The sequence below is a fragment of the Rosa chinensis genome, chromosome 2 (assembly GCF_002994745.2).
Source record: "Rosa chinensis cultivar Old Blush chromosome 2, RchiOBHm-V2, whole genome shotgun sequence".
NCBI classification, from domain to species: domain Eukaryota; kingdom Viridiplantae; phylum Streptophyta; class Magnoliopsida; order Rosales; family Rosaceae; genus Rosa; species Rosa chinensis.
In genome coordinates this window covers 77,315,699-77,386,372 of record NC_037089.1, presented here as the reverse complement: position 1 = coordinate 77,386,372, position 70,674 = coordinate 77,315,699, and the positions used below count along the sequence as shown (strand labels likewise).

Below are 70,674 nucleotides of genomic sequence, written 5' to 3'. Positions count from 1 at the left end.
GAATACATTACTCAAGAGAGTAAATAGTACAGATAATGTCAATAGTTATAACAAAACCTACAACAATTTGCTATAATGGCAGAGACATCACTCAATTTCCTTCCATTTAATTACAAGCCAAACTGCCAAAGCCATTGATCAACAAGTTTAATTCTTGTTCAGCCCAAGCCAAGGTAATCTTGCTCTTGATTTTAAGTGCTTGCATGAATAATTGAACTAGTTATTGGGACCCCAGCAGCTCAAGTACATGACAGTCCTCAAAGACTCCTCTGACTTCATACGCTTCTCATTCCTGACTTTGCTCAAAGCTGAGGTCGAAGAAGAAGATAGCTTGTTCTTGTTGGCCTGAGAAAAAGACCTGAAATGGTTCTTGGCTTGTTGATGGACGGATCTTATGGTGGGTGAGTTCCACCTGCAAATGCCTTGGTCCTTCAATGCCTCCACAACTCCAACACTTGCTGCCACAATGGCCTTGCTTGCTCTTGAGCTAGTACTCATGATGGTGACAATGATTTTCTCTTTTCTGATAGAAGCAGTAATCCTCTGTTTGTGTTTTGGAATTTCTCACAGGTGAGTTTGAATGGTTTCAGAATGAGGTGGTCATTATATAGAAGAGGGATGAGGTAGAGGAGCCAGTGGTATTTGTTTTGTCTGTTTCCTTTGGTAAAAGTCTGTGGGTGGAAACTTAAATGGTTTTGCTTAAACAAATGTCCATAGGCCCGCGGTCTGGGAGTTAAACCACTCTCGTGAGTACTTTGTTTACCATGAAAGGTGGGCCTGGGATAAGGATAAGGGCCAAAATAACCAATGATTAACAAAAAGGCAAGTAATTCCTTTTTTTAAGAATTCTGTTTTTGCGTTAGACTGTTGATATGGTGAGAAATTGGTTGCCGCACCAATGGGCGGTGCAGTCCTCTTATCAGCAGGGGCGGAACCAGGATTTGAAACTTGGGGGGTCGAGGTATAAAACATGGGGTTTTTTGCACCAACAGTGTCTGGAGACTTGGGTGACTGACAATATGATACCCGAACTTACAAAGTTATCAAAGTAATACCCAGACTCAATTTTTCGTATCAACGTGGTACCTACGTCAATTTTCCGTCACGTCTCCGTCAATCCTAACCACGTGCGATGCACAGACTCATTAAATGAGGCTAAAAAGACTAATTTGCCCCTCAATTCATTAAATTTTCTCTCTTATTCATCGTCTTCTTCTTCTTCTCCATTTAGGCGGACACCCAAGTCCTGGTCCCGATGATTAGAACGGCGAGACTGCAAAGGAGATGATGACGTGGCAGTGGGGGAGGAGGAAGAGGGAAAAGGATGGAGGAAATGTTGGTGGGATGAACTGGTGGAGTTTCCCGACCGTTGATGTTCTTGAAATCTCACCCAGATTCAACAAATCTCGGCCATCCATTTCGGCTCCGTTGGCCCCTTCTTCTTCCGGGAAGAAGATGGAGAAACTAGCAGTGGTGGAGTCGAAGCTGGCGGAGTTGCCGCCAAAGGAGGAGGATTCGGAGTGTGGGCTGATGCTGAAGTTGGACTACGACGACGTTTTGAGTGTTTGGTCCAACAAATTGTCGCCATTTTCGGAGGAGTTGTAGGGCGGCGCCGATGGAAACGATGTCTCTGTATGTTTCTCATCTCTGGAGGGATTGGAGCGAGGCGGCGGTGGTGGTGGAGGTGAGGGAGGAGTCAGGGAAGATGGCGTAGAAAACGGGGTTGTCTGGAACGCGGGAGTTTTTGTGGAAGAAGATGGAGGAGGATGCATTCTTGGGGGTTTCGGTTTCTTGAAGATGTTGGTTGGTCAATTCTTGGTCTTTGCTTTCCTCTTGCGTGGTAATGCTGCTATTTCTCTGCTCTAGCTACTGTGATTTAGTTCAGTCCTTGGTTTCATTGCTATGATGATGCTTAGCTCAGTTTTTGGTAACCTTCAAATTGAGGAGAATTGAAGTGTTGGGGCTTTGATTTTCACTCTGCATTGCTGCAATTTGATTTCTGTAGAGATTAATTGGTAATTGTTTGTCTCTGTAAGTAGGGTTATTTTGTAGAAGAGATCATATTCTTGGTGGAATCACTTCCGCTGTGGTTTTCTACAGCTGCAATTCTGCAAAACACATGTCATCCAATCTAAATCAAAATTGGGGAGGGAGGAAGTGATGTGGGTTTGATAGAGGGAAAGAATGGTTTATTATTACCAGGTGGTGTTGAGGAGGAGAGGAAGAGGGTGATGGGTTGGAGAAGAGGAGAGGAAGAGTGAAAAAGTCCTTTTTAGCCTCATTTAATGAGTCACGTGCGTCGCACGTGGTTAGGATTGACGGAGACGTGACGGAAAATTGACGTAGGTACCACGTTGATACGAAAAATTGAGTCTGGGTATTACTTTGATAACTTTGTAAGTTCGGGTATCATATTGTCAGTCACCCAAGTCTCCAGACACTGTTGGTGCAAAAAACCCTAAAACATGAGTACAGAGAATAATAATGTTAAATTTAACAACTCGAACGCACCTTATTAAGTTTGTTAATAATAAAACAATTGAACAAGCTAGACATCAATGATAATTAATGACAAAATATTCTAAATCTAAGCAACATTTTAATATTACTTATTATAAATTGGCTAATTAGTATACATGAAGACATTAAGTACTATTAATTCTAAAGGTCAAATGTTATACAGTTCTATGAGAAATAGTTAAACTAGTGAAGAAATGGACACATGTTGGGGGGGGGGGGGTCCAGACCCCCTCAGGCCTTGCTTTAGTTCCGCCCCTGCTTATCAGAACAAATAAATTTTTCACTCTTTTCTAAAATTGTTCTGATTTTTAATTTAAAATATCCAAAATACCTCATACTTGAGCACTAATTGGGCAGTCCCACTGTCACGTAGTCGTAAGTCTCTCTTTGATATGGTATGTGCGATGATTAAATGAAAAGAAAAAATTATATTGACATCATTTATTTTTTATTTCAAGTTTGGTATGGAATAGCCTGTAAAATAAGATGTACGTAATTTTTCTGCTCTACACTAGTTATAAGTTATAACGTTAAAGAACTAGATCAAACGAAATTACAGACGTAGATTTCATAGTAATTACTCTGTAGGCTCTATCTTCTGCTGGTTTTTGGCCTAGTGGTGACTGAGGATGGGTTTCCTACTTTCCTGCAGGGTGGTTTAGTTTCAACTGCAGACGTAGCTAGTGTTCTCTAATGACAAGTTTACCTATATATTCAACACGTCTCTATACACCAGTGCAGAGAAGCACATGGTTTTCCTTACAAAAATATATTTAAGCCTCAGGTATAGGAGAAGAACCCAGTTGTGTTTATTTATCTTTTTGTTTGATTTTTAATGGGAATTTTGTCCCATCTTATGACAAATTAAAACTAGTTGCTTGGAGAGTAAAATAACTCCCCCACACAATTTTTCTCGTGTAGTTGCTGCATTACACATTGTTTTCACTTTTCACTGGCTACTTACATAGCATCAACTTTTGTGTGTTTACTTGGGGATCCAGCTGTTGGTTTCAATTGGGGAAGAAGTTGCAATCCCAAATCTTAATCCTCACTCAAAAGTACTAGCTAGTGAACTTTTGAGAGGCATCCACGTTCAATTCATGGGATGACATTACATTAGTATCATAATAGTAATTTCTAGTTGATCAGAATTGATTCATTTTGGACAGTTGATTACTTAGAAGGGTCTGCCCAGATGGGTGTTTTGGATTTCTGATATGCTTTTGTCACTAAAAATTAACTCTCTGTTACTCAGAAAGGGTAGCACTGATCAAGGCATCAAAAGATTTATACATTGTCAATAGTTATAACAAAAATTTACATCAATTTGGCGCAATTGCATGAGAGAACAGACGATTTTCCTTCCATCTAAATTAGATGATCTAATTACAAGCCATACCGATGGATCGACAAGTTTCATTCTTGTTCATCTCAGGCTCTATATAACCAGCAACGGTTCCATAAATAAGTAATCTTGCTCTTGATTCTGACTGTAGGACGCTTAGTTGGGACCCCAGCAGCTTAGGTACATGACTGTCCTCAAAGACTCCTCCGACTTCTTCAGCTTCTCATCTCTAACTCTGCTCAAAGCAGAGGTTGAAGAAGAAGATAACTTGGTGTTGGCCTGAGAAAAGGACCTGAACTGAGTCTTGGCTTGTTGGTGAATAGATCTTATAGCAGAATTCCACCTGCAAATGCCTTGATCCTTCAGTGCCTCCACAACTCCAACACTTGCTGCGACAATAGCCTTGCTTGTTCTCGAAGTAGTACTCATGATGATGATTTCTTTTCTCTTCTGGTACAATTACTAAATCTCTATTTGAGTGGTTTGGATTTCTCACTGGCGAATATGAATGTTTTGAGTGTATTGATGAGGTAAATGAGAATGAGTTGCCCTTTATATAGGATTTGAATCCAGTGCATGGTATTAGTTTTGTCTGGTTTTCTTCTGGTAAAGTCTGTGGGCCGTGGACTGGTGGAGTGATGAGAGAGACAAACATGCCCATTGCCCGCGGTTAAGGAGTAAAACTAAAAACCACTCGGGTCCTTGTTTTCCAGGAAGGTGGGCTGTGTGGGAATTGGGATAGTGAGTAATATACAATAAAAACCTTTTGTTTTTATTTTTTTGTTATATTTAATTGAGACTTTGTTTAAGCTAATGCTTCTTTAGCACTCCTTTTATGACTGAACGTCGTCGGCAAGGATGTGTTAGATGATGCATTTCCGTTTTCAAGAGGGTCTTTTAAATGAGAATAAGTGAATAACTAGGAATAATTTAAAATGAAAAACTATCACCGGTATCGGTATTTTAAATTGATAATGACTGTTTGACAAATAAGTCATCAATAAGAGATGTTTTAAACTGTGGCAAAGCCAAAATTTGATCAAGTGGGGCACTCGGATGTTTTAAGAAAAACAATTGGAACTTAAACTATATACCAAAATTTTAATGAAAATTAGAACATTAGAATAAGGTTCCAATAAGATCTTCTTCTTTTTAAAATTACATATTTTATTAATAAAATATTTTTAGATTTCATAAAACTTTGTTTTTAGTTACATATTTTAGAAAAAAAAAATTATGATGGGGATATAAATTATCTTTGACTTTTAAAATTACAAGGAAGTATAGTGTTAAAAACAAATAAAAAGTATATAATTTTTTTTTTCAAACACAAATGTACCAAACCAAAAAAAAGAAAATCTCAAATTAGCCAGTGTTGCCAACGGAAGTTGAACAGGGGAACTGTAGTAAGAAATAGACAAGTCTAACCACTGCACCAAATTGACAACTATTGCTATTAAGAAACTCTTACTAATTCATACGTTTTTTTATAAAAAAATTTAGTGGGGCACGGGACCCACCGTGCCTCAACATGGCTCAGTCTCTGATTTTAAATAAAAATAAATTTTAGCAACGAAATTTTGTTGAAAAAGAGTTTTATTGATGAAAAGTCATCAAATGTTGTTTCATAAAATGAGTGTCACTTTGACCAATGAATAACCAGTCGACAAAGATATCTTAAGATAGTAATGACTTCTACAGTAGGTCCATGTCTGAACTCTGAAATAAAAATTGACGATTGCGCTCTCATTGAGGAAAAAAAAAGGAGGTTGTGGAAAAAACAATAACCAAAACCCCGACTGTCGATTTTGCTCTGCTAGGGTTTCTCTGCCCTAGCCGTACCATTGATCAAGTTTGCGACGCGATGATGGAGGAGAACACGGTGGCTCCTTTTGCACTTTCTGAGGAGGCCATTGTGAGCCTTGTTGGAGGAAAGGATGCAATCCATGATTCATTTTTCTACCTTTGTGGTCGGCTTTTATCCAAGAAGACAGTGGTGATCCCATCGTTCTCGGCGACGATCTCCAACATTTGGGGGTTGAAGGAGAGAGTTCTGATCCGGCAAGAGGAGGAAGATATCTTTGTCTTCCAATTCAAGGATAGAGAGGTGATGAATCAGATTCTCTCTGGTGGTCCATGGTTCTACAACAACTCTATGTTGCTGCTGGCAGACTATGACAGCGTTTCAGCTCTCGGGGCGGCTTCACTGCATCTCCTGGAGGTTTGGGTGGCTGTGAAGGGGTTGCGCATTACTATGCGCAACAAGAAGGCCTTAACCCTAATTGGATGAGCGTTGGGTTCCTTCATTAAGGTTGATCATGGGGCGGTGCAACGAAAGGATCTTATTCAAAGGATCCTTGTGGTACAAGATGTCCGACAGAGGATTTGGGCGCGGCGGACCTTTCAATTTTCTCTGACGATCTCGGTGTTGGTGGAACTCCAGTATGAAAAATGTCATGGGTTGTGTTCGGCTTGTGGCTTCTTTGGTCATGGAGGGGGTATATGTGATGGTAGATTGGAGGCAGAGGCACGTACAACACTGGTTCTAGCGGGGTCAGACCACATAGTGGAAGCAAACCCAGGTGGGTTGGCAGTGGAAGCAAACCCAGGTGGTTGTTGGGTCAGAGATGCCAGCGAAGGTGGGACTGGATGCGCCGGAGGTTTCTGGGGTGGCGGAAGTGGCTGGAATGTTGGTGCTGGGATCGGGTTCGCCGGCCGTGCAGAGCTCGTTCTGGAAAAACCGACGGGAAACCCTAATTTTGAATTAGGGTTGACCGCTGGGTTGACTGGGACTAGTCAGCATGGCCTTGGGTTGGGTCTGCATGGGACTGAGCCGGATTTCTTTGCTGATGGGGCCAATATAAAGGGCCTTGCTATTGGGATTAATTCAGAACAACATCTTATCTTGTGTGTGAAAAAGAAGAGCTTTAAGCCTAGGTTGGCTTTCATACCACCGGAATTTCACCTTGGTGAATTGGTGGAGGTTCCGGTTTCCCTGGGGACAGCTCCAAAGAAAAAAGGTCTTCCTGTTGGATGAAGGGATAAGCGTACTTTGAAAGATGAAGGTAACAATGTTGGTGCAAATATCAGCTCCAACTCGCCAGGGAAGGAGCTGGCTATTGTTTAATTTCTTTGATTGGGGCCTTAGGCTATGTTTGGTATGGCTGGACTTTTTAGAAAAGCTGGCTTCTGCTTATTTCTGAGAATAAGTGGCTGAAAAGCAAAGCAGCTGAGTGTTTGGTAAACTTGCTTTTTATAAGAGCTGTCAGTGGCAAAAGCAGTGACAAAGTGTTTGGTAAACTCAAACTGGCTTGTGCTTTTTATTTGTGAAATGACCAAATTGGACATAAGAGATTATTTTGTCTTGATTGTCAAATGCTCTTGTTATTATTTGTAATCTTTATTATGTTCTTATTAATTTTTGTTAACTTTCAATTTTTATAAATCATGATGACCATATGATTAGTATTGGACAATTTTAAAAACAACTTATACAAATATATTGGTAACATTAATAACAATTGATTTCTGATTTGCATCAAGTAATCACAAAAAATATCATTTACGTTATTACACACTCATCAAACTTTGAGTACAGCTATTTTCAAACTTGAAGGGCACTTGCAGTGGCTGCTGTGGTCACAACTTGCAGCATCTTCCTTGCAAACCCAGCACCAAAACATACCACCTTTATACCTTCAAGGGTTTCCCGACCCTGTCTCCAACTATTAATGATCTGCAACAAATTCAACAATCACAAGGAAGATGAATAAACGTTAGACATGTTGACATCATCAACGCCGAAGAAAGACCTACTCTCTTCAGTTAGGAGATTCTTGACTTTCTGATTCTTCTTTTATTATTTGCACCTTTTGCTCAGGACTCAAAGATCTATCCTTCATCAGATTTCCTTATTTGAGAATGACACCTAGAAATGTCTCTTAAGCAATACTGCTCTATCGAATCTTTCATATATCTCTCCTTCGAAGGTTTTATAGAAATCAACTCATTCCAAATTGTTTGTGTAAATCCTTTTGAGGATACATATAAAGGGAAGCTGCATATGTATCATCTCATATTGAGCTTCAAATCAACAACATAACAATGTATATAACGATCATGTTTAGAAAGATCATAACATTGTATATATCCTGTGATTGTATACAATGTTATATAAAGATCATGTTTAGAAAGATCATAACATTGTATCATGTTCCCAAATCTCTATTTTCTAGTGAAACCCAAATCTCAGAAATGAGAATTTCTTCTTTTCTTATAAAACACACTCTTCATCTGAATTCCTATCTTGCATTACCAGCATTGCCCCAAAATTACAGTAATAATTAATCACTTAGATAACAGATTGATATCAATCACAAATTAACCGCTTAGGAAAAATCAATCCTACCAAAATGTAGGAGAAGTGTTCAATCAACCACCACAGTTTCTGCATTTGCAATCCAATTCCTTAAGAACGAAACAAACAGTCCCTCTTAGATAATGGAGAAACCATTTTCTCGAATCTCTACAGTTTATGAAGTTACTCTAAAAATACACAAAGAAACAGATTAAACCCAAAAGTTTGAAGAAAAAGGAAACGTCGTTACATTCACAAAGATCGAATATCTTGGTCATATCAGCACTGCTTGACAAACAAGATTGTCTCGCCACTTCGTTTCACTCCCTCCCTTTCTCATCTCTCAAGCACCTCTTGACAAACAAGATTCTAGTATTCAGCTTCTTGGTTGAAACTGTGAACTTATAAACCATCAAGCTTACTCAATAACAATTGCAAACAAGGATTTGAATATAGAAGCATGACCCAGATGAGCATTAAGCGAATCAAAGAAGAACCCAGATAGGGAATCATAGATTGAGAAATGAAAGATGAAATAGGAACTGAAATGGAAAAGCGAGGAGTTATTAATACCTGCAGAGCTTTCGATTTTCAGAGCCTGGTACGAAAATCTGGGGATTGGATTGAGGCTTCAAACAGAGGAGGCAGTCAGCGAGATGCAAGAGCAGTTTTGATGGCAGTGTGGTGTAATTGCTGAAAGGAAGAGAGGACACAACCCGGTATTTCGAAATGTTCATTAAACTACAGTAACTACCGCTACAGTGGAAAAGCCAGTGCCTGCTTCTAAAAGCATGGGGTTGCTGGCTTCGGCTTTTCGACCAAAAGAAGCAGTGGCTTCTACCAAAAGCTGGGCAAAAGCACGTTTACCAAACGCACACAGGTCAGGTGCTTATAAGCAGGGGAGCAAAAAAGCCCCCCAAACGCACCCTTAAGCCTATTTGAGTGTGATTAAGTTTCTATGATGTTTCTAGTTTCTTACTTGTACCACAATTGCGTGACTGGCAAATGAGGGCTAGTTGAATGCATTCTTTCCATAGGAGGCGAAACTTTCTTATGCTTGGGCAGACTTGCTTAAATGTGAGTTTCCCATTGATTTTAATTAGTTTGCTTTAGCTTGGATAAGTTTTATCGGATTTTCTTGCCGGACTGCTTATATAAGCTTTGTAAGCTATGACCAATTGGCTGTTGATTTATTGAATAACAATCAACTTCTATTCAAAAAATATCATGGGAACTAATAGAAGATAGCGTGCATTTCCATGCATCAAGAAGAATGGTGAAAAGAAGTACGGAGAAGTAAAATTGTAAAAGGCAATTTGTAGCGATGTTTGCCCTCATAGTAAAATTCAGTCTTCTCTTGGTAGTTTACATTTATCTTTTACTAGTTCTCATGATATTGCGGTTAATGAAAGCATTCATCATCTTATTTGTCCTCATTGCATTGAGATTGCTAGTAAATTTCAGAAGGTTGATGATAGAAATTTGTTCAGACTCTCTGATCTCAATTGCAAGAGAAGGAAGTGACTATTGCAGTTACTAGTTTTCATATAGTAAAACCATCTTTCTAAACTCGATTTGAATGACCTCAAGAGAAATCAATAGCGTTGCAAGTTGAACCAAATTCGAAATTGACAAAGTCCTCCTTTTTCCTCTCTTCTACAATTGAAATGAAGGTAGCAACAGCAACTGAGACCAACCATTGTTATCATGTTATGCAAGTTTCTGAAAGTAGACCTTCATGATTCCAATTCATATTAGTGAGGATTTGTTACTGTTCAAACAAATTCATAGGCTAATTTGGTTCCAACTGTTTGATCAAAGCGTTTTATCCGAGAAATCAGATTGAAATGGTAGCGTTAGCCCTATATACATTGGGAAAGACATGCAAATCCAAAAGCAATGATGAGGAGGGCTCATGATGATCGATATGTAAAAATCAACTCTAAAATGTCTTTCTTCTTTGTTTTACAGAGAATCAGATATATACAGTTTGCAATCACTCTCTGTAAATGAACAAATTTCTCTAGTTGGGACCCCAAGAGTTGAGGTACATGACATTCCTCATATATAGACTCCTCAGATTGCTTTGGCTTGTCATCTCTGAGTTTCCTTGATAACACAGCAGAGTATGAGGAAGAGAGTTTGTGATGCGCCTGAGAATAAGACCCGAGGTTGTTCTTGGCGGGCGTTGCTGCATCAGTCTCATTGTGTGATTCCACCTGCATATGCGTACTTGGTCTTTCAAGGCCTCCACAACTCCCACACTGGCTGCCGCTATCCAAGCCCTGTTTGATAGTAGAGTAGTAGCAAATTGCTACTGATGATGAAGAACTCATAGTTGCTGTAATCTTGTAATGGAAGACCGGGAAGTGTGATATTTGGGTTTGATGATAAGGAAGTTTTGATTGATTTTAAGCAAACGCTGTGAGATGTTGTTGCTTTAATTTATGTAGGAGGAGGAGGCTCATAAAATATTGAGAAAGCCATGCTCTGGTAGGCTGTGTTGCTACCGCTGGTTTTTGTCCTAGTGGCAAGTGGTGAGTCAGGATTGGTTTTCAGTGTGGTTTGGTTTCAAGTGCACACGTAGCCAGAGTTCTCTCATGACAAGCAGCCTATGTACCCAACACGTCTTTAAGCAGCATTGCACATGGTTTCCCTGATATCCCATTTTAGCCTCACAGGTGAGGGAAGAACCCAGATGTGTTTGTTTTTAGAGAAAATTGTCCCATTTTCTTTATACATCGTAAATTAATCTAGACTTTTCGAGTTAAATTACTTTTACTCAATTTATCTGGTGTAGTAACTAACTGCATTAAGCATTGTTTTCACTGGCCATCTCAATAAAAAGCAGCAACCTTCTTCTAATCTTCTTGTTGGTTTCACTTGGGGAAGAAATTGCAGACTCTGAAGCCTCAGTCAAAAGACTCAAAAGTACTAGTGAACTTTTGAGAGGCTTTGTACAAGTATATCTTAGATCTCTCTAGCATTTTATCCACGTTGTTCTTTTATTTGAAGATTAGTTCTCTAGTTCATAACTTAGGACCGGGTGGCCCAAATGGGTGTTTCGGATTTGTCATATGCTTGTCATTAAAAGTTAACTTTGCATCACTGATAAGAAACAGCTAGTAGTACTGATCAAGGCATCAATTCTCAGACATGTAAAAGCTTTATAAAAATAGTCAATAGTTATAACAAAGCTCTACATCAATTTGCTCCTGTTGCAGAGACAAGAGACAATTTCCTTCCATCTAATTACAGCCATGGTGATGGATCGAAAAGTTTCATTCTTGTTCAGCCCAAGCTCTATGTAACCAGCAATGGCTTCCATAAATATGTAATCCTGTTCTTGGTTGGACTCCTAGTTGGGACCCCAGCAGCTCAAGAACATGACTGTTCTCAAAGACTCCTCTGACTTCTTGACCTTTTCATCTCGGACTCTGCTCAAAGCCGAGGTTGAAGAAGCAGATAGCTTGGTGTTGGCCTGAGAAAAGGACCTGAACTGGGTCTTGGCTTGTTGGTGCATGGATCTAATGGTGGAGTTCCATCTGCAGATTCCTTGATCCTTCAATGCTTCCACAACTCCGACAGTTGTGGCAACAATAGCCTTGCTTGTTCTTGAGGTATTACTCATGGTGATCGATTTCTTTTCTCTTCTGATTGAAACACTAAATCTTTGTTTTGAGTGTTTTGGGTTTCTCACTGGTTGATATGAATGTTTTGAGTGTATTGATGAGATAGATAACAATGAGGCGCGCTCTTTATATAGAATCGGGATGGGGCGGGCCAGCGGGCTTAAAGACAGAAAAGCCAGTGGTATTTCATATCTGTTATTGTTTTGGTAAACCCTGTGGGTGGACTGGTGGAGTGATGAGAAGAGAGCTACTTGTTTTGCCTTTAAATATTGTATTTAGGCCGGCGGTGTTGGAGTGAAAACCACTCATGTCCTTGTTTTCCAAGAAGGTGGACCAGGAGATGGAGGCCTAAAAATAACCAGCGATAGAGACTTCTTTCCTGGTTCTTTTCCTTCTCATTCTCAATATGTTCGTTTGTCAAGGTTCACAGCCATTTTAGATTTTTGTTTTCTTTTAAGCTTATGCTATTTTAGAATCCTTTTAAGGGTTTAGTAATAGTGGCATGTGGCGGTCTTTTTTTTTTTTTTTTTTTTTTTTTTTTTTTTTTTAAAGGGGTTTGGAACCCAGTCTAGCTGGGAGGTTCAACCCCATGCCTGGTTCCACTTATTATATTAATAGTAAAATTTTGTAACGGGGGGAGACATAAAACCTGAACCCCGTGCTACATCAGCGTAATTATAATAATCCTCATATAGTACATCCTGAATAATAGCAGGAGTCTCATCTAACCATACATCATCAAGTAAACCAACACTAGCAAGGTGTGCAAAGCGATCTGCTTCACCATTTGCTTCTCTGTATATGTGTCGTACCGGGATAGACTGAAAAGCAGTCATGTAATCTTTACAATCTTCTCTATATATGTGGCAGTCTATTTCTCATTATCTATTTACACACGCTTATGTTAAAAAATTTGATTCAACATGTATAGTAATTAAATGAAAAAATATGGTGAAATCTACACTACTTATTTTATAATTCACACTTTTTTTTTTTTTGATAACTTAAACTTTGTCTTTAGTGACTTAATTTTTTTTTTTATGAGAATTTTAATCAAAAAATGAAATATGGAGTATGGATTACAAATTAGGGAGTGAATTTCACTCTCTATGAAAAATTCTCAACAGAAGTTCTGAGAAACCTTGAAATTCTCCCAAGAAGAGGCTCATATCTAATGACATCCTCCAAGGCGGATAAAAACCTATCCGCCGGAGTTTTCAAGATATCCAATGATACAATGTCCAAAATAATTAATGACTTCAAAAAGCAGGAGAAGTGGATCAACGGAACTACGAAAAGCTACAGCTTTGGGACTCATACAACCTAGACTAAGAAATATACTCCACGTGAAAAATTCTCATATAAAAGAATCGTTTAATTTTATTTTGCTTAGACATGTTTATAGGGAAGTAAATGGTGTCGCTCATAGACTCACGCATCTTGTTGTGAGGAAGCGTAACAAACAAGGTATTGATATGAATTCCTAGAGTAACAACCAATGATAAAGAAAGTAATCAATAAACAAACCACAAATAACACCAAGATTATAGTGGTTCACTCAGTCAGTGTGATTGAGATAAATCAACTTTCAGAGCCAGCAATCTATTCCATTATAATCAATTTTAAGAAACATACAATTAGAGTTTATAAACAACTCTCTCTATCCAAATCTCCAATACACCCAATCCTATTAACTCTCTCTTGATTCAAATAGAGAAGAAGAACAATACTTACTGCTCATATACAATACATAGCAACACCAACACCTAAGCTCAAGATGCTGCTCAAAAAGCTTCAACTATGGAGTACCTAAATCACCAACAAAGAGAAGAAGGCACAAGGAATATTCTAGAATGGCTTCTAATGTTTTTCTCCACTTCTTCTTGATCTCATGATGGCTGCCTTCTTCGAGAGATATATATATACAACCATTCTCAGGTGCGGACGTCCGTACCTAATCCTTAGGTACAAATTTCTATTTTTTTCCCTCTTTCCGATCACACATTTAGATCTTAACCGTTCAGTTTTTAGGTCCTAATGTATAGATCATCTCTGCAAAATTTCAGCCAAATTGGTGATCATTAAGGCATTCAAACCTGCAATTTACAACAATGAATACGAACGGTTCCGAATCTGTCGAACCGGAACCGTTCGTATTCATTGTTGTAAATTGCATTTTTGAATGCCCTAACGATTAGGTACGGACGTCCGCAACCAAGAACGCCTATATATATATATATATATATATATATATATATATATATATATATATATATATATATATGGTCACTCATATGTCGACTTAACCTAGGCACATGCCCCTCACATGATCTAAAATAAAGGGCATAACACGGGCCAAACCCATCAAATGGAGCCAACAAACAATAATCTACGCCTTAGCTTCACTTGGTATAGATCCTCTAAGAAAACACATGCATCACATGTTCCATTTTGTTTTTAGAACTTCTGAAGGAAGTAGGAACCTTACTATCTTAATTCTGTCCATTTGGATTATGGGTAGGTTAGTGGGTGCACTATAACCCTGCTGCCATGCTGTCATAGGGATCATGAACAGAAATAAACCTAATAATAATAATAAAAAGCTGTGGTTTGTAACCACCTACAACTATTATTTGATATGATTCAGATTTCATAACTTGAGAGTGATCAACAATGAGGCAGATTATCCACTATAGGGATGGACAGAAGCAGAATCTTGCTGCATCTATTAATTATATAGATAAGCCCACCTACAACTATTATTTGATATGAGTCAGATTTCATAACTTGAGAGTGATCAACAATGAGGCAGATTATCCACTATAGGGATGGACAGAAGCAGAATCTTGCTGCATCTATTAATTATATAGATAAGTAATGTAACTTGGATTGAGATCTGGTGATGTTCTTAGTTTATTGTCCACTAGTAAATTAAATTTCATTTTAATCAAACTTATCTATAAATTGACCAGACTAATTCTTTTACATAGTGAGAGGAGTATCTGGTGTAGCTTTTGGTTGCATGGAGATGCCTAGGATCTTTCACTTTCAGATTGTAATTAGTTGTTTACAGTTTCTATCCCATTTAGAGAGATTTAGATTTGAGATTGAAGATTATCTGTGCACTAATCCCTAATAAAAAAGATTAGTGATCTTGTGGAGAATAAAAGCAAAGATCTTATCTTTTAAAATACTTTATCAATGAATTGGAATAGATAGATAGGTACTGCATTCTTGTAAAGTTAATTACAAATTAATCCAGATTCCGGAACCCAATGTTCCTGCTTTCATAATGTAGTTAACAAGTGGGTAGGTCCAATTGAAAGTATCACTATCCACATTGTTTGCCTGCTCTTGAAGGATCTGAAGCTAATTATTATTAGCATGTCACAGTACTTAGAGACTAAATCCACCATGAATTAAGAAACATGAATAAACTATTGACAGTGGGTTTTCCTCTTCTCTGTTCTTTTTGTAAGCATTGGTGGGCATTATATCACCATCAGTGCCAATTATATAGGAATAGGTTTCATAAAAGGATTTCTGGGTTCATAACTTAAGGTAGAAAACGACAGATCTGTTTCTCTTTTTAGTCCTGTTTAGCTGGGAAAAGGTCTAAAAGTGAATACTTAAGACTTAAGAGTACGTATTTAAGCAATAATTCAGACTCCATATAAATTAATGGGGACTAATTATATATGTCTGTTCCATTCCAGCTCCCTTCTGATAATGACCTGAAGATACTGAGATCATGATCATATAACTAATGTTTAGAGCTCATTAAACGAACGTTTGAATTAAGAAATATCAATAATCGGTTTCAGAGAAAAAACTAGAAAAAAACTAGAAAACTAGAAAACACCCTAGAAAACACTAGGGTTTCTGAGAACGCCTCCCATGGGTAGGCGATTCTGCACCTTCCTCCATTTCCGATGGAGTAAAATTCTGGCGCTTCCCCTGGTGTCGCAGATGTCGAGTACGGCTAGGGCCGCCTCTTCATTTTTTCCATTTCTCTTCAAGAAGTCGCGGTTTGAGGTGATGAACTTCTATTCTACCCGGATTGCTTCGCAGTGGGGCTTGGATTTGCTTTCGGATCGGCGTCCAGGTTTGGTGGTTGCAGGCGACTGGAAGGTTTGGGATCCATGGACCCAAATGTCATCTTGGAGGTCCGGATCAGGATTAGGAGTGGCTCCGGCTGGTCTGCAGTCAGATCGGTGGTGGCACTATGGTTTGGGGGACCCGACCCACATCTGGGATCCCGGATCTACTGCCTGGTGGCTAAAGGTTGCGCCGCGCCGGGCTTTTGGACGGAAGATCCCATCTTGGGTTCAGGTCGTGTCAAGGATCAGGGTGCTACGGCTGGCGGCGGTGCTAGATCTTCCCAGCAAGGGGTTTGTCCACCTGTGGCATGGCAGAATGTCTGGACGGGGAGCAGACACGTTGCGATTCGGGCATCCCTTGCAAATCGCCTCGACGATGAGCTTTTCCAGGTCATTCGCTCGTTTGCTCTTCCCAAATGGCTCTCTTCCATCAGCATCGGCGGAGCTACGAGTTGTGGACGGCGGTGCTACTGCTCAAATCGATGATGCTTGGGTGCCCAATTGCCTGGGTGGCCTGAGTATTTCCAAACGGGCAGACTCCTCTTGGGTGCCCAGTTGCTTGGGTGTGCAGAACATCGCTACTTGGGCTTGGACTCTCCTTGCTGCATCAGTTTCAATTCTGACCTCGGGCCGGATTTGGATTCGCATTTGGGACCCGGGTGGTACCCTAATTCGGATTTTGGATCCGAAACAGATGCTCATATTGTTCTGGTATTGGTTCTGGTTCTTGGGAGTTCGGCTGCCAACATTCGAGTTTTTGACACCCTAGGTTGCTTTCGATCTCTTGGTGCGTGTATCACCTCTCTTAGGTGGTTATATCACCGGTTACAGTTACGGTTACTCTTCTATTTACACTGCTTCAGTGACATACGCAGTGCAGCAATGCCTTATGGCATCAAGTCATATGGTTACCTGGTTCCCTTTCATTCTCGATGCGATTATGCGTCTAGTTATGCGTCTTTGTTTTTCTTTTATCATAGATGCGTGTGTGCATCTCGTTATGTTTTATTTCTTTTCTTTCGATGTTTTATGCATCGCTCCATGTACTTCTCAGTTTCATTTAATATAGTTTGTCGTCATTCTTTCAAAAAAAAGAAATATCAATAATCAATTAGCTAGTGGATTTTTTCATAAAATATAAGCACAATTTAGTGGGTAGTATATCGATCACCATCAATGCCAAGTCTATGATGGGTGTAGGATCCAAAAAAAGAAATTATGGGTTCATAACTTCATACAATTGATATGCATATTGTTACTTAAATCTGATAATAGAAAATTGAAACAATTCAAAGTTAAATATTTAATGTCAATACAAATTAAACTACTTAAGTTGTGCTCTTCGGTAATTCAATACGTAAAACTTGGTCAGAAAGTAAAAAAAACCCTAGAGAGAGAAAAAGTGAGCGCTCCCGTCCCTGTCCGGCAGCGAGCCCTGCGCAGTCGTCGGACGGGCTTTGTCCACTCTGTGTGAGTTTGGTGTGTTCGAGGTGGCTATTTGGAAGAGGAAGGCCGAGTTGGGAGTCGGATTTTGGTTCTGGACTTGCGGTACTTGTCGACGGCGTGGATCGGTGGGGGGTTGTTAGCTCAGATCAATGGGGTTTGGATCGATGCGGAGTGGATTGGAACGAGTTGGATCTGCGCGATATCGGAGATTGACTGGCGGCCTCTAATCCGTGGCAGCGTTGGGTAGTTCGGATCGGATCTGGTTCGTCATGGATCAGATCTGGGATGCGCGCTGGGTGATCTGTCGTTGGAGGCGGCTGTGATGAGGCTGGTGCGAGGTGGTGGAGCGGGTGGGGCTTGTATTCTATCGAGGCTTGGCCGGCAATTCTTGGTTGATGGTAGTCGGGGTCTGATGGCAGGGGTGGGCACTGACAGAACCTCATCCTCGCTTATGTCGGGTGTGGTGGTACGCCGGAGGAGGTGTTGCAGTCATGGTGGAACGATGATAGGGACGAAAGGGCAGAGCAGGTTTTGGCTAATGGGCTGGAGCAGTCCGTATGGGGTCTGGGCTTAGTCTTGGGCCTGGATTCAGGTATTGGGCTGCTTTTTGTTTGATTGGTTGATAGGTGGAGATCGTGGTGGATGAGGCGCCGCTGGTGGTGGTGAGATGGTGGATCAGGTTTGCCATGGTGGCGGGCTTGGCTGTTACTAGTGTTTTCGGGTCTGGTTTTATTTTATTGTTGGTAATAAGACACTACTAAAGGTGTGGTAGAGACGATCTTCTCTGTCGCGGTCTCGGAGATCGTTCCTGTTCTGGAGTTGGGTCAGCAGCGGTGGCAAAACAGTCTGGCTAGACAATCATCCTTGGCCTTCTAGTGGGTCCTTCTATCTGGGATTGGGTCGGAGGCGATGGTGTTTTGGAGCAGTGGTGGATGGATGGTGTCGACAATATGGTGGTGATGGTGTTGGGTTTTCTTTAGTCCCAGGTTTGAAAGTCCGGCAATCCTTTTGGTTGAGTTTAGGTCACAATGAGTGTTGGTTTGGTTGATTAAAAGCTGGTCAGGAGGACTCTGGTGGGTGAGTTTAGTGTCGACACAAGTGAGTTGTCTAGTTTTAGAGTTCTTACTGGCTGGACGAGAGGTGAGATGTCAAGGGTTCACTGCTCCTGCGCTTTTTGTCTTTGTCATACAGTTGTAGTGCAAGTTTAGAGTTAGTATATAGAGTTCCAGTGGGAAGTCTAGAGGCCATTTCTGAATAAGAGGTATCGCCTAAAACTCGTTGTAAGCAGTTTATTATTAATGAAGTTCTTATTTGATCAAAAAAAAAAAGTTGTGCTCTTCGGTTACCTGAAGCATAAAACTCATCGATAACAGAATTTGAATCAATAGCAACGGCAATTTCTCTCTTAATATGCAACGCCATTAAATATACTGAGCATGTATAAATCACAGACTTAATCAAGAAGCACAACTCTCCCCACCAAACGCCATGCCCCATGTCCCCATCGGCTCACCCATATACTCTCACTACAAATCTGCAATTTATTCCCGTCTCCCCTAATCTATAAAACAAAGTGTTTGCAAATTTCAACTTCCTTGTTATTAATAGTTTATCAAAGTACGAAACAATAATCTATGTTTCATTGATACATACTTCAAGGGGAAATAAATTTAACTTACTCAAAAATTGAAAAACACCAATTAAAAGTATAAACAACTCAATTCTCAAACGATCAACACAATAAAGAAATTGTCACTATCCTGAGTAATTGAACATTAATAATACAAATTCAATATCTTTTTCTTGTGATCAATAAATTTGATTACTTACATCAAGAAATCTAGAAATGTATAAATTTCTTGGGATCAATATTTCCAATTTCATCAAGAAATTTCATATTAGAAGAGAAGTTAAAGTGTAATACCTTGAATGAGGTTGAGAGAATGAAAGCAGAGTGCTGAGGAGAGGAGATAGAGAGACTTGGTAGAGAGAGGTGAGAGATCGACTTGCGGACCTTGGCAGAGGTGAGAGAGAAACGACAACAACTGAAATTACCCCATTTTGACTTGTCATTTGCTATATATATGTGTTGTTTTTTTTTTTTTTTAGGGGTGCTAGAACTTAGCATTAAGGGTCTTCAATGGGTTGGGCCGGACTTTACTATAAATTTCAAGATCCAAGCCCGTCCATATAAACCGGGCCTTACGGGCTTTTCCAGTCCGAGCTAGGTAGCCCTCGTTTATCCTGGTTGGGCCGGGCCTATATTCTCTAGTTCTCAATACATATACATATGTGTGAGCGCGCTCGAGTGTGTGTAATATATGCATGCATTTATTGGATAATATAATTTATATATATTGTATATATAATTAACTACACATAGTATAGTATTTAATTTGCGGGTATTTAAGGGCTGGGCTGGGCTTGGCAGGGTTTTATGGGCCTTTGGCGAGCAGGCCCAGATTTCAAACCCCTAAACCAAGCCCAGCCCTCTACCCACCGGGTGGGGCCATTTGCGGGTTTTTATGGGGGCTGGCTCAGGTTTTTACCCGTCAGGCCTTGCGGGTCTCCATCGGCCTATTTGATCCGCGGGCCAAATGATGAGGCATACTTAGCATATATATATATGGTAGTGTTATTCATACACTCTCTCTCTATTTTTCTATTACTTTAATTCAAATATATATTTTTTAAAATTACCCTTACTACCCTCCTTTGTAATTATGTTTCTTTTTCTTTTTTGGGTTATTATCACAAATGGTATCTGAACTATACTTCAATCTTATCGATGGTACCTGAACTTCAATTTTGATCACAACCAGTACCCGAACTTTTCGATTTCATTTTAAATGGTACTTAGAACCACCTCCGGTCACTATTCAGACTAAAAACGACATGGGAGGCGATCATAGTGATGATTTTTGATGATTTCAAAGGTTGCGATCATACATAGTGATGATTTTTTGGTAATAGACTTGCCTTGAACATGTTTTTTTAGTTTTTTGTTTTCTTAGATTTGGCTTTTTTGGCCGGAATAGTGACCGAATGTGGCCTTAGGTACCATTTAAAATGAAATCGAAAAGTTCAGGTACTGGTTGTGATCAAAATTGAAGTTCAGGTACCATCGATAAAATAGAGGATAAGTTCAGGTACCATTTGTGATAATAACCCTTCTTTTTTCTATTTGACAAGTCAATCATGAATCAAACATCATTATATAATAAATCAATTTTTTTCACCTATATAATTGAAGGAAAAATAATATGTTCATTAAGTGGAATGACCTATATTATTAGACAAAGAATATGTTTCCCAGGTAATTACGTTAATCAACTGAATCAAAATTGCAAAGTTTGTCCTCATATAAGTAGAAGGTATATGAAGCATGCTTTTGAAAATGAAGAATCTAAATGCAGAAGAGACAAACTTTGCAATTTAGATTCAGTTTTTTTTTTTTAAATTCTAGACTACAGTTTTTTTCTCGCCCCACCCATGATGTCAGTGAAATTTGAACTCATGATCTCTACGGTGTTAGTTTGGCTAGCTAACCAACATGTCATGGCTCACTGACATTTGCAATTTAGATTCAGTCCTGGGAAACATATTCCTTGTCTAATAATACATGTCATTTCACTTAATGAACGTATTATTTTTCCTTTATTTATATAAGTGACAAAAATTGATTTATTGTATAATGATGTTTGATTTATGATTGACTTGCCAAATAGAAAAAAGAAAAAGAAAAAATAAACATAATTACAAGGGAGGGTAGTTATGGTAATTTATATAAAAAAAATTAAATTACAGTAATAGAAAAATAGAAGGGGTGTGTGAATAGAGAAAATGAGTGTGTGAATAGCACTATCCTATATATACTTTCTTTCTTTTTTCCCAAAATGTTAAGGTAGGCTGCAACACAGCTTAGCCCACCCTCCTTATGTGCCTGAACAATGCCCATATCTACGGACGGAGGGTTTGAACATGATGGTAGCTGTACGGACTGCAGCAAAATAATACGTTGATAGGCATGTCCCTATTATTGGGGATCCAATTGGGAAAAGAATTTGAGTTAGCCCATGACAGAACCCGACCCAAGTTTCACCTCGAAACTCGGATATGAGCCTGTGGGGCCCACGTTAGGTGAAATCCTACCCAAAAATCTGCAGAACCTCCCTTAAAATGGACTACCCAAAAATTTCAAACCTGGACATGATTCTAACTAACTCAAACTCATATGTACATTCCAAGATTTACATTCCAAGCCTATATGTTACATTCCAAAAGTACGAATTTGATCTTAATTTCAAGACAATAACAAATTCTCAGGAAATAACATTCTCCAAATTAAAAGGGTTATCAGAGCAATTCTACATAACTAAGTCGATATCATACAAGGTAGGTTAAGTACGGACAAAACGGAAGCGTTGATTCCTATGCCTCGAGTTCCCGGATGCGATCTCAGCAAATTTGAAATCTGGGCATTTGAAACCGAAAGGCCCAAGGGAAAAACATTTAAAAACCATTAGAGTGAGTGAACAAAACTGAAATAAGTTATAAAACCAATACTTGAATGCTTTCCTATTTTCTCGTTAATAAAAACCTGACATGCAGCTGGATTTATAAACAATTCCAACTCATTCCTTTGAAACCATCCTTTCATGAAACATTGTTCGATGACTAGAGAGGACTGCTGTCTAGTCATCTCATGCCATCTGGAGGGCACTGCCGCCCAGATGACGCATTGGAAGTGACTGCCAACCAGAATGTAGGAGGCGTTGGTTAGAGGGGACTGCAGACTAACCACAGGTAGTTAGAGGGGACTGCAGACTAACCACAGGTAGTTAGAGGAGACTGCTGACTAACCACCTTATCTGGAGGGGATTGCCGACCAGATGACTCACCGGAGGGGACTGCCAACCGAGATATAGTCTGGGAGGGACTGCCAACCGAGATATAATCTGGGAGGGACTGCCGACCAGACTATTAACTAGAGGGGACTGCCGACTAGGTAATGTACGCATGCGCCGAAATAGAGCCTCCTTGCCAACTCATTTCTTCCTCGAAAACCACATTTATCCAAACATTAATCAAGTTATAAATTTAATGCCATGTTGCATGCATCATTTAAATAAAATAAAAGTCCATTCACAGGTGAATCTCGCAGCTAATCCTGCTGCATGTTCGTAACCTCCACGCTCCAGGGCTCAGTACGTCCTGTAATAATTGGCAGGATATAATTAACCTCAATAAGGAATTAATCTAATAAACAAAGCTTAATCCTTCGAAAATTACTACTCATTATTCAAACATTCCTCTAACGACCAATTCTTCAATTTAGGATTTCAATTCTCGAATCTCGGAATTTCTTAATGATTTCCACGTCCTCGATTAATTTTTAACCTTCACAAAGATCGTTCGATAACAAAGCCGATTTAAATCCAATCCCTTAACCATAATTAACCACCACTTTAGAAATAATTTCCTTTCTAACAATTTTAAATTCTTTCTAATTTTTTCTTTTTAGACCACAACCACTTCTCCAATTTCCCAACAAATAATTCCAAACCAAAATATAACCTATAGCATTTTAACCAAGAGATTTAAACTATGTCCAACATTAAATTCCAAGAAATCTCAATACCCAACAACCTCAAGTCTAAAACAAAACAAATCAAGGGTTCCCAACACCAAGTGTAACGCAAAAACTAACATAAAGCTTTTCCAAAGGATTTACAGAGCCTCCATGCACCACCACCAGTGGTGGTGCGTGGCTTCACGCGCCACCACTCCAAAACCCTGAACCGACCACAACATTTCACCTACACACTCTCCACAACAAGCTCAACAATTTTTATACCTGTGACAACAACCAATTTCAAGCGGAAATGGCCGGAAATTCACTCCAAAATCAGAAAATCTGATGGTTACTGTTCATCACCAATGTTCATCATCAATCTCACTTCCTTCGGCCAAATCAAGCTGCAACAAGGTTGGAAACATGTTTAGCACTTCACAATGAACCAAAACCATGAGGATTTCCGGCCGAAACCGCCGGAAATCGAAAACCCAGTAAAAAATTTCCCAAATCCCGATCAGTATTCCTTTAAAAAAAAAAAATTCAATCCAAGGCTACCCAACTTAAATCACTTACCTAAGATGAAAGAGGAGGAAGAGAGGAAACTCCCCGACTAGTGGGACAACCTGAGGTGGCTCAACGATGCCAAACTCACCGGAAATGCTTTCTCCGGTTACTGTGCACAAAAAGGAGGAATAGGGAGGAAGAATCGGGTTCTCTCGATTTAGATCTGTTTTTGCTTTTCTCTCTCTTCCCAAAAGGGAAACCCCCTTTAAAACATGGGCACGTACTTATGTATCTTACTATTGTTTTGTAAAAAGACTACAAAGGACAGTATCCTATGTTGACCTTTAGGTCTCTGGCTTCAACCTATTTACCTTAGAAAATCCCTTTTAGGCTTTTTGAAAAAAAAAAACAAATCTAGCCTTCAACATGCCCAACTTTTTCACCTAACGGCTTCCTGCCTAGCGGGTACTTTAACAGGCGGAATCACTGCTGCTTGTCTTTTTTTTTTCAGAGGCATAAAATTGATTTCGTTTGATAAACAGAGAATTTTGAAACTTCAGGTTTCTACAGGATATGAATAGAGGATAGATAGAAAGAGATGCATGAAAGAAACTAGACTGTAAATGATTTAACAATATTTGAAGAAATAGATGGGCGTCTGGTTTTATTTATTCCAATATAAATACATGTCTAAACATTCAGAGCCTCATTCTCCGGTAAACAGCAAAAGGCTGTTTAGCTATCCATAAGAATGAAAACAGATACTTACTTGTAATGAAAGCACACTACTGCACACCGAATAGAAAAAGCACACTGCTACTACTACTTGAGAGAAGACTCTTCTGCTCAATTCTGTTTTTCTAATCTAGAACAGATATGGAAATTTTCGAATGCCTCCTAAGAGAAGCTAAAGCTCCTTATATAGGGAGCGGAACTCAAATTACAATTCAAAACAACAAAATGTACAGAACAACTCCGTGAACTTCTGCTTTTCTGAGTGCTCCTGCTGGTAGAGGTCGTACAGGGAAAAGCTAAAAGTCTTGGTAGGTGAGAGGTGAAATGTTTCTTACTTCACTTTTGGAGAAAGCAAAAGGTTGCTTTAAGCAGAACTCTTAAAGGCAACAGTTGCTATTTTGGTGCTTTTCTTCTTCACCTGTGATCACTTCACATATTCTCATCTGTTTCTGAATGGTGGCCAAAGACAAAGGAGTTGTTGTCTGTCTGGGCCATTCTGACTGTTGTTGCATTATCTTCGACATCTGTATCAACATACATCTTGTAGTGGTTGTCAGTCTCAAGTTTTTCCACCCAGTGCATGCATGCCATTGTCGAATCTATCTCTTTTCTAGTGAGAGATAGAAATAGGTCACTGCTGACTACGTCAGGATGATCGTAAGCAGTGATTATAGTTTTCTCTCCTGCTGCCAGGAAGGTATTGTGGATATCTTCAGAGATGATCTTCTTGATGTATTCTAGAGCCATGGCCTTCATCCAGGGAATGCTTGAGTTTGGTTGGCCATTGTACCCTACACAGGCTAGTTGAAGATATTTCCTTTGAATAATTCTCACATAATGGTATGGAGGAATATATTCAACTTCACCGTTTGCCTTCTGGATCCATTCTGGAGGAGTGGATCTGAACTTCAGACGAAGCATACAGTCATTTTTTCTAATATTTTTTACTGTGTTGACAATGATAGGCGGCAAACCCTTCAGATCATCATTTGTTTTGGTCTACAGATTATGGACAAAACCATTTTCAACAAGCCAAAGCTTGTGTTCTTGAGGATGTTCACTCTGAACATTAACTAAGTACCTTCCAACATATGGTCCTGCAATGATAAAGAGGGTTGGAGGAACTCGGTCTTCACAATTATGACTTCCTATCATACTATGGAATTCATGCCAGTCTGATTCATTGAGTGCCATGATAGGGACCCTAGCACTTTCAGGACTATCAAGGAAGTGAATTTTTTCTTTTCTTACAGCACTCTGCTGCGTATGACTTTCTTCAAACTGTGGCCTAGCATTTTCATAGAGTTCTTCGGCCAGTGCAAAGAGAGCTGGGAACATCAGACCACTGCTTCTTTCTTGAAGGCAAATAAAAGATTATCCAGGATTGCCTTCTGGTGGTAGGCTAGTCTCTTGCCAGTTCTGAACACAGGAGTATCAAAAGTTCTTAATTCATAATTAAAAACATTTATAACTCCAATTGGAGTTGGTCTGCTTTTTGGCAAAGCAGCAGCCATCAACGGTCTTGATGAGCCTTTACCGTCTGCCGTTTGAGACGGGCTAGCCAATCCTTTACCCTGGGATTGATCAGTTGTGGCTAGTCCTTTTGGACTTAGCATAAACCTTTTGGGGATTTTTTCTTTGGGATCCTCTTCAGGTTCATGTTCTTTCCCAGTTCTTCTGCTTCTGGGATTACGACCTTCGTCGTCATCTCTTTGGCTGAACATTGCCATTTCTCTGGTCAATGCGTCTGGAAGATAATTCTTGTTTCCTGCAATTAATTCAACATTATAATCATATTGGTTAAGAAATAATTGCCAGTTTGCTAATCTTCCTCTATCAGCAGCTTTATCAAGTTTGAAATTTTTGAAATTCTTTACTCTGGCACAATCGGTGCGAACAGTAAAGGGTTTTCCAAGAAAAACTGGAGAATTAAAAAAAAATTTCTTGACATCTAAAATTTTCTTTTCCCCTGTGGGATAATTCATTTCTGCAAGGCTGAACTTGCCGCTACAAAATTTACAGATCTTTTCAATGTTAGTTCCAGGCATTTTTTCCAGGACTACACCAGACCAATAATTATCACTCGCATCTGTTTGGAGGATAATTTCATCATTCTCTTCGGGTTGTTGAAGTGGTGGGAGGTTTTTGCAGAGATTTTTTATTTACTTCACAATTTTTTCATCATGTTCTGTGAAGTTCCATTTTCTTTTGGAACTTGTCTTAGGAGATAACATTGCTGTTAACCCTGAGATTTTGGGAATGAAATCTCTCCCATAATTTATGACACCTAGGAATCTCTCTAGACTCTTAGCATCAGGAATTCTATCTGGGAACTTCCAGATCTTCTCAAGGATATGAGGTTGGAGTTTTATGACTCCATTCTTGATATTTATTCCTAGGAAATCAACTTCATTGAGGATAAAGAAGATTTTCTTTTCACCTAAGATAATTCCATGCTGAACTATCAGCTTTACTACCTCATGGAGGTGTTTCATGTGTTCTTCTCTGTTTTTGGAGAAGACTAGGATGTCATCTATGTAGACGACGCAGAACTCCGCTACATGCTTGAAGATGTTATCCATATTTCTTTGGAAGATTGAGGGAGCTTGCTTTAGACCAAAAGGCATTACCAGCCATTCGTAATGACCTTGTGGTGTTCCAAATGCAGTGAGAGGTATACTCTCAGGATGCATCTTGACCTGCCAGAAACCCGACTTTGCATCGAATTTCAAAAAGACTTTAGCTCCTCTGAGCTGGTTGATCAGTACTCTTACTTGAGAAATTTGATAACCGTCTTTGACAGTCTTCTTATTGACATCTCTGTAGTCAATCACCATTCTAGCTTTTCCTCGTAGATTTTCTGCATGATTTCTCACGTAGAATGCTGGAGAATGATGAGGGCTAGTGGAAGGTTGAATTAATCTCTTGTTCAGGAGATCTTCAATATCTTTTCTGAATTCCTTCTGATCTTCCTCTTTGTACTGAGGAATGGCTTTGACATGGCAGATGGCATTCATGTCATGCAATCTCAATTCACAGACCACTGGGTCATTTTTCCAAATCTTCTGAGGATCTACATCGATATTCTGTTCGAGTAGTTTTTTAATTTTTTCAAGAGTGGGAATTTTCTGAGATTCAAGCTTATTCTGAAAGTGCTTGAGGTTAAGCTCATGAATGAAACTAGTTTCTTCATCTTCACTAGTTTCTTCTTCTTCTTAAGAAGATTCCTCAACAAGTAATTCTTCTTGTTGCTTGATTTGGAGTATAGGTTCGAATTTGGATTTGTAGGGGGTAAGATCACCACTATTCTGTTGTGATCTCTAATATTGAGCAGTAAAGCCAGGACCTACTACACTTTTTGCTTGTGTGAGTCGGTCTGCCCAGAACACCCGTTCGCCTTTTCTGAAGCCTATCGCTTCTTCATCCTGAATAAATCTCTGTTGGAGAATAAAATCATTTCCCAACAAGAAATCTAATCCTTGGCCTTCAGATTGCCAAACATTATGGATGATAAATGTTCCTCCACCAATGGTGATATGAACATTTTTTGCTACTTTTTTCATGGTGAGATGGCTCCCGTCAAATGTAACACCAGTAGCAGATTTTTTCTTATCTTCTTTCCAGAGTTCTTCTGGAATTGCAAATCTCTTTGCAACAGTAAAACCTGATCCATTATCCACAAAGGCATGTAGATGATATTTTTTATGATCAGGGAACTTCAGTCCAATCTCTATGTAGTTACTGTATCTACTAGTAGAGATGACTTTTCGATTGATGAAGCTCATTTTCCTGAGCTTGTTCCTTTGGAATGAACGGTTTACATTCTTCTAGAACAATTTCTGGTGGTTCAACCAGTTCAAAGTTTTCATTTTCATCAATTTTTTCTTCATCGATGATTTCTTCCTTTGCTTTTGAGGAAGATAGTTCCATGATTTCTTGGAACAAAGTTTCTACTTCTTTCTTTTTTTGTTCCGCGAAATATTCTTCATATTCTTGTTCAACTAATTGGCTAACTAGGCCATTCTTGGTTTTTCTTCTTGCTTCAGCTATGAAGCATTATTTGTGATAAGTCTTTTTGGACTCTTCACAAAACATAGGGAGACCATTCTTTTTGTGACATAGGCAGTAGTCACAAACGAATGTACCAGGGTTCACCTGATAAGAAGACATTAAAGCTTCTGTCTTGCTTTCTTCCCAGTTTTTGATTCTTAGAACATTCATTTGTCTAGATTCGAAGTACTCTTCTTCAGAATCTAACTCAGATTCAGATGAATCTTCTTCTTCAGACCAGGCAGAATAAACTGACCTATCGTCTTCATCATCAGAATAGGCTATTTCGTAGCCTTTCATATTTGCTGTTTCTACTATCTGCTTGTATTCTTCAAAGAGAGCTTTAGTAGACCTTTTACCCTTTTCCGGGCATTCATTGGCATAGTGCCCTTCAGCTTTGCATAACCAACATCTGCAAGCTTTCTTGCTTGGTTGTTTATGCTGATGCATATTCTTATTTTTCTTGAAGAATTTCTTTTTAGGATCTTCATCTTGTTGTTTCTTGTAATTGGAACTTTTCTTGAATTTCCAACCTTTTTTCTGATTACTCTTTTTGAATTTTTTAGAGCAATATTTTTCTTTCTTTTTTCTGTGGAACTTGGATTCATGACATCCCCAATTTGTGGGCATATCCAATATTCCATAACAGAAATTTTCAACTCTTTTGAGTTGTTTCTTGGCCATCTTAGCTCTAAGATTGGCTTTGCATTGTTCTTTCAATAATTGCCGGATTCTGTCGGCAATTCCCCCAACTGAAAATGTTTCAATTGGTTTTTCAGCTATGCTTTCTCTCATAGCTGTTCTCCATGGTTCAGGGAGTTTTCTGTGCAATAGGTTAACTAGATCAATATTCTCCAGTTCACAAATTGTACAGTAATATTCTTGAAACTCATTCAAGTATTCTTCGAAATATCTTCAAGTATTCTTCGAAATATCTCATGTCACAGATTTTGAGAGCATAGATATTCAACTTGGCCGTTTCTTTAGCCTTCTCACTTAGATTTGAGAGATCTCCACAGAACTAGTCGTACAGGGGTACTGCAAAATCATACGGAGACTTAGAATTTTTGATTTCTTCAAGCCAATCTCTTCCTCTGGCAGTTTCCTTGAAAGACATATAGTACTTTTTTACTACTCCAGTAAGAGTAGTTTCATAATACACCTACAAATCTAGTGCTTCAAATTTTCCAAGGGTAAGTGCAGAAGCCATCATCAGGCTATCTACCCATTGGTCAACGGTTTTTCTTTTGTCTAGACTCTTGTCTAGATTTAGCCAAATGCCATAGTTCGTGATAGGAACTCTAGGCAAATTGTCCCCTGGGACAAATTTTTGGTAATTTCTTTCCCCTTTTTTACCCGTGGGGGCTTTCTAAACTGGGAGTTTCAGTTTCCCTTTTTCTCTACTAATGAAAGTTCTGGAGCTTTCTCCTTCTTCCATTTCAATATCTTGATAAGGAAAGACTTTTCTCGTCTTTTTTATTTTGAATTCTTTCATTTCTTCGATTAGTTTTTCTAATCGTTCAGGATTTTCGCAATTCTCAGCTTCTTCATAAAGGTCATAGAGCTTCTGTGCTCTAAGCATGTTTACTGATCTGTTTAGATCAGCTTCTAATTCTTCTTCAGATATTGGCTCTTCAATAGTGGGTTTTGTGCCACTAACACTTGCTTCTCTAGTGCTGTAGCTTCTTCTGAGAAGATTCTTATTTATCCTGAGGTTCTCAGGACAGACATCACTTTTTCTGTGATTGTCAAAATTGAGACTGATTTCTCTAGTCTTTCTACTTTCATAGATTTTTGCTTTTGCTCTTTCCGGTAGCTTTTTTGGACCGGACAATTTCCATTCAAGCGGAAAAGTCACTTCATTCCAAGTAACTTTATGAATCTATTGTGAATGGTTATTCTGATTGGTGAGAAATCCAGTAGTAAGACCTGGGATATTTGTTATCCTTGTCTTGGGAGCTACTGTAGTGCTCATCAATTTATAGTATATTCTATATACTATTGCGAGTTCTTGCATATCTTCTTTCATGGATATGTCATCTGTCTTTACTCTCAGTTGTAGACAGTGAGCTGCATCTTTCAAGCTGGTGGTGAAGTTCGGAAAGCAGTTGAAATATGCTACTTGATCACATAAGGATGCTTCAAGTGTGCCCAACTGACTAGCTTGGAAGTTTGTCAATCTGTTGTCTTGTAGAACACATAGAACTGAACAGTCTATGTCTTCTAGAGCTAGCAGATTTATGCCTACTTGGACTGCTCCAATATGCATAAATTGATATTTTTTTGCTTAAGCTCTGGCAACTTCTGAAGAAGTGATCAGTAGAAGATCAGTCTCTCCTCCTGCTTTGGCGGGGGTTGTAATTTCTAGTAGTTTAAAATAATAGCTGTCCATTAGATCAAACTTTCCCCTCTTGTAGATTTGTTTAAAATCTAATTTTGGGATTGAGGAGTTTTTTTACCTCCTGTTCGATTTCGTTGAATTCGAATTCTTCAGCATTTAGGAGCTGTACTCCTTTCTTCTTTCCAAAGATGCTTAGCATCTTGATATCTCTTCTTTCTGGGTTTTCATACCGGATACTAGTCTGACTAGTAGATGGTTCCAGAAAAATCATGTTTGGAACAAGATTTGTATCTGGTTTTTCTAATGGTTTGAATCCATTAGATTTCTTTGTTTTTACTGTAGGCACTTTCTTGTCCTTCAGTATATTTTTCATAGAATCCAGCGTTTTTTGCTGTTCATTGATTTTTCTACTGACGAATGTCAGCTTTTCTTCTTCCGTTTTGGAAGTTCCTTGATATAATCCAGTTTGTTTTCCAATCTTTCCAATTGGTGGATTACAGCAGGTAATTTTTCTAGATGAGTTTGACATCTAGATATTTCCAGTAACAGCCTCTGATATTTCTCATCAGAGGAATTTAATAGAGAATTTATTTTCTCTAATAACAATTCTGACATTGTCCCCATTTAGGAGGGGTTCTCCTTTGTGCTATTTTACAAGCTCTGATACCAGTGAAGTGCGGATCTAACCAATGCTCAAATATTCAAGAGGTATTTGTTCCTCTTCCAGAACATATAAGAGATTATCAATCTCTTGTTCTATTTTATAGATTCTAGTTTGAAGTCTATAAATGATATCCCAATAGTTGGGAGAATCTCTAGTAAGACTGTCTCTATAGGCTTTCAGCATTCTTAATTTTTCTCTTTCTTTCTGTAATTCTTTACTAGTACTTTTACATATAGCAACTAATTCAAGTTTGTCAACGATCGAAATTATGAATAGTAAAACGTACTGTTTACCTTTGAAATAGAGGATGATTGCGACACATGCATATATATATGAAACAGATAAAACTCTGATGGGCCCACCACGTTTCTCAAAACAAACTTATAAAAACAAAGATAGAGACAGCAAAGAAAGCCAACTGAACAAGTCAACACAGAAGGTTATTATTGGTAGGAAATCTGATAAGATGGAGTAGGTAGAGAGAAAAGAGAGAAAAAGTTGTGTAAGGAGGAACAAAAATAATACACTGGGGTGTATAGAAAGTATTCTTGTAGATTTGGGGTGAATGAGTATTAACCCTTAAAACATCATCCAAGAATAGTAACTTCTATTTTTAATCATAACTTTTCCGTAGAAATTCCAATTTAAACAAACCACGTGTCTACGAACTCGATTATTCGTATACTACGACATTCACAAGGAAATTTCCTAATTTACCGGACTAAAGAAAAAGTCACTCCTCGGTCAATAACGGTAAAATGTAACTAGTAAAATTTTTAAAGTACGGGGCATTACAGCCCGGATATTATGTAGCACGATTGACTCATCAATTATATTTTAATAAGAGAAATGAGAAAATATATGATAATAATGTCAATGTAGATTATTAACGAATATGATAGATATCCTAATGATTCTCTGGTAGATAGATAAAATAAGACATGGTAGACATTTGTGCAATGTTAGAATTCAAGTTATTGAAATTTTGAAGTAGAGCGGTCATGTCACGTACCTAACGCATTTCACCTACTAGACATGTCCTAAGAAAGGAGGTACTATACAGATATTTCGTATAACTAACAGTAACAGTGGTAGTCCAACCAAATGGTCATGAACTTGTGATTTTTTTTTTTTTGAGATGATCATGAATTTTTGATTAAACGTGCTTTAAAATGAACTGCAAACAATAACAAAAACTATCTTTACATAATTATTGAAGGTTCTATAATGCTTTGAAGTATTGATGATCTAAATTTAAAAAGGGGCTGAAATTTGCACACCCTATTTTGCATTCTACACACCCTTTGCATTTTTTAATATTTCTTATCAACTCAAAATAAATCTCTTCCAAAACTACCCTCTCTCCCTCCCTCTCTCTCTCTCTCCATCGACAGAATCCAGAATGATGATGATTGTAGGTTAAAATGATGATCCTTGCAAGCTGCATATCATGTGTCTAATGTCTTGTATGAAATTGATTTTGTGATGGAATCAATAATCAAAAGGCAGATAATGAAATTGTTCCACTCGTCAAAGATTTCGGCCAACTCCAAATCGAAAGCCCACTGATGTTCTTCAATACGTCATAGGAAGAACATCTTCGCCGACGACGACAACATCGACGCTGACATCATCTTCCCTCCAATTCCCCACAACACCTCAGCCGCCACGATCGCCCTCCACGACGATTGCAAAAACCCATCTGCCCCCAGATCATCTCCCTCCCCGACCAAAGTACCCACCTTTATCGACCTCTCCGATGAACCCGACGACGGCGAGATTCGGATCCTCCTATTCAAACCCACCAAAACCCACTTCAAAAAGCGAAGAACAAACTCGTTTAAAACCGGGTCCGTCTGTGATATTTGCGCCAACGACAAGTTTAGGTACCAATCTTTTCCGATCGAGAATGATTGAGGCAGTAAGGATTGAATTGAGTGGGCTAGCTACCATTGCTATGGGAGTCTGAGATTTGGATCGGAGGGAGGGGTGGAGGGAGGGAGAGTTGGAAAGTATAGGGGTGATTTGGTAAAAGCAGCACAAGAGGTGTGTAGAATGCAAAATAGGGTGTGCAAATTTCAGTCCCCTTTCAAAATCGTTAAATTAGTCATTGTTTGTAATATATCCCATATAATATACGTATCTAACTAAGGGTCATCATTTGGCCCTTAGGCCCAAAGCCCGGCCCTTGCATTAGGTCGGGTCGGCCCAACCCTTTCTCAAATAGGGTAGGGTAAGGGCCATGCAATTGAAACCCGGCCCGGCCCTTAGGCCCTACCCGTTTGAGCCCGTTAGGGCCAAGCCCGGCCCGGCCCTTTAGGCCTGCCCGTTTAAGCCCTAATATTTTCTATTTTTTCTATTCTAAAAATAAATTTCTCTTTTTTCTATAGCATACAACTTATCTCTTTTTTTGTAATTGATTTTCTAAGCTTTATTTTCTTTAATTATTATTTCCTTTGTTAAATAAAAATTGATTTAGAGATTTAGAGAGATAGTTAATTAAATATAACCTCATTAACTAATATTTATAAATGTTATAACTTATAAGTTAATCTCAATATATATATTAAATATGATCAACAAAAAACAATGAATCTTATATTGTCTATATGACCATTTAAGACTGTCAATTTCGACACGACCCGATAACACGACTCGAAACCCGCACGAAATAAAGCGGGTTGAACCCGCACGATTAAAAAGCGGGTCGGCAGCGGGTCAACCCGTCATGACCCATTTAATAAACGGGTCGGCCACGGGTCAACCCGCCAACACGAAGCGAACCCGTATAACCCGACTATGCTATACTTCGTCTTGAAATTTTGGACGTTGGGAGTATTTGATCCTAGGATTGGACAATTTGAAATATTTTACTTCATCATTATTGGATTTAATTTTTTTATGAATTATATATAATTATTTATATTCTTTGTCTTATGAAATTTTTAGTTAATTTAATCAATTTATACATGTTTTTAGTTAAATGGGTTGCAGTGTTAACCCTTAAATAGGTCATTTTGTCCAATACGACACGACCTATTTATTAAATGGGTTAAGTGGGTTGGAAACGGGTAACCCACTTAATAAATAGGTTGGGTTTGGGTTTAAATTTTCGACACGATTAATAAATGGGTTGGGTTTGAGTTTGTCTCTTGTGACACGACATATACCTTGACCCAAAACGAACCCAACCCGACACGACCCATTGACAGCCCTACCATAGAGTCACATTTTAAGGAAAAAAGAATAATGTATTTCTTTTTGTTAAACAAATTAAAGCCCTTTTAGGCCCATTTCGGCCCTATTTGGAAGGCCGGCCCGACCCGGCCCTTTTGGCCCTAGTGACTCTGGCTTTTCGGGCAGATAAGGGTTAGCATATTTAAGCCTCGGCCCTACCCTATCCGGTCCTAAATTTTATTGACTTTGACTAAGCCCGGCCCGACCCTACCCTATGCCCTAAAATTTAAGATATGGTCAGCCCTAGCCCGGCCCATGATGACCCCTATATGTAACGATTTTCAGGTCCAAAATTTCCACACTCCTACCGTCATAAATTATCCAATTGATTTTAGCGAAAAACTAAGCACATGTGAGGCGGTGATCATTGATCGGAAACTTTGTCTCTCATTGCTGTTGGTCGAGCTTCGACAAGAACGTCGGACTGCTCGAATGGACAAAGGGTATTTGGGTCAAGAAAGCACAGGAGGCACATGAAGCCCATGCGTGCCCATCACCTCCCCAGAAGCATATACACTCCCAAAGAGCCACTATCCAACTCCACATCCGCCCACATGTCCCTCTCCTCCATATCATATCAAATCCATTATCCTCCGAAAGATCCGTTTTACCAATAACAGTTTATTCGATTATAGTGATGTTTTATTTGTAGCTTCCTTCACAGAGAAGTGACCCTGTATGTAGTTATAGTCGCCATGTATGGATCTTCCTTTCAGTCTTGCCAAAAGGTTCAACCAAATTCAATTGACGTTCGGAATTTCAGCACTAGGAGTTTGTCCTTCAATTCTACAATTGTAATGAAGGTAGTAACAGAAAGTGACACCAACTCACAATTGTTAAGGTACTATATATGTGCCCCATTGTAATTTGAAGGATTTGGTACCGTTCAAACAAATTTCTAGGCTAATTTGGGAACCAGAATCCATAGGCTAATTTAGCACAGAAGGTTTGTAGAGACTGCACAGCTTGATTAAAGTGTTTGGAAATCAAACTACTTGGTAGCCTTGGCTCTGCATATGTTGGGAAAGAAGCACGGGACGACGAGAAAGAGTAAAGGGCTGATAATATAGCAAGACCAATTTCTCAAATTAATTTCTTCTCAATCAGATATCTACAATTTACAATCACTCTCTGTAAACAAGCAAATTTGTTTAGTTGGGACCCCAAGAGTTGAGGTACATGACATTCCTCATAGATTCCTCAGACTGCTTCGGCTTGTCATCTCTCAGTTTTCTTGAAAACAAAGCAGAGTATGAGGAAGAGAGTCTCTGGTTCGCCTGAGAAAAAGATCTGAGGTGAGTCTTGGCACGTTGTTGCGCCAATCTCATTGTTTGACTCCACCTGCAGATCCCTTGGTCTCTTTTCAAGGCCTCCACAACTCCCACACTTGCTGCAGCTACCCAAGCCCTGTTTGCTACTGATGATGAAGAACTCATATTGTTGATGATCTTGATCTTCCAATAGAATCGAAAGTGTGAATGTTTGAGGCTAATAAGCAAAGCTTTGATGGATGTTTGAGCAAATGGGGTGAGATGGCTTTGCTTTTATAGAGAGGGAGTGATAGTACGAGTTGCATAATTGAGTAGATAAAATATTGAAAAAACCATGCGCTGGGCTCTGTAGCTTCTGCTGGTTTTTGCTTAGTGGCGAGTCTGAAACCCCCATTCCAGCGACACGTAGAGTTGAGTTGTGACCGAGGTACCTAGACACTGAACACGTCGCACATGGTTTTGCCCTATTAGAAAATCCTTTAAAGCCTCCAGTATGGGAGAGATTCCAACTTGTATACGTTTGTTTTTAGTGGAAATTGTCACTTTCTTACGAGAAAAAGAAAGAAAAACAAAACTCTTGCTTTTGTGGTAAATGATTGCAATCACTTGCATTAGGCATTGTTGTCATCCCACTCAAGTCATCACTTTTTGTGTAATTACTTGCGAATCGAGTTCTTGAATTTTCTCCCAATGCAACTCAATCATATATGTATCATAAACCTTGCTCTACTTGGGTGCTTTATTAAGACCACCAACGTATCCGCATTTTTCATGGGTGACATTTTTCATGGGTGATATTGTGGATCGACTAAAAGGAACAGTGATATTTTTATTTTATTTTTAGACATAAAATAATGATAGTTTGGTTATTTTTTTTTAATTTACATTTTTATCTATTTATATTTTATTGTCGTAATTTGATAATTATATTATGAAAGGATATTATAGGCACTTTAAAATTTAGTGAAGCTGTTTGACACCAAAAAAAAGACCTGCATTTATAATAGTAGAGATTTGTTCAAGTAATGCGATCTTCGGAGTATATTACAAATGTGAAACTTAGAGTATATTTTGTAATAGTTAGATGTATCATTATAGTAACAGTTGGAGGATCACAATTTCATATTTTCATTTCAATTGGACCTCACGTTTTTCTACCTACTACAGTCAGAGAATGGGATGCTATATTTGATCAAAATAATTTTTTGGGTGGAATGCATAATTCATGCAAATCGATTAATTTCTCATGCAAATCGGTTTTTGATCCGTCATATGCTTTTGTGATCAACGTTATTTCCAGGATATTAGAAGAAAGTAGTATTGATCGATCAAGACGCGCATCAATTCTCAGAAATGCAATTGCATTACCATAATGTCAATCGTTATACAAAACAAAATTTACATCACTTTCCCTCGATAACAAAGGCATGCATCACTTAATTTCCTTCTATCTAATTTTCGTCACAAGCCCCGATCGATATGGGTCGATTCTTGTTCAGCCCAAGCCAAACAAACTACTGCCAAAGTCTTGCTTGAATAATAGTCTTAGTTGGGACCCCAGCAGCTCAAGTATATGACCGTCCTCAAAGACTCCTCCGACTTCTTCAGCTTCTCGTCTCTGACTCTGCTCAAAGCTGAGGTTGAAGAAGAAGAAAGCTTGTTCTTGTTCGCCTGAGAAGAAGACCTGAAATGGTTCTTGGCCTGTTGATGGACGGATCTTAGGGTGGGTGAGTTCCACCTGCAAATCCCTTGGTCCTTCAATGCCTCCACAACTCCAACACTTGCTGCCACAATAGCCTTGCTTGTTCTTGAAGCAGTACTCATGATCAGATTGTTTTCTTAGTAGAAAACTTTGAACTTGTGAGTGGTGAATAGGAATGTATATGTTTGAGTGGTATTGATGGAGTCGATCAGCATGAAGCATTCTTTGTATAGAGGTTGAGAATAGACGGGCGCAGAGGCGCGCGGTATAAAGAGCTAGTGGTATTTGTTTTGTCTGTTTCGTTTGGTAGAGTTGTTTGGCTCCAAAACCAGCTAGTGTGCAAACAGTCTCTTTTGAGCGTGTGGTTGCGCAGGCGTGCCAGCACCGCTGGGTGCAGTCGTTGGGGTAGTCCCGTGACCTGACTTCTTCTTCAAGCGATGTGGACGAGGAGAGCACCAACCTCGTCACAGGGTTCTTTTCTTGCCTTTCGGGAAAGGACTTTTGCCTTACGGATAAGGACTTTGGTTGTGGTTTCTTCGCGTTCACCGAATCGATACTTAGTGTTGTAGACTAAACAGAGCAATCATTGGGAAGTTGAGAGAAGCACGGGTTTGCTAAAGCGTGACTTTAGCTTCGCTGGGTTGCGAGGGCGTTACCCTTGCTTCGCTGGAAGTAACAGTGGCGGTTGTGCTCGCAGTCGGCTCCTAGGGAGACTGGGACTGGAAGTACGGTTGCCGGGTTGATCTGGTGAGGCTGACAGTCGGCTCGCGAGGAGACTAGGACTGGCGGGCAGTCACCGGGTTTCAACAAGGTTGACGGTTCGCTCTGGGGAGGCTTTGTAATCGCTGGGATTAATTGATTCGAGAGAGGTCATTTATCTCGCCGCTTAACCCTGTATTTATATCCTAGGGTTTTCGACTGCTCCTTGCCTTGGAAGGATTCTTAATTGAAGTTTCCTGTTTAGTCTTTACTACTCGATTTCAATAAGATTTCGTCTCCTTACGAAACACGAGATGAGCGAAACTATAAACCAAACCCGCATAGCCTTATTTTTGGGCCGCAGGTATCGGCCAGCTGGCTCGAACCCACTAAAGGATTTTGCCAAAATTACTTTTGGGCTCAAACAAGAGTAGTGAAGTCTGTGAGTGGAGGTGAGACTGATTTGTTGTATGGAACTATGGATAGTTTTTTATATATTTTGAGTGAAATGACAATTTGGAAATGGAGTGTCACATGTGCATGGTTTTGGTATTAAAATATGTAATTTAGCCTTTACTTGTTTACTTGTTTTCCAGGAAAGGTGGGCTGTGGGATGGGAGCCGAAAATGCCCTAAAATAAAACCCGTTTTTGCTACCGGGTATAAATGTATCTACACCCATGACCAGATACGTCGTTAGTTGATTGCATTATGAGGTTGGTTTCGGAAAGAAAATATGTTTGTCACCAGTACTAGAAGGTCGGCCTGATCAAAATTTGGAAAGAAAGTCTAAATGACTAAAAAGTTCAATAGTAATATCATGTAAGAGTTTTTACTTTTTGTCATTGAAAAAAAAAAAGAGTTTCTATTTTTTGTCAAAAAAGAAATTTCACTAAAAGAAACAGTTACAAAGAGGTCCAACACGACCTCCCCAGTAGAGCTACAACAAACAACAAGGTCTCAAAAGGACCAAACAAACAAAAGTGCAACCTAGATTGGCCCAAACTTGCTGCGTCTATTCTAGCCACAAACATGTTAATCGGCGGATACACACTCTAGCCACAAACTGAACTAAAACATAAGGTAGAAGCTTCAACATGTTGAACCTCTATCGAGCCTCTGGCAAAGTAATAGTGACTGCATTGTTGGAATAAATGGTAACAGGAGTTGCATTCTTAAATGTTGAAAAAGCAGGTTCTTTGGAGGGTGGAATTGAAGTAGCTTCATGGGCCTCAAGCATATGAATCACGGATGACATTGTTGGTCGATCAGCTGGAGTTTCTTGAACACACAAAAGCCCCACATGGATACACCTCAAAGCTTCATGAGTCCGGCAAGTATGCCTTACTGATGTGTCAATCACCTCCACTGCTCTGCCTTCTTTCCACAGTTCCCATACCTAAGATTTACACATATAAACCCATCAATCTGCCTTCTGCATCTCAATTCACTAAGTTATGTTTGAATTTTACAGAATTAAAATGCAAGATTCAGAAACAAAACAATAGCAACAAAAAAAAAATCTAGTACTTACCCATCGAGCAAGCGTTAATGAATTTTCAAAATGATAAAAAGAAGCATTTCTCTTTCCACTTACAATCTCTAACAACAATACCCCAAAACTATATACATCCAATTTCTCAGAGATATAGCCATAAAGTGCATACTCAGGTGACATGTAGCCGCTGCAAAAATGATAGGGAAATGAGAATTGCATAATTTCATAAGGTTTAAATGATAGAAATCGTGGGATATGTGTGCTTACTATGTCCCAACAATCCTATTGGTATTTGCTTCAATTTGATTCGTCTAAAAAATTCTTGCCATTCCAAAGTCTGAAACTTTGGGGTTCATCTTTGCATCCAACAACACATTACTTGCTTTTAGATCCCTGTGAATAATTTTCAATCTAGAGTATTTGTGGATATAAAGTACCCCTTGAGCAACACCCTCTATGATTCGAAAGCGTGTAACCCAGTCCAAGTTTGTCTTCTCAGATGAGTCTGATTGGGCAAACCATAAAAAGAAAAAAAAGAAAAATAAGAGAGGAGCTAACTAAGTACTTTCTTACTTTTAAATTTAAATTGGAGCAATACGGTTGAATTGTATAACAAAGCTTTGGTACACATGAAGAAAAAGATAGTACAGGAAGGTATTCAAAATTGATATCACGTAGTAAATTAAACTTAGGAAGTCGTAAGTATATATACCAAACAAAAACTTGTCCAAACTTCGATTAGGCATGTACTCATAGATCAATATCATTTCCTCTTGTTCCATACAGCAACCCAAGAGCCTAACAAGATTTGTATGCTGGAGTTTGGCTATAAGCTTCAACTCATTCATGAACTCATGATGTCCTTGCCGAGACTTCTTTGATAGCCTCTTTACAGCCACTTCTTGATTTTCTGGCAAAATTCCCTGTAGTACGTAGAAGGAAGAAAACTGAGGAAAACCCTACCTCCCTCAAGATTAATAAACCAAAGTATCGAGGAAAAGAAGAGGAAGAAGAAGAACTGCATTAAGAGCATAGTATAAAAGGGTCATCACCTTATAAACAGGGCCAAATCCTCCCTCTCCAAGCTTATTTGCTTCAGAGAAGTTGTTTGTAGCAGCTAATATACTACCTAAACCGAAGAGTGGTATTTCTGTATCATTTTTCCCACCTCCTGCACCAACATTTCTTATAATCTCACTCATTCTTCCTGCTATCCTCCCTGTTTCAGTATGACTGTTAGAATATTGTTTGGGGGATTACTTCAATTCATGTGCCTGTACATGAGATGGGAGTGCTTACCTTCCTTTCCCAAATTCTTCCACAAGAAACAACCAAAAGTTATTATAAGCAATCCAGCTGCAGCTGAGACTATTGCAATTACTATGGACCTCTTCGAGGAACTATGAAAGAGACCCTTGTTTCCTAAAGGAAAAATGTGCATCTGGTTAACACATGAAAATAATGATATCTCCAATAAAGTAAAACAAACCAAATATACCTAGTTTGGAGTCATGAACGCGAATGAAAATATCATGTGTAGTAATAATATCATAATTCTCTACTAGATCGATTAAGTCACTAAACCATTGCATACACGTCCCAGTATTACTTCCTTCCGTCGCATTTACATAAGCATAAGCCGTGCAAGAACAACTCTGATGACATTCGGAGTTGCACTCATCCTTACTCCTATCCTCAAAAATAACAGAATGATCTGGTAGTTTCACCCCTTCTAACTTTGAGAAGTACCCTTCCATTGCGTTACTACATGTCAATGCTTTTTCCCTAACGCAGCCACTGGACCAATCCTGCATATCCCATTGGTTTGAAAATTTGGCTTTAAAACCTGTCAAGCACTTGCACGGTGATGAGAGGCTTTCATTTTTACGACAGGCACCATATGGACCGCAACGATCATAAAAATCACAGTTATCAGCAGGTGCCTTCCACAGTTGATACCAAGTTTTACTGATCCACAGCAGCAGCTCAATCTGCCCTGAAGGATTCAACAAGACCCTCATTTTCAGTGAGCTATTCGAGACACTGTAAGTAAGATAAGCCTTATCAACATCGAAGTTGTATGATAGGGAAAAGGCTGATCCACCTGGATTTCCAAAGACACTTCTTGAGTCTCTGCCAATGTACATAGCAATTCTCCATTTTTGAATACTATTGTCCTCCCAGATATAAGCCTGCAGCCCTTTAGGATCAATGCATAAGGTGAACTTTCCTGGTCGTGGATCATCAAGCGTTGCCCAGGATGTGAGGCAGCTTTGTTGGCCAGTCAGTTTGTTCAAGCTAATCTTCATGCCAGGCAGAATTGTATCAGAGGGATGATCGAAGCTCTCCCACAAAGTTTCTTCCCCAGATCTCAGAACAAAGTTTCCAGTATCCGTTAGTAAACCAGTTGTGCCATTCTTTGCAGCATCCAATACTAAATTAGTTGACCAGACTGGAGCGCTCGCTTCGACGTCTAACAACACCACAAGATTTCCATCAGTACGAAGTGTAAAAACACCCGGAGAATCAAGCGGGGATTCTCTGTTAGCAACCCAAACTACTGTCAACTTTGGGAGTTTGTCGTACCATATACCAAGGAAGTATTTAGTTGAATTTTCAGGTCTGAAGAAGCCTAAGGCAAAGGTCCCATTGGAAGAAATCAAGGTCTGGTTTGCACTGATAGATTTCCCCGGTACTAAGTTGTCTTGGCTGGTACAGAATGAAAAGATCAGAGAGGGAAGCAGAACAAGGTAAGGGAAGAGCCACTCCATTCAGAAATAGAACGAGAGACTCAGAAAGAAGAAGAAAGTTGATACCTAGGAGGCTAGGATTAAAAACTGGCCAAGTATGATTTATACTTATCAAAATACTAGGGTAAGTTCACAAGTGTTTAGATGGTATCATATCCAAGTCAAACTTAAAGCCTTACAAAAGATGTGAACATGGAGACGCATAAAATGCCAACTGATCGGCATCTGGACATTATCTGGCGACCAAACATGCAATAGTATGCATGCAGTCCGACTGTTCAAGCGAGAAACACGTTCAAGCTTTCTGCCAATGTACGTATAAGCTACGCACTGATTTGAAACACATGCAGACTCCAAGCGAAGACTCATCATTGGCAAGCTCTACACCTACTTACACGTTGTATAGGACATGTCTGGAATACAACGGCAGCAACTTACAACCCGAACGACCGTTATAACGGATGGACATTTCCAAGCACTAAAGACAGATGACAGCAATAAGGTTAAAAAAAAAGTTCACCACACTTTCTCCCTTTCACATGACGTGATGTAGGACGAGAATGGACCTGGTTTAGCCAAAAAATTAGAAAAATAAAGAAGCAGCGTGGAATTAAGAAGAGTGATTGGAAAATAGGTAATTCACGCATAATGAGGTTACTAGCCGCTGCAATATCCAAGAAAATTTGGTTTTGGACTTTTCAGGTTTTTCGTGTGAAAAGTCAGGTTTTGATTTTGAATCAGATTTGACTAACTTTTGGCCAGAATGTCTGTTTGAGACGCATGATACCTTTCCGGAATGGGAACGACGAGATCTTCAAGACTCACTTTAGTGAGCCCTATCAGATTTAGGCCAAAATGTATCATCTTAATAATCCGATTCGTGATTTAATATTTTTTTAGACTAGTTTTACATTATTTTTATTTTAGGTTTTCTAGTTTACTTTGGATTTGTTTTGTTTTTACCCATGGGCTTTAGGGTTTCAATGTTAGTCGCCCTAGGGTTTATTTTCTTATAAATAAGCCGCCTAAAGGCTGCAGAATGTATCTTTTATCATATTATCAATCAAAATTGAGAGTTTTCTCTTTTTATCTCTGGTGGACTCCAGAATCTTTTGCTTAGGTTTATTACTGGTAAACCTAGTTATCAATCCGACTGCGTCAGGTGGTATCAGAGCAGGTCTTCCCTGTCTCTTTTATTTACCTTGGTAGCAATGGGTGGAGTTACAAAAGCAGATATTGAAGCTCTCACAGCAGCGTTTACCGCTGCCATCAACTCCATGAACAATCAGATTGGAGAAATTTGTGGATTGTTGGGAGAGAGGAACAATAACAACAACAGCAACAATCGGAATAGAGGCGGGGAAGGAGGCCAGCGGGCTAGAGCTCCACGTGGTGGTGGAGGTGATATTAATTATGATTCTGAGATTCTCATAACCAAGGCTGATATTCCTTACTTTTCTGGTCACATGAGCGCGGAGGATTTTATGGATTAGCAGGTTGAAGTGGATAGATTCTTTGAGACCATGGAGGTTCCAAAACACAAGCAGGCTAAGATGGTTTCTCAAAAGCTAAAGAAAGATGCTGCTTATTGGTGGGATCAATTGTAGAGTTCTCGTCAGAGGCAAGGAAAAGAGCGTGTTCAAACATGGAGGAAGATGAAAAGTCTTCTTAACGAAAAAATTTTGCCTAGAGATTTTTCGATCAAGAATTACCCTGCTAAGGTTTTTGAGAAGAAGTTAAAGTCCAAAGAGTTTTCTTTGCCCGTTGACATTAGTAGTTTATCTGAAGAAAAGTCAGAAGAATTTCTAATGGAAGATGCTCCACAAGAAATCATCCATCATGACCAAGAAGAGGTTAAAGATGAAATTGTTCATGTAGACATGGTTATTAATAATGAGGAAGTCTTAGAGCCTGAAATAAATCACTCAGAACCAGGTATCATTCAAGAATGCAACCTTGAGAGCCTAGACGAATCTATGAAGGTTGCGTATGAGAGCCAAAATGCATATGACAGACTCATCTTTGGCGTTGGGTTCATGATTGTGCCATCAAAATTTGCAGAGGATCAGGCCAATAATCCACAGGTTCAATTGTCTAATTTTTTCTCGAGTCTTTTGTCTACCTATGCTTGTCCTTTATTTAAGAGGAACTCGAGGGCGAGTTCTTTCATAGTGGAGGAGAATGATGTAGGACGAGAATGGACTTGGTTTAGCCAGAAAATTAGAAAAATAAAGAAGCAGCGTGGAATTAAGAAGAGTGATTGGAAAATAGGTAATTCACGCATAATGAGGTTACTAGCCGCTGCAATATCCAAGAAAATTTGGTCTTGGACTTTTCAGGTTTTTCGTGTGAAAAGTCAGGTTTTGATTTTGAATCAGATTTGACTAACTTTTGGCCAGAATGTCTGTTTGAGACGCATGATACCTTTCCGGAATGGGAACGACGAGATCTTCAAGACTCACTTTAGTGAGCCCTATCAGATTTAGGCCAAAATGTATCATCTTAATAATCCGATTCGTGATTTAATATTTTTTTAGACTAGTTTTACATTATTTTTATTTTAGGTTTTCTAGTTTACTTTGGATTTGTTTTGTTTTTACCCATGGGCTTTAGGGTTTCAATGTTAGTCGCCCTAGGGTTTATTTTCTTATAAATAAGCCGCCTAAAGGCTGCAGAATGTATCTTTTATCATATTATCAATCAAAATTGAGAGTTTTCTCTTTTTATCTCTGGTGGACTCCAGAATCTTTTGCTTAGGTTTATTGCTGGTAAACCTAGTTATCAATCCGACTGCGTCATGACGTGACCGCTGTTGGGCCTAGCTCTCATCACATCCTCCCAAGGAACAGCTTCGAGAGGCAAGAAACTCAACGAATTCTAGAAAGGATCTAGGACTTGAACGTGCCGCAATCTGTTTGCGATCGACATCATGAACCCGATCGGTTGTATTATTGCTGATCGATTCTCACTCATCTCTGTCCCTCCTGAAGTTACTCTTACATCTCTTTAATTTCTTCTGTTCTTACTCGATCTTTCTGAGAAATGGAGTGAGAAATTTACTACGTTTTGGGTCTAGTCAAACTGATATCATCAGCTCTCTCTCCATGTTCCCCTAATTTCTGTTGCAAAATCAAACTCTTCCAAGTAGAATTGAAGAAATCAAAACTATTCATTGATCAACTACAAAGCTGGGGAGAATCAATTTTTGAGTGGGATTTTTAAATTTATTGCTGCTATTGGCTTCCATTAATTTGGACGTACTTTTAATTTTATACATCACCAGCTTATAATTAAGTCCCATTTGCATATATTTGAAAACAATCAAAACATGGTGATGATGGTGGAAGGGGAGAGGAAGAACTGGAGGCGATACATGCATATATGTGAGTGAAGAGAGAGAGAATCCCAAGCAGACTGGACTGGAGGCGACTACACAATTAATTCTTCAGATTGATATGCACGAAGACCTCGTCGCTATATGTTTGACCGACCACTTTCCTTCACTCTGGATGTGCTTTCTGCTGGGTTAATGAACAGAGGCTCCATTTGATCGATGAGATGAAGAAGAGACATGGTGCCATGGTGGGCTGCTGGCTTCTTGTAGCTTTGTGACAAGAGACCAATCACTCCCCCATTTTCTTACCTTAACGGCCACCATTTTAATCCCTAACGACCGTCGCTTTAAAAATTACGAAATACCCGTAATTTGATCGATTCTGTGATCCTGATTACGCCAACTAAGCACTTGTCAGTGGCTGTAAATGGCTGTAACTCACAGGCGGCGCATTCCAGCCTCCTCCGTATAATATAAATATAGAACATAAACATTCGTCTACGCACTCGGCCCAATTCTTATAGTGGATGATTTTAGAACGTTGTGCAAGTCAATCAAGTAATAATTTCTGGGAACCCCTGCAATACTCAGACGTACAACGTGAAAAGCATTTGAAATAGTGTATTTGAGCAGCGGCCGGGTTTGCTAGTCAAGTCAAATAGAATGAGATAGGAGACATCTCATAAACTTAAAAAAGAGAAAAAGAGACGGCAAACCGAGAGAGGAAAAATATATAGATCCAGGGAGGAGGGAGAGTCTTTTCCGTTCAACTTTTTACGTCAAAAGAAAGTTTTAATAGTTTTTTTTTTTTGGACAAAGAAGTTTTAATAGTTATGTAGTTATTAATAAGGACAATTCGGTAACAGCATAGGAAATTGTTTTTTTTTTTTTTCCGGTTGATATAATGATATTATGCTATTTCATCCGTTTTACACCGATTGTTTTTTTTTTTTTTACGATGCAAGTCATGCAACATGATATTCCATGTTTGTCCTCAAATTATTACAACATTGTTTGTTATTGGTTTGTGGAACCATGAACAAAGCCTCCTTATTACTGACATGATTCGAGATGCTCTAAAGAGATGGCTTCTTTCCATCATCATTTCTGCTAGCAGTTTCATAATTCTTTGTTCCTTTATATTCTATCAGTTTCTCTTTTTTTCATAAGAAACCAATTTCCTTTTATGAGTGATCAGCAACAAAGTCAAATTCAGAAATTTTGATAGCAACATTGATAACATTTGCCGGTGTATATTTTAGGGTTTACGTTGAAGTTTTCTCCAAATTAAAGACTACTACAGTACGTAGAGGTAATAAATTTCTTTTTCTCTCTTTTGTGTCTTTATTGGTTTGACATGATTTGACAAAGTCAAATATTACTTGAAAAAAGAAAAATGCCCAAATGTTTTTTTTTTTTTTTGAAAGAAAGGATGGGAAGCCAAAGTACCTGGGAATCATTATCCTTAGTTGGTGTTATTGAGGTCCGGCAAACTTGCAAACTACACGATAACACTATACAAACACGAATGAAATTATAAGAATTTGGTTTGAGGTTTTTAGGTTTGGTTCCATATAGAGTCACAACTATAAGAACACCAATTTTAATGGTTTGGTTTAGTGTTAATATGTTAATACGATAAGAACCGATAACATAAGGGTATTCTTGTAAATTTGAGTTTTTTTTCTATGTCATATATAATAGAAATCCGAATGCATCTTCCTAATTCATCATAATCCCTTTCTCATCTTCACAACAAACTCAATTTTCAAAAAGAAAAAAGTACCCCGACTGTATAAAATTTATGTGTGCTTTTTATGTTACTATAATTTTATAAGAATTTCTAAGTTAAAATTGAGTTATTTTTTAATGGATATTAATGAGTTTTAACTGTTAACATAAAACTTAATGATTCGATTTTGATTTTAGCGTCCTCCACACATTAGCTTAACAGTTTGTTATCGTGTCTCACTATAAATATACGTACCAAACAAACTTAATATGACGTGAACACGACACGGCACATTATTTTGCCCAGTCTAGTATTATTATTATCTGAATGGAACTTCTGGTGGACAAAAAAGTCTAAACCCCAGGAAAAAGTATTGACAGAATGACAGTCCTCGAAACAAATATCCTAAATGATCTCAGGATTAGATGAGGCTCTAAAGTCTAAACACACATACTCCTTCACATTAGTCATAACTCATAAGTAAAGTGAGCTAACTTTTATGTTACACGGGAACACATGTTGAACACCAATTCCTTCCATCTCCATCATTAAAGACTTGCTGTTATAAATTAGGTTTCCCAAGAATGAGTTGTCCACACCACTTCGATGTACTGTTGCTACGAGACTTGCATCGTCACTTTCAACATCTACATTTTTCCATCCATTCTGGAGACAAACACTAAACCGGTGTGCAACGCTAGAGCTTCAATATGTAGCGCAGAATTGATATGATTCTCAAATTTACTCAAGGGACGCAAATGGTTACTGTGAGAGCATGAAAAATCATGAATGGGATATTAAGGCAAGATGACCAGTATACCTAAAGAAGGTGACGTGGAGCAGAACATGCGTAATGGGATTAAGTCTAAGGCCCCAAGGGTAAGCCCATATACGGCAAAAATCCATTGAAAGGCAACCCGAAGAGGGACAAGAACCCGGATACCACGAAACGGAAAGAAAAGGAAAGTATCGGATACATAACCCCAAAAACAGAAGGAAATCTCACAAGAATATATTAATACCCAAAGAAGACCCTCATGAATATCAATGGGTTGGACCTATATATGGCCATTAAGGCTTATGATATGGCTGAGCCTCTCAGCTAGGCTGGGTTCTAAATTCCTTTAAAAAAGACTTGTGATATTTGAGTATAATTCGAATAGTCTAAGTAAGGGAAGTAGAATCGAAATCTATTTCCTTTACTTGAAAGACAAATAACCTCTCTAAGGTTAGGTTATGAAAAAACCATCTTACTATTTACACCTGGTTTATCAACCTCCATTTCGTCAAGTCATAGCCATTGGAGGGAGGCTCCTGATAATTATTAATAATCTTCTAATTATCAACATCTTTATCTGAAGATGTTAGAGGAAGTATGTTATAAGTGCCTTTCATATTTTGTAGCCCCACGCAACAATCTAGGAGTTTGGATTAGCATTGGCTAGTGTGGTATATACATATCCAAACAAAGAGAGAGATATGAAAGATAAAGGACATTGGCTTCATGGGTTAGTTAGGACTCTTTAGCAAAGACGTGGTGCAGTGCTAATTAACTAATTGATCAATGTTGATTAATCATGTATGCATGATAATTGACATGCCACTTGTCACATGAGAACCACACTCCTATTTGTTGAAGTATTCTAATGCATCAATTAAACCGGGACGTTAATTGGATAGAAGTAAAGGCAGCTGTATGGAAGAGGGACTCAACCACTTCAGCCTCTATATAAAGAAGCAGTCGACAAATCAAGAAATACACACACAACTCCAGAAACTCAAGCCATCAAGCTTGTCTTATTTCGTTTTACCTTTTGCTTAGGTAGAATTTCCATCTGTTTCCTTAGTTTATTTGCTCTGCTAGTTACAATCTCAATTACTTTACCTTTCTTGTAGCCTAGCATCGATTTTGAATTGTTCTCTTTGTTTTCTTTCAAACAATAGTTGATAATTTTCAGCCATTCCAGATTTCAGTTTCGTTGTTATTTATCTTTTATTTGCTCCTTATTGTCTTTATGCTTTACTTGTTTGATCGTGCTATTTACTGTTTGTAGTCTCATAGTAGCTATTAATCTTATATTTTACTCATACTCTCACAACCACACCTAACTCACCCGACCTTCAGCCACCAAGTCCTTAATCTAGAGGCATCGAACTGCAGCCGAGAATAAGTTCCTTCATCGGCTAACAATTGCTTGATAAGTCAGATTTACATCCACTACACCTACAGTTGCACACTTGGCCTTCTGGCCGTGTGCTGGCAAGCTCCGCTTCTACTCATCGAGAAGGACATTTGTTCCTTGATCCCTCGGTTGTTTAGGCCGAGGTGATTTTCAGAGGCAACACTTACCCCGACAAATAATCTCTTATAAGGAGGCCAAAAAGTGATAATCATAACGTAATTGAAGTACCAACCAGTTGACTCTTGCATCGAAAAAAATCTATACTGCTCCCTCAAATTTCCAATTGGTATAAACAAGGCTTCGCTTGACCTAATCTTTAAGACCCCTATAGTTTTTATATACGAGTTTCTCTCTTACCTAGGGAAACCCTAAGGCCTACTCCGATTGCAAATTTGTTCTCGTTCGACGGCGTCCGGACATTGAGGCTGGTCTCTGGCCTCGTCGCCGTCATGGGGTTTGTTGCCAGACAGGAGATATACTGCCCATCGAACTCCGTCAGAGAGTTTTTCTCAGGTTCTGTCAGATAGTTCGGCTGGGATGGTAGCGAAGGCAGTGGTCATGCGGTACGGACCAGTAATCGATCCCCGCTGATGGGTTTCTTGGATTGACGGCGTCATGGATCTCAATTGATGGAGGTGTGGCGTTGTGAGTCCTGGATCGGGGATGGGTTTTTCCGTGGTGATGCAAGTCGTAGCGGCATGGGTCGAGCAATGTGGTGATGCAGATCGCGGTGGTTTGGATCATCGGGATGAGATGGCGTGGCGATGCAAATCTTGGCGACGTGGGTCGGACGAAACTCGGCCGGACGATGACATACAACGGGGGTGATGGGAGGAGACGGTTGATTGGCCCGAACCAGGACGGTGGGCCTGGAGCGATTTCCTTGGTGACTAGCCTATTGGGCCGCTAGTTGTTGGGCTAGGGTTTTGCCCTAGTCCATTGTTAATTTGGGCTAGCATTTAGGACATTGGCCTAACCTTATGTTTTTAGCTTTTTTGTCTAATTACAATAATTTTCCTTGTATTAGGAATCTAGATCTCTAGCGCCTTCGGAGTAGTACTAATGGAGGATCTCAACTAATTCTACGTATTTGATTATATAATGAGTATGTCTATTTCTATGTACCACTGTGGGTACTACCATTATCTTCTTATCTGCCTATGTCCTTAAATGATAGCGGAAGAGTATATAACGACCTATCATGGCTTGTGATAAATATATTATTTCATCTCTAGAGCTTGACTAATATATATATATATATATATATATATATAAGACCCCCAAATGTGGAGCTCAAATTTGAATATGTGGACATAAAAATCAAGAGGCCGGATTAAGGTAGCTTGAAAAGATTGTGGGCCTCTTGATTCAATGTTTTTTTTTAATAGCTACTGTTGCCTTTAAAAAAAAAAAAAAAAAAAGAAGACATATTTTAATGACGAAAATTTTTCTAATCAATGACAATGTAAGTAATCCAACACCTAGTATGCAATCTTAGCCCTTAATACTTGTGGTTGTTGCATAAAATCATGATATTGTGTGCTTACTGCTTAGTTCAAATAGGTTTAGTATTACTTAGCCTGGTTGTAATAGAGCATGCATATTCCTCCTTTTACTCGAAGATATTGTATTTGTAATCCTCCATAAATAGAGGAGTAATTAGTGTGTAGTTTTGTTTTTTCTTTTTTGTTTTGCTGTTGTGTTAATCTAGCTGATCTCCATGGATGAATGAAATACCAAAAAGTGCATATAGTAGGAATATCATATATATGCTCATGTTCACTGATAACTCATAATGTGTTTTCTCCTTTGGGAAAAATACATTCGGAATGAACCCAATGAGATTGGTCTAGTGGAAGCATATTAGGCTGCAAGTGGAGCGGATGCTACAAGGCTTCTCTTGGTAATAGGAGATCTCTGATTTGAACCCCATCTTGTGAAAAACATCCCTTGGGGAGGGGCCATAACCAAGTTGCCTCGGCACCGGATTGGTAGCTTACCGATCGAGCCATCATTTTTACACCAAAATAAAAAATAAAACATTCGGAATGAGAAAAGTAGATGGATCAAGCAACTTTCTAATATCTTCATCACGATCTTCAAATCCATCTTCCAATCGGACTATCCATTAGTCCAACTTTATCCCACTATTTGCAATACTAGCCAAATCCAATTGGATATGTTGCCGAAAAGAAGATAGGGCGACTCTAATAAGGACCCCAACAGCTCAGGTACATGACTTTTCTTAGGGATTCCTCGGATTGATTCTTCTTTTCCGAATTCATTTTGTTGAAAACCGCAGCAGAAAACGAAGAAGGGAGCTTCTGGGCTTGCAGGAGGAAGGATCTCATATTGGTCTTGGCATGTTGGTTAATAGACCTCATGGTGTAACCCCACCTGCAAAAGCCTTGATCTTTCATGGCCTGAACAGCTCCAACACTCACTGCCACAATCAAAGCTTCTCTTGTTGCACACATTTTCAGTGCTTCGTTAATTGATCTATTTCCTTTCAGAATTTGGGTTTTGAACACTATGCTTTGGAATCGTACGGTGAGGGAATATATAGGAGAAAGATGAGGCTAGCTAAACGAAGCTCATCCATGCATTGGTTGCACTTATCCCCAACAGAAAAAGAGAGAAAGGAAGAGGACAAAGTTGTTGTAAGATTTTTGAAATTCCGGACGCTGGCTGTGTCCTTGTTTGTTGTACGTCATTATAGGTGACAAATTTTGCAGTGGTTTTTTACAGAAATCCAGAGGCTTTTGCATCTTGTTTTGCGAGATAAGATAGAGCTAGAGCAAGAAACAAGAGCTCCCCACAATAATTGTGCGTGACCTAAATAGTCAATACTTCATCAGCAGCTAGCTAATTCGATCGTTCAGTTTCGTACGTATTCATGCGTGTGCATCTTGTATTGCAATTTGATCAATCATTGCTTCACGATGATGAACAGGCTTGTGCTTTTGTTTCTTGTAGATTATGGGCCTGGATCCCCAATTTGTTTATGTGAAATTTGAAAAGGCTTTAAGCTTCATTCAACGTTTCCACTCTCTAAAAAACTCCTGATCTGATTCATGTATGATCTTAAGTTGTTTAGAACACTTTTTGATATAGCATTTGCTTCATTTGAAATTAAGGATTGATGAAGGCTTATACAGTTTGTCTCCTAACGATTTAGGTCTTTATCTACACTTCAACATGCTGTGCTAATTGATGCTGCCGTTCTATGGTTATGTGGTGTGATCGATTGTGTTGGATATTTTGAAATAGTCAGGATTCGTACTATGCTCGAGCCGAATCAATAGTTATGGTTTTCTAAAACCATGTGCTGTACGATTTGTTTTACTTTTGAATATGACTTGTTACACAACTTTTTGAAGGGATATTGTAATTCACTTTATTTATTTTTCTGATCCATTGTTCCAAACTTTCAATTGATTGATCACTGTTGTAGTCGACTACTTAAGTTTTAAGTTATAGGTAATATACATTGAATATTTGAATTCATGTTGGTAGAAAATACAAATTACTGTTAGAATCAATCACTATCCCACGTACTCCTAGCCTGCTGATTTTAAATATAAACTGATCAATCATTCCACTAATACCATTTGGCAAAGCTCACTAAAAAACACAGTTTCAACTCTGAAAGCTAGCAAGTAGCTATTTTACTCCAATTAATTAAGGAGCCACAAACTCGGGAAACAAGACGTTTAACTACGTTAAAGCCAAGAGCCGAAAATTAATTTTCTAAAGATTTGATCATGTATAGACTCATAAAATATGTTGTCTATTTTTTGAATTACTCCAAGATATGTGTATATAAATATGAGCAATCAAGCGGAGTGTGAAGAGAGTCTTAAGTACAGCAGTAGACTAGTGCTTGAAAATTGAAAGGCATATGATAAGTTTGTTGAGAACAACAATCATGCCTTTTCAAGAAGGTTTCCTGGCACCAGAATCTGATCATGGCCAGTCCTCTGAATCTGAACGAAGGTTTCCTGGTACCAGTTTTGATACCATTATGATGATCAAGAAGGAAGTCGAAGAGAGAAGGATGAGGATGAGGAAGGCCGAGAAGGTCGAGAAAGTCATGCATCTAGTTTGCTGGGGACCTAATTAAATGCTAAGATCATGCCATATATATGATAGATATCTATTGTGCATGTAATTATCTCCTTATAATTAGTTATATCATATATAGAGTACCTTATGCAGCTTTCTTCCTCTGATAACTTCTTGGATTCAACCCCAGAGATTGGGATTTTTGTAAAGGGAAGATACCCCTGCCCCCAGTACTTCGAAAAGTCTGTGTTCCCACACATCACTATATGCAATAAAATTTCATGTTCACAATCAATTATATATAGGAGGGTTTGTGATAATAACAAATTGATATGATCATATCAGATATATTTCATGCTGTACTATTAAAGATTAAGACCAGGGCTCCAAATGAGGGTGCCTCGCTCAGGCCGACCTCAATAAGCCGGCCAGCTTCTCATCAATCAAAGGCGGGAAACAATCCCTGGAATTTTGAAACATTGAAACATTATGAAACTGAAATCAAGGACTGATCATTAGTAGTGCTAAAGACATTGCGTTTTCTCAGTACTAGCTAATCCGATTCTTCTCCAAATGAATTTCTCCAGCTAGCTAGCCTTTAAGTTAAGATACATAGGAGAATCCGCTGTTATATACGTGTCGCTAAAATAAGAAAACAAAAATAAAGGTAAACACTAGGCGCTTAGTTCATATATATACATTCAAGTCAAAAATTAAAGATACACATACAAGACGCTTAACAACAATTAAGAACCTCTCAGAGACTATGTACATAGGGTTTATACATATGTATGTGATCTTGCATAATGGTCAGTTGGGACCCCAACAGCTCAAGTACATGACAGTGCGGAAGGACTCTTCAGCTTGTTTGAGCCTGCTGTGATCTGTAGTTGCAGTAGTACTAGTGTTGTTGACAGCAGCAACGGCTTCATTATTGGAATTGCTAAACCCTGCAGATAACTTTGCTATAATTGGCTTGCGAGATGCGAGGATGGAGTATTTGGCTTTTTGAGCTTGGTCCTTGCTTCCTTGCATTATGTGTCAACCCAAAGCTGAATGTATGTATTAGACTCTTCTTTTAGAAACAGATCGAGAAAGAGATCGGGTTCAAGAAGAAAGTGTAGTAGTGGGTTCGAAACTTGATCCTGTATGGAACTTGCATATGAATATAAATATAGGGAATTAGGACGAGAACACGAGCTGGAAAATAATATAATGGAGGTTTTTTGTGAGTTTAATTGGGTGATATTAACATATTCCTTGCTGGTTTTGCACTTAAAGATCTAGCTAGTACTAGTTAATTACTACTACTCAAGTGGAAAGTTGTATTGATCGACAGGGACTATAGCTACCTAGTCAAGCTAAGCTTGAATCATTCATAAACTAATAAGTCATTTCATGTGCAGGAAATCTTGCTGTTCCACTTGGTACTATCCAAACCCATCCAAATTTAATATTGTAATCCACCTGCTACTTTATTAACTACATATTCTTTAAAGTCCATCAAAGTTTACCTTGTTTATTTTGAGGGATTCTAAAGCTTCATTTTGCAAATCAAATGTCATATAAATCTTCGTCGATCGTTCCAGTTTTGTTTCTTAAGATAGAGGTACATACGTGGTGAGGCTGAACAATAAAAAAGGAAAGCGAAGCACGTTGCCTCCATCGACATCGGAGAACAAGGCATATTGCCACATGATGAGTCGATACTCGTTCAACTCTGCTACTGGATAGGGTTGACACCTAACTCCTTCCACTTGCGATTTAATTCTCTGGAGTGTAATATTTATCAGGAACTAAGAACATTTTGGATCCCAAAATGATTGTTGTAACTTAATGTTCTTGTTTCGAATTCAAAACTTCTACTTTAGTACTTCCAAGCTAATATATATAGGATGCACTTTTCCTAACAGGCAGAAGGATGATGTCTGGACTAATTGATTAGTTCAAAGCACTGCTCGGCAGATTGAAAAGTGAACACATCGATCAGTACACTACTGAATTGACGCCATTGGCGAAGAATGAGACAGCAGCAAATAGGTTTGGGCAGTGGCCGGCCACTGCTTCTATACTCTTTCTTTATAATAGACTATGAGTGAAATGCTGACTAGATTAGATTGAAGAGTCAAATAGAATCATGTTTGAGGTTCATTACAAAGACCCAAAAATCTTTTTTATTGGTTATGCGTACTAGTTTGATTGAAATGCTGACTGAATTTAAGAGTCAGATAAGATCATGCATGTTTTAAGAGTCATGAAAAATGCATGAAAATTTTTTGTATTGATCAGGTGTAGCGCTAACACCTCAAATAGTCAAATTGAGAATCCCCGTCCACCCTATTATTGTTAGATTAAAATTTTTATCCATGCAGGACAATTTGTAGTATGCAGATTTTTTGAAATCTAACCATGTCAACATGATGCCTGACGAACACAAAGAACATTGACCATGCTAGTGTACAACCAGGTCAATTTGGGCTAAGGCTTCAATTCATTGTGCTTCACTATCTTGGGCCTCCCCTCCTTGTAATTGCGTACAAGCAATCTCTATTTCACCCTAGTACTCTACCAACCCGACCCACTACATCACTCGCTTTCCCATATCCAAAACGCCAAACGTGTCACAACCTCAATGGCTCCCAATTCTTTTCACTCCCTGGATAAGCCTTTTTTTCGTGGACCTCTCTCTCTCTCTCACTCTTTTCTCTTCTCTCGAAGAATTTAAATTAAAAAACCCACAAAAAAAAATTCACCAAGATTTTCTCTCCTCCCTCTCCACTATGCTCAAATTTTTCCCGGAAAATTCCCAACTCTAAAGTACTCACCTTTCTCTCTCTATACCTCAAATGGCCGCCGTCACTTCTCTCTCTTTCTCTGCTCTAACTCAGTCGTCTTTCCCGTCGGCTAGAAATTTGGTTTCGAACTCCGATGGTCTGCGATTCCGTACCAGCTTCTCGCTGCATTATGGTGGCTTCCGGTCATCCAATTCCAGCCCTCGTTTGGTTGTTCATTGCATGTCTTCGACTTCAGGTGGGTTTTCCTAGTCCTTTTCGTTTCTGGGTTTATTTTGATTCCTGTGGAAATGAGCTGAAATGAGAAATATTTCAATGTACATGTTTGGTTTTGATTCTTGGGTGTTAAAGATTGGAACTTTATAGTTTTTATGAGGACCCATATTTGGTTTGTGAATTATTTATGCTTTAGTTGTTGTTAGAGTTTATGGGAGTTAAAGCTTGCTTCACAAGAATAGAACTTCTTTTTTTTTTTTTGGGGTAATGATGTGTTTGAGAAATTGAAATGCAGATTTGGCAACTGTAGCTGATACGAAGTTGAATTTTCTAAAGGCGTATAAGCGGCCGATCCCGAGTGTGTACAACACTGTGTTGCAGGAGCTGATTGTGCAGCAACATTTGATGAGGTACAAGAGGACCTACCGTTACGACCCTGTGTTTGCTCTTGGCTTTGTTACTGTATATGATCAGCTCATGGATGGGTACCCTAGCGATGAGGATAGAGATGCAATCTTCAGAGCTTACATAAATGCACTAAAGGAGGACCCGGAGCAATACAGGTTCAGATATTGAGTTTCTCTGTTTTTTTTTTTTTTTTTGAAATGCATGAATGTGGTATGCAAATTTTGACAATAACTTGGCCTTAGATTTGCAAGAAGTATGCAAATTTAGTAAACATGCAAGTCCTAATTAAGATTGTGCTATAGGAATATAAGTATGTCTTTGTGATAAGTAACTAAGATTCCAGTAAGAAGATGTCTGAATTATACAAGTTGCATAGTGCAAAACTAGAGTTTAATGGTTAAAGACAGAAGATAAGTAGAAAGATAGGAGTTTACGTGCTATAATAATCTGAGACACATCCATAGAAGCCTCTGTTTGTTCAGGGAAAATTGAATGGAAAGCTAATGGGTGTAAGATGCTTCAAAAAACGGAATGATAATTTTTAAGCATTTCTTTCCATTTTGTCCTGATTTTGATTGTCTGAGAAGAAGAAATATGTGTTTTCTTTGCTCTATTTGAATAGGTACAAATTTTTAGTTTTTAATTTGTTACCTTGGAATGATTTTCTTCCTTTTCCCCTGTGTATCCAAAATGTAAACTTCCAGTCTAAGAAGTCAGAGATTCCTTTCACTACAAATGTGTATTTCCATTGAGAATTGCATGTGCGTGTAAAACTTCCGTTAACTATGATGAATCTCTATCGTATATATTTTAGAAGAGTCTCCATATTTACTAGATAAGTTTCTGCTAATCGCTACAGAGCTGATGCAAAAAAGTTGGAAGAGTGGGCTCGGGCTCAGACTTCCAGTTCGTTGATTGAATTTCCGTCCAAAGAAGGAGAAGTTGAGGGGATATTGAAGGACATTGCAGAAAGAGCAGGTGGCAAAGGAAGTTTTAGCTATAGCCGCTTCTTTGCGGTTGGGCTCTTTCGTCTTCTTGAGTTGGCAAATGCAACTGAACCAACAGTATTGGAAAAGGTTAGACATGCATCTTATCATCAGTAAAAAAATTAATTAATGTTATACAAACTCATAACTGATTTAGCTCTCCCCTAACTATTTAACTGACATTGTCTGTCACTTGACTCATGTGAACCATATCTATATCGATATTGACAAAGACAGCTGAAAGTTGTTATGAAAGTTATACACACATAAGGATGAGCTTTTGATTTTAATATTTCTTGTGGCTTCTGAAGAGGAGTTAGTGATTTGAGTTAAAATAAGAGACGTACATATTTCAATGAGTTTTGTTGTCTGTGTGTTTGTGTGTGAACAATGTTTCAGTACTTACACTTTGTTTGCTCTCAAACAGTTGTGTGCAGCCTTAAACATTGAGAAAAGAAGTGTGGACCGGGACCTTGATGTATACCGCAATCTACTTTCTAAGCTGGTTCAGGCAAAAGAACTACTAAAGGAATATGTGGCCAGGTAAAAAATCCCTCTGTACAACACCGATAATCCAATATATAGCAATAACGTATGATAGATACACAGATATACAGGATAATAATGTTCTTGTTCGACTAAAGTTTTGTTAAGGTTCAAACCTCCTGTTCTGAACCCAACTAAAAGGTTGAAAATTTGCAAACATTAGAATGCATAAAGGATAAATTCTTTAAATATGAGTTTTTGAAATTTGAAGGTTCTTGCATTCCAGTCAAGTATGCATCTGTACTTGCAATTCAAATGACAACCACAAGTTGATGCTGTTATACCATTTTTTTTTTTTTTTTGGTTCTGAAACACCACAATCAACTCAGTGTAAACCCCAAGGCCTTCTAGAAATCAAATTCATTGCTTTATTTGACCTTTTCTTATCTATGATTCGCAAAGAATGAAAAGATTCTTTTACTGTTTTCCTGTTGGTGACGGTAGTATTATGCAATGATTTTGGTTTTCAGGGAGAAGAAGAAAAGGGAAGAAAGGGCAGGAGCACAGAAGGCTAATGAAGCCATTGCAACGTGTTTGGGGGAGCCCCAATATATGGGCCTGTAGTTGGGGTTATCTGGGAAAGCTGATCGCTCTCTATAGCTCTCCATACAACTGCAAAACCCCAAATCTTTAATGGTTTCAAGATAGAGGTGGAGTTTTTAGACTTCAGGCACGTACCTTCCACCAGCTTGTAGGCTTGCATTTTGGTGTATTGTTTGCAATGTTGAGCCGGCTACATTGTATGTTTCCACATATCCACATATTTATCCCTTTTGAATTACAAAGATATGTTATAGGTTACCACTTGAACTCAATCACATATCAAATTATGTAAAAATCTAATTTTCATTAGTTCTCTTTCTGTTTCTCTATCACCCTTCATGATTATTACGTATAGCACATGGTAGTAATCTTTAACAACCAAGGAGTACGATAACTAAAAAAGCCTTTAAGGAAGGAGCCAAATGGTGCCCATATTTGCATCATCGCTGAAATTGGCGGATTTAAAACCAGTACTGACACACCGAAATGGTCGATGGCCACATGGAAGTGAGAGTGATTTTTACGTAAAAATGAAGCAAGTATATTCCAGAAATACAACCCAATAATTTACAGCTAATACCAATCCTTCACCAAAGAATAAGATAAAAAGATCTTCACTGACTGATACTAGGCCAAGATGATAGTGAGAGAAATCAATCACTCACAAAGTATTACTTGATAAGGGTTTTGGTTAACTAAGATGAGAAATATCAATTTCGTCCGGAAGCTTGAATGTGTCTGCTGCACCAAACTTCCTGAACTCTGCTTCAAGAGTTTCTTCGTCTGAGTCAACTCCTTCCTCTTCCTGAGCTGTAGGTGTTGAGGGATTGTGCATACTTTTAGACCTGCAGCCATTGGTAGCGAGAATGTTGACCTGGCCAAGGTGAGAGATTTCCACCATCACAGTGTCATCATCAGATGGAAGGGGTTGCCTCCAGGGTTCCCCATCAATTCTCATGTACGTCTGATCAATTGCACCTTTGTGAAACAGAAATTTGATTCGGTGGGCCTATGACCAATAAGAACAGCATAGAATCAAAATAAGGTATAACACTGGATAAAATAAATCATTCATGAACAGAAGATTTTCAGCCTCTACTTCACTCCTGCAGATTAGTCTTGGATCTTTGCTAGACCCACAAAACCATTTTATAGTTCTTACCTGAGCAAGACGAGTCCCATGTCCATTTGGCGCAAGCAATACAAGTCCATGCCAAGCAGAAGTAAAACCTACAACCTCTAAATGGCCATCATCTACATATGGAGGGGTGAATGCCTGTAAAGTCATCATCCAACAAAACATGTGTTACATCTAAGAAATAAAGAACTTGGGAAACCATCAATTACTTTATGCAAAGGTCATTTTCCCTATATATGGAAAGATCGAGTAAAAGTAAAACAATTGGACCCACATTATGCTTCCGTCTACGTGGTGTTCCCCAAGGATTAAATCCACCAGAAAAGCTAGGCAAATTGAGGCAGACTATCGACTTGATGCTGTTGTACATTGAAACACAAAACATTAGTAAAGCATAATAGGATATAAGTTGAGAGAGAAATCAAAGGAAATTACTGAAACTACGTCAAGTACCAAAGAGGAGTAAAAAAAAAAGAGATTCAATTTAACCCCTGTGCAAGAGATATTGCTCTCTTGCAAGCAAAATAAACATTGAATCTGTGTTGGCACTGGTGGAAGATAGCAGTAATGCCCCTTCATTTACGAACTATGAGGAACAAATAAGCAGAATCAAGAACATCTATATCACATACTTCTGCAGAACCACTAGAAGTGAACTAGATTGGTCGTGGTGGGGGCTGTGTGTGTTTTTTTTTTTTTTTTTGGGGGGGGGGGGGGGGGGGGGGGGGTGGACATAGTACAAGTAGTGAAGTAGTTCAGGGAAATTTGCAGTTAGAAAAGTGAAGTCGGCAAACAAGCATATAAATTAAAATAAGGATAAAAAAAAAACATAAATAAAACTGATAACTAAACAATGGACATAATCGGTATGGACCATTCTCTTAAATCAACCAGAAAAGTAATTCACATGCAGGTCAAAATACAGCACTTGGCATTAATCAAGGACCATCAGATTCGACTAAATTATAATAGACAACAATTTACCTGTGAGGAAGGAGGAGCTCTTCCCATTGATCCCCATGGTTTTTTATAATCATCACCTTTGCAAATTGAGCTATATTCCTATTTTGAAGAGATAATTAACTTGTCATCAGGGATTAGGTGCTAGAAAGTTAGCATGCAGACATAAATAAGAGAACAAACTCCTAAAAACAAATTTGGAAGCCATTCCAGACCCTAAATATATGGACCTGTTTAATTTTGAAGGCCAACCGAAAACTTCCTAAAACATAAATGCTCACCGGGCAGAATTCTGAGAAAGGGAAGGAGAAAACCAGCCTTGTGTACACCCAAGCTTTGCATAAGTAGACTGCATATAGGATTAAAAAAACAAAAAAGAGTAGATCAGAATATGCACTGTGCAAAATGCAGTTATACTGGATGACAAGAATGCTTTAAAGGATTTATTCAAGCAGTTTTCTGAAAAACAGAATTCGAAGCCAGAAAGTTTCTCCAAACCAGCCCATATCAGTTGAAAGGAATTTCTTATAATTGCCATTACTGATGCATTAGGATCAAGTTTAAGAATCCATAACAATTAATCTTTCAAGTCATGCACATGTTTTAAGTTCAAACCTGCTCTGTTTAACATCTATGGTGGATGTTGCATCATACTCTTTGAGTTTGTGCACACATTATAAATTTGCCCAAGTCAAATATTTGTTATCATGTTGCTACATGATTCCCTGAATCATAATGAACTTGCAGGAAGTGCATACCTGATTAACTAACTGATTTTTAAACTTTTCAGGATGCAACTTCCGCTCTGAATGAAACGCATATGATACTTCAGCATCCATTCCTAAGAAAACCATAAGAAAGTAGTGTTAACTTCAGAAAAGAACACAGTTTAGTAAAAGAGGATAGTGACCAGCAATTAGCCAGCTTATACGTGAAAGAAAAAAGAGAGATAAGTTGAAGCAAAGTTCACTGCTGACAAGTGTCTATGGTGGGATTTAACTAAATGGACTCACAAAAGGAGATAGTGACTAGAAAGACTCAGATAAGTTTGCACATAAACTTCAAACTACATGAAAGAATCCAAGGGAAGTACTCTTACCCATACTGAAGTAATTCCAAAATCCCCCACGAAATGTATGGAAGCCCTCCTGCAAAAGCATTCAACATTTGCATGTATAAGAACAGACCAAGATTGTTACTTGTCTATAGTGTAGAGCATTCAAACATCAAGCTTTTCAAAGAAACATATTGACATGATACTTCTTTAACAATTTATGTAAAACTTGATTCCTAACTGAAAAAGAACCAAGGGGTGCCCCTTTTTCATTGCCTAGGTTACACCTTCGGAATACCACAGAAGGGAATTTTTAGAATGATTCCATTACAACTGAAAACAGAGAGTTGCTAGCACTCAAACCAATAAATTTAAGTCTATCCAAATTAGATTCATTCTTCTGCAAAAATCAAACAATAGACATCCTAAAAGATAGCTTGATGTAGTTACCAAACAAACTTAACTTCTCTGCCTGCTACTCTTTGGAACAATGGAACTGGTTCTTTTGGCTTAACAAATTTAACTGTGATAGAGATGGAGGATAGTTACCATGTTCAGCTCGTTTGTGTCAGAGACACGGCCAAAGGCATGCAAAGAATGGGGAAGCTCAAGAGGCGCAATGGGATCCAATGGACCTCCTTTTGGAATCTTCATCCTCATGAGAAGGTGCCAGCTAGATAATTATGAAGAAAAACGAAATCAAAATTTCCATCTACTTAGAATAGAGTAATGGTCAAAGTTGCAAAGCAGATGTATAACTGGCCTAAACAAAAGGGAGATGCATGAATAAAATTTGTCGAAGAATTAATACTTCAAAACTTCATCATCTAGAGACAGGTAGAATATAAAGAATACATTCCCTAGAAGATGATTCAAAATGATAAGATCTACGTTATCTAGGCAGCAGTACTGTGAATTAGAGCACTTGGAATATCAATAATATGTAGAAGAATCATTTTTGATTGTGAAACCTGTCTATCTTCATTTCCTTGGCTCCCTTTACTTGACGCAAAAAGGACTCCACAGCATGTTGATCTGTTCCAGGATTCTTCTTCCCCTGGAATAGCCAAACAGAATGTCATGCATGCACAAGTCGAGGAATCAATTGCTGCACTACTTTACTTACCCCTGATACATACATATCTGTGTGTGTGTGTGTGTTATTATTCAAAAATTTAAAAGTGGAGCAAATTCAAACATGGCAGTGCTACTTGAGGGTTACTGCAAGATATGTGTCAAATCAAGAAATGGAGAAACTTGTTGACTGCACATCTTCAAGTAACAAGAACAACATGAGAATCTATGAAGTAACTTAAAACATGCATGTCTTCTGAATCTTTTGTATACTATTGCTGCTCGTTTTTTCTGTATATGGATCTCGACAAGTGATAGTGCAATCCTACTGGTAAGTGCGATTTGCATACATGACAGCTCGAACAGTCATCCAAATGTACGCAAAATCAAGCACACAAAGCTCTCAGGATAGGAAATACATACCCAGCCAAATGCAAATGGAAGATTGTTTCCAGTTCCTAAGGGTACTGTTGCTATCGGTGGCGGATGAGCTAATTTCAGATCAGAAACAACTCCAAGAAGCCATCCAGCAGTTCCATCACCACCTGCAACCTAAAAAAGAGTTTGCTTCACATGTCAGAAAGACCAAGGATAACACCTCAAGGTCAAGAAAACACACACACACCACTGATGTTGTTTATATAATTCGACTCACAATTATCCTCAGTTTCTCTTGAATCTTGGTAGCAAATTTATCCCATTGCGCTTGAGCGTTTCTAGATTGACATAAATTCGGCGCAGCACCTTATCCGGAGCCTCTTCCCCCACATCAAAAACCTAAAAATGCAGCTACAACATGAGCTAACAGCAACCAAAATACAAATTCAACCCCTAAAAAAATCTAACAACATCTCATCATTAACAACCTACCTGCCAGTCATTGAGGAGCTGACGGTACGTCACAAGAAGATTGCCACCGAGCTGACCACCACTTTTGGAGTTGATAAACACCAAAACTGGACACTCGGGCTCATCACAATCTTCCCATCGCGCTTTGATTCGGATTCAAGTACATACTTGGGAATCTTGAAACTCTTCAAGAAATCAGACCGAGAGCTGGAGTTGGCCATTTCAGACTAAACCTGCAATTATTTAAAATCCTAATAAGCAAGACTCCATATATATAAAAAAAAAAAAAAAAAAAAAGACACCCCTTTTCTGGAAAACTGTGCTCCTATAAGCAATTTCAAAATCCATTCGATGCATGATTTCCACATGTCAAACAGACTCTGTTCGGATTGGACGCAGACAAAAAAAACGAATATTGGAAAATTCAAAGGCGGAATCTTTTAAGCTTGATGGTGAACATAAATGTAGAAAAGAGTTGAAATTTAGTTGGAGCAGGACCTGTGGGAGCTGTAGCATTAGCCAATCTGAGCAGCTAAGCTTTGATTCGGAAGACGAAGAGAATCTGAAACATGGGATGTATAAAGGTAATGGAGATTCAGAAGGCTTTTTCGGATCCAAAAAGTAGAGAGAAAACGCGGAAGGCGGGTATTACGGGTTGACTTGCTCTCAAAGCCTCCGACGGCCAGAGATTTTTATACTATACTACGTAGGCAAAATGCGAGGGCTAAGTTATTGAAAACGTGATCCAAATTATTGAGGGGAGGGGAGAAGCGAAAATGGAGTCTTTGAAAAATGTTACGGGTCTGATGATCATTTATTGTCTTGTATTGAATTGTAGGAATGGTGGCCGAGTGGGGACTCCCAACGTTCCTTCCTTCCTTTCTATGGGTGTCGTTCTGTGCGCGCTTTCGTTGGTTCCTGACAACTTCAAAACGTTTTGGATTTCGTAGGAACTATCAAAAACACGTGTGTGAGGTGTGCGAGGGGTTTTCAGCGTTCGGACTATTAGGATTGTTCGATTTTATAACCGGACAAAATTACTTGAAACATAGAAGATTGAATTTTTAATTTAGTAGAGTATTTAAGTTTTTGAGATTTAATTGGTTAGTTAGCTAAGTCATGAGTAAGATTGTTTCGTTTAAGACATTTCCCGATTTTAGAAGTGGGGTGATTTTTTGTGATGGAGCCTCAAACAAGTTGATATTAGAATTGATAATCTTGTTGACCACATTGGAGATTCCATTTAAGCTGGCCCATTTCTGTCTTTGTCAAGTGAATCCATTAACTATTTTCTGGTTTAAATTTAAATAGCAATTATAGCATTGATTATACAATTTGCTTTATTTTGTTGATATTAACTAGATTCTTCACATGAGTTGATTTTGTATTTTTCATTTAAAAGTCTTAACTAGCAAAATTGGAGAGATTATTCAGAGCACCGACCGCCGTACACTTGTACCAACATAAATGAATGGTTAGATTACATTAAATACACTTTTTGTTTATTAAAAATAAAGTTGATAATAAATATCAAGGGTTGAGATTATTTTATAAATGTTGGGTCACTTGTACCGTCGGTGCATAGAATAATTTCCAGCAAAATTGTTAAAAGACCTTTCATTTGGAAAAGTTTTGTTCCTTTTCCATTACTATTTCATTTATCCATTCAAAACATTTTTGATCAGCTTCAGTGCTTTGTCACCTTTTTGGCAAACCATAATTATTGAGATTTGACATATCAAATTAAATCTTAACAGTTCAACTTACCTAGCCTAACTATTAGGCTTAGAGGGAGTATTCAGAGCACTTAATTCAGAGTATTAGGCTTATAGTAGGGTACAAGGATTGCTTATAGTAGGGTACAAGGATTGCTAAGTATAACGATTTAGTTGTCAAGTTTAACCATCAGGGAGACGGGACCTGGGTATAATGTAGGGGTGTAGACAATTTCAGCCTGCAAACTTGAAATTAAAGTAGGAGAAATTGATGATCGTAAGAAAACTATTGTACCGGGTAAAGAATTTCATTTACCACTATGACCAATGAATAACAACACTGCTAAACTGATAGCTTCGCCAAGGTTTTGAAATTAAATAGTCTATTTTACGAGTTTATAGCACCCAAAAGTATGGCTGTTAATTCTGACACGACCCGATAACACGACTCGAAACCCGCACGAAATAAAGCGGGTTGAACCGCACGATTAAAAAGCGGGTCAGCCGCGGGTCAACCCGCCATGACCTATTTAATAAATGGGTTGGCCACATGTCAACCCGCCAACACGAAATGAACCCATATAACCCGATTATGTTATACTTCTTCTTGAAATTTTGGATGTTGGGAGTATTTGATCCTACGATTGGACAATTTGAAATATTTTACTTCATCATTATTTGATTTAATTATTTATTAATTATATATAATTATTTATATTCTTCGTCTTCTAGATTTTTTTGTGAATTTAATGAATTTATACTTTTTTTTTTAGTTTATGGGGTCGCAATGTATCCTTAAATGAGTCATTTGATCCAACATGACACGACCTATTTATTAAATAGAAAATTACATAGTAGCACATGACCAAACATATAAATACAGAAAACTCACTTTTAAAAAGATTTATACAAATAAGGACATGAGCCCAGGCTCAAAATCAAATGATACAAGCCAGACTCCTAATTTTAATAGAAAATGACCAAAATACTGAGTTTGATTAAATATTTACGCGTATGCCACTCTCACCAAATCCCAACCCCAAAATCCAACTTCTCTCTGTAATTATATGCTTTAATTCTGTGGACTTTGTTCAATTCGGTAGTCATTGATCGCCGGAATGACCGAAAAGAGATGGAGTTAGAGCAATCCCGGCCGCTCAATCCGGCCATGACCTTAGACGAGGTTTCCATGGAGCGCAGCAAGAACTTCGTCAAGGCCTTACAGGTTCCATTCTCCCACGCTTCCATTCAAGTTTTTATGTTTGGGCGAGGCTGAGAGTCTGCGATTGGATCTGATAAGTATTTCGTTTTTGATTGGTTTGATTCGTTCTGGTTTACGCATTTCGTAGTTTGATTGAATTTGATGCTTGTTCGGTGGATTTTGGCTTTGAAATCGTTGAATCTATGCAGTTTCGAGTCTTGCTTGGTTGTTAATGCCTTGTGATGTGTAGGTGATGCTCTTTATTTTGGTAAATGATTGGAAATAGAGGCCGTAAATTGGCTTTAGGTAGCTGTATTTGATTGTTTGGTGAAGCTTTTTGTTGTTGCTACTTTTGTGGCTTAATGGCTCTCATTTTCAATTGGCATGATTGTGCTGCTTGATGAGGAAAGCGTTGAGTATCAGAGAGTCGCAGAAGGAGAAGAAGAGGGACTCAAGACGGAGATAGGTGTAAGCTCGATTGATCCGGTCAAATGTGCTTACTCTTCTATGTATAAGCATCTTCATAAATTGGAGGTAGTTTCTGATTTGGAGTTTGATAGTATTTCAAATTCTCAATTGGGTATATGGATTTTTGTGGTTGAGATTTAGAATTTGGTGATTTGGATTTTGCATTTGGCTCTAGGGTTCTGGGATGGATCAGAATTTGGTTTTCATAATATTAGAATAATTGTTTTTCGTGTTCAAATTTTATCTGGGAAATGATACATAAGAATCAGTTTTAGATATACCAAATCCGGACGGCAATAGGGAGGCTGTCTGAAAAGAAAGGAGCGCAAGAAAAAGTATGTATTTTTGTATCCCATTTTCAAATGTTGAATTTGGGTGGTGTGTTAATGAGAATAGTGTGCAAAAGTGAAAAGGTTGCAGTTTTGTTAGGCTATTGCATCATTGCACTGATCAGGTCAAGCATGCTATCCATCATCTATGGATTAACATCTATGGACTAGTTTATATGAAGTTTCTTTCTGCAGTGCATTATTGCTATGTGCTACTGTGTTCAATTGAAGTTTATTTCTGCAGCTATGTGCTACTGTGTTCAATTGAAGTTTCTTTCTGCAGTGCATTATTGCTATGTGCTACTGTGTTCAATTGAAGTTTGTTTCTGCAGTTCATTTTTGCTATGTGCTACTGTTCAATTGAAGTTTGTTTCTGCAGTTCATTTTGCTATGTGCTACTGTTCAATTGAAGTTTGTTTCTGCAGTTCATTTTTGCTATGTGCTACTGTTCAATTGAAGTTTCTTTCTGCAGTGCATTATTGCTATGTGCTACTGTGTTAAATTGAAGTTTGTTTCTGCAGTTCATTTTTGCTATGTGCTACTGTGTTAAAGTGAAGTTTGTTTCTGCAGTGCATTATTGCTATGTGCAACTGTGTGCAGTTTATATGAAGTTTCTTTCTGCAGTGCATTATTGCTATGTGCTACTGTGTTAAATTGAAGTTTCTTTCTGCAGTGCATTATTGCTATGTGCTACTGTGTTAAATTGAAGTTTGTTTCTGCAGTTCATTATTGCTATGTGCTACTGTGTTCAATTGAAGTTTATTTCTGCAGCTATGTGCTACTGTGTTCAATTGTAGTTTATTTCTGCTGTTTATTATTGCTATGTGCTACTGTGTTCAATTGAAGTTTCTTTGTGCAGTTTATTTTATGTGCTACTGTGTGCAGTTTCTTGTATTTGTGAAATTTATTTGAAGGTATGTGCTACTGTGTTAAAGTGAAGTTTGTTTCTGCAGTGCATTATTGCTATGTGCAACTGTGTTTATTTGAAGTTTATTTCTGCTGTTCATTATTGCTATGTGCTACTGTATCAGATTGGACGAGTACAGTAGCAGGAATAGGCGATGACGAGTGCAGGAGCAGAACACGAGTACAAGTGCAGTAGCAGAACACGAATACAAGTGCAGTAGCAGAACTGGACGAATATGAGTGCAGTAGCAGGATTAGGCAATGACAAGTGCAGTAGCAGGATTAGGCGATGACGAGTGCAGTAGCAGAACACGAGTACAAGTGCAACGAGTGCAGTAGCAAGATTAGGCAATGACAAGTGCAGTAGCAGAACTTGACGAGTATGAGTGCAGTAGCAGGATTAGGGGATGACAAGTGCAGTAGCAGGATTAGGCGATGACGAGTGCAGTAGCAGAACACGAGTACAAGTATTGTAGCAGGATTACGCGATGACGAGTGCATTACCGGAAGAGGGGATTTGTGTTGGGAAATGTACTAGTGAGACGAAGTTTAGAAAATTTTGGTACCTCAAAATTGTGGAAATTTCAATGGATATTTTGCTTAAATTAAAATTTAGAAAATTTGATGTGGTAAATATTCGTATCTAAAACTAGTTTTGAAGATATTTTGGAAAGTTTAAAATATCGATAAAGCTAAGTTACGAAAAAAGTAATATAAAAAAAAGTAATATAAAGTGATTATTCTAAAAAATAAAAAAAAGTAACATAAAAGGAATTAGAAATAAATAAAAAAGTCAAAAAAAGTAGTTAAGGGTAAAAAAGTAAATTAATTCATGACATGTGGCAAGTGGAGAGCAGATTGTCCTTATTTGTAATATTTAACCTTATAAAGGGATTAGAAGTCAAAAGAAGTAGATAAGGATAAAAAGGTAAATTAACTCATGACATGTGGCAAGTGGATAGCACATTGTCCTTATTTGTAAGATTTAGTCCTTATATGTTTAATTCAATCTTTAGATGATTTATTTGTTAAATCATCTTTTGTCAATAACTTATATGTAATTTGTTATTTATTAGAAAATTACATAGTAGCACATGACCAAACATATAAATACAGAAAACTCACTTTTAAAAAGATTTATACAAATAAGGACATGAGCCCAGGCTCAAAAATCAAATGATACAAGCCAGACTCCTAATTTTAATAGAAAATGACCAAAATACTGAGTTTGATTAAATATTTACGCGTATGCCACTCTCACCAAATCCCAACCCCAAAATCCAACTTCTCTCTGTAATTATATGCTTTAATTCTGTGGACTTTGTTCAATTCGGTAGTCATTGATCGCCGGAATGACCGAAAAGAGATGGAGTTAGAGCAATCCCGGCCGCTCAATCCGGCCATGACCTTAGACGAGGTTTCCATGGAGCGCAGCAAGAACTTCGTCAAGGCCTTACAGGTTCCATTCTCCCACGCTTCCATTCAAGTTTTTATGTTTGGGCGAGGCTGAGAGTCTGCGATTGGATCTGATAAGTATTTCGTTTTTGATTGGTTTGATTCGTTCTGGTTTACGCATTTCGTAGTTTGATTGAATTTGATGCTTGTTCGGTGGATTTTGGCTTTGAAATCGTTGAATCTATGCAGTTTCGAGTCTTGCTTGGTTGTTAATGCCTTGTGATGTGTAGGTGATGCTCTTTATTTTGGTAAATGATTGGAAATAGAGGCCGTAAATTGGCTTTAGGTAGCT

General features: G+C 38.5%; 7 protein-coding genes and 1 long non-coding RNA gene across 9 annotated transcripts in view; 1 reads left to right on the top strand and 7 right to left on the bottom strand.

The window, feature by feature from the left end:
* The window catches only part of LOC112188388, a 632-nt gene extending 44 nt beyond the window's left edge, over window positions 1-588 (bottom strand). The window contains exon 1 of the mRNA XM_024327491.2: window positions 1-588. This exon is cut by the window's left edge and continues 44 nt beyond it. Within this exon, the coding sequence (XP_024183259.1) occupies window positions 217-498 (282 nt within the window). The 5' untranslated portion in view covers window positions 499-588 and the 3' untranslated portion in view covers window positions 1-216.
* A 3,193-nt stretch (window positions 589-3,781) lies between these two features.
* On the bottom strand, window positions 3,782-4,403 carry LOC112189174. The gene has a single exon (XM_024328443.2). It carries the CDS (start codon window positions 4,292-4,294, stop codon window positions 4,022-4,024), a length of 273 nt encoding a protein of 90 aa, XP_024184211.1. The 5' UTR covers window positions 4,295-4,403; the 3' UTR covers window positions 3,782-4,021.
* A 6,966-nt stretch (window positions 4,404-11,369) lies between these two features.
* LOC112189630 lies at window positions 11,370-11,969 on the bottom strand. Its single transcript, XM_024328970.2, has one exon. It carries the CDS (start codon window positions 11,851-11,853, stop codon window positions 11,581-11,583), a length of 273 nt encoding a protein of 90 aa, XP_024184738.1. The 5' UTR covers window positions 11,854-11,969; the 3' UTR covers window positions 11,370-11,580.
* A 9,706-nt stretch (window positions 11,970-21,675) lies between these two features.
* On the bottom strand, window positions 21,676-23,739 carry LOC121051172. Its single transcript, XR_005805321.1, has 3 exons — window positions 23,552-23,739; window positions 23,258-23,379; window positions 21,676-22,614 (listed from the first exon to the last, which is right to left on the bottom strand). It is a non-coding gene; the product is annotated as an uncharacterized LOC121051172 (long non-coding RNA).
* A 13,550-nt stretch (window positions 23,740-37,289) lies between these two features.
* Window positions 37,290-37,703, bottom strand: LOC112183366. Its single transcript, XM_024321723.2, has one exon. It carries the CDS (start codon window positions 37,602-37,604, stop codon window positions 37,326-37,328), a length of 279 nt encoding a protein of 92 aa, XP_024177491.1. The 5' UTR covers window positions 37,605-37,703; the 3' UTR covers window positions 37,290-37,325.
* A 1,404-nt stretch (window positions 37,704-39,107) lies between these two features.
* On the bottom strand, window positions 39,108-42,477 carry LOC112185056 (G-type lectin S-receptor-like serine/threonine-protein kinase RKS1). 2 transcript variants are annotated; one of them, XM_040515659.1, is made up of 7 exons: window positions 41,783-42,477; window positions 41,177-41,674; window positions 40,978-41,100; window positions 40,731-40,897; window positions 40,391-40,601; window positions 39,715-40,183; window positions 39,108-39,579 (listed from the first exon to the last, which is right to left on the bottom strand). In XM_040515659.1, the coding sequence occupies exons 1-6, from the start codon at window positions 42,447-42,449 to the stop codon at window positions 39,990-39,992; spliced, it is 1,860 nt and encodes a 619-aa protein (XP_040371593.1). In that variant the 5' UTR covers window positions 42,450-42,477; the 3' UTR covers window positions 39,108-39,579; window positions 39,715-39,989. The 2 variants fall into 2 exon arrangements, with proteins under 2 accessions (XP_040371593.1, XP_040371592.1); XM_040515658.1 differs by having other exon boundaries at window positions 41,177-42,477.
* Window positions 42,478-56,442: 13,965 nt separating this feature from the next.
* Window positions 56,443-59,528, top strand: LOC112186202 (protein THYLAKOID FORMATION1, chloroplastic). The gene is made up of 5 exons (XM_024324558.2): window positions 56,443-56,772; window positions 57,046-57,313; window positions 58,018-58,234; window positions 58,572-58,687; window positions 59,161-59,528. The coding sequence occupies exons 1-5, from the start codon at window positions 56,589-56,591 to the stop codon at window positions 59,252-59,254; spliced, it is 879 nt and encodes a 292-aa protein (XP_024180326.1). The 5' UTR covers window positions 56,443-56,588; the 3' UTR covers window positions 59,255-59,528.
* A 163-nt stretch (window positions 59,529-59,691) lies between these two features.
* Window positions 59,692-65,165, bottom strand: LOC112186201 (diacylglycerol kinase 5-like). Its single transcript, XM_024324557.2, is given in 16 exon segments — window positions 59,692-60,242; window positions 60,396-60,509; window positions 60,646-60,730; window positions 61,356-61,433; window positions 61,613-61,680; window positions 62,090-62,172; window positions 62,431-62,479; window positions 62,935-63,058; window positions 63,357-63,442; window positions 63,883-64,011; window positions 64,115-64,159; window positions 64,162-64,236; window positions 64,330-64,436; window positions 64,439-64,541; window positions 64,807-64,836; window positions 64,869-65,165. Coding segments are annotated over 14 exon segments (1,452 nt in total). The 5' UTR covers window positions 64,530-64,541; window positions 64,807-64,836; window positions 64,869-65,165; the 3' UTR covers window positions 59,692-59,924.
* Between the last annotated feature and the right edge of the window lie 5,509 nt (window positions 65,166-70,674).

What these genes read in the sequence shown, in the direction of transcription:
- LOC112189174 (XM_024328443.2), bottom strand. Translation starts at nt 4,294, where the DNA reads ATGAGTACTACTTCGAGAACAAGCAAGGCTATTGTCGCAGCAAGTGTT.
- LOC112183366 (XM_024321723.2), bottom strand. Translation starts at nt 37,604, where the DNA reads ATGAGTACTGCTTCAAGAACAAGCAAGGCTATTGTGGCAGCAAGTGTT.
- LOC112185056 (XM_040515658.1), bottom strand. Translation starts at nt 42,449, where the DNA reads ATGGAGTGGCTCTTCCCTTACCTTGTTCTGCTTCCCTCTCTGATCTTT. An exon ending in CGTTCATGACTCCAAACTAG is followed by an intron (nt 41,101 to 41,176) that starts GTATATTTGGTT and finishes TTTTTCCTTTAG; the next exon opens with GAAACAAGGGTCTCTTTCAT. An exon ending in TTTGGACAAGTTTTTGTTTG is followed by an intron (nt 40,184 to 40,390) that starts GTATATATACTT and finishes TTGCCCAATCAG; the next exon opens with ACTCATCTGAGAAGACAAAC.
- LOC112189630 (XM_024328970.2), bottom strand. Translation starts at nt 11,853, where the DNA reads ATGAGTAATACCTCAAGAACAAGCAAGGCTATTGTTGCCACAACTGTC.
- LOC112186202 (XM_024324558.2), top strand. Translation starts at nt 56,589, where the DNA reads ATGGCCGCCGTCACTTCTCTCTCTTTCTCTGCTCTAACTCAGTCGTCT. An exon ending in TTGCATGTCTTCGACTTCAG is followed by an intron (nt 56,773 to 57,045) that starts GTGGGTTTTCCT and finishes ATTGAAATGCAG; the next exon opens with ATTTGGCAACTGTAGCTGAT. An exon ending in CTAAAGGAATATGTGGCCAG is followed by an intron (nt 58,688 to 59,160) that starts GTAAAAAATCCC and finishes TTTGGTTTTCAG; the next exon opens with GGAGAAGAAGAAAAGGGAAG.